The following is a 55,214-nucleotide window of genomic DNA, read 5'->3' as shown; positions in this document are numbered from 1 at the left end:
AAAGAAAGTTAGTACTTAAAAGGTTCAAAAATATATCAATTGTGATTTTTTTTTTTACATAAATAAATTATATTGATTTTGGATTTAACAGCTGAAAAAACCCTTTCTGCTTCCACTGGAGGCAAAACTGAACAAAATGTTAGTTAAATAGAGATAGCAGCATTTCTAAGAAATCTGTCGATAGTGATACAGTATCTATGCTACAAGGATGTTATTAAATAGAACACATTTAATTATCGGGGGGGGTGGTGTTGCATTATGATTGGTTACATACTTAAAAAAAAAGTCATCCAATCCAGTAAACTGGGAATAAATTCCGTGAAAATATAAACCAAAAGCTTTTTAGACCATGGGTAACAGACTTCTTTGAGATGCTAATTTTAACATGTACATAATTTATAATCCCAAATGTATAAAAGACAATGACAAAAAGCATCATAAATAAATAATGCAAACTGAAATAGTTATGTCAAAACATTTGGACCATCTGATAAATTAGCAAAACTGTAACAGAAAATAAGTAAAAAATACAGTAAATTGTGACAACCAAATGTGAAACTGATTACTAGCACGCTCCCAACTCCCTCGCCAGCCTGCCTTTCATCTCACTGCTGCACCACCGTGGGTTTATTTCAAGTCTCAAACCATGAGCTGCAAATAAGAACAAGCCCAAGTGAAAGAAAAATTAAATGAGGAGTGAGGGGAAGGCGAAGTACGAAGAGTTGCCGAGTTGCCTGTGGAGGAGTCCCAGTACCCAGAGCTGCAGGGGGCTGACAGCATGACAACCTGTCCGTTCACAATGCAGACATCGAAATCACTTGCCAGCGGTGGGGGGGTGGGGGAAGGCGGGGCTCGGAAATATTGTTCAACAGCAACCGGAATGGAAAGAAGAAGCCAAGGTCATCTCTTCACAGTCTAACGCTAGAAAAGAAGAAACTCAAGCTCTGAAAGTCTCAGCAGTCCTGCTTAGAGGGCTCCCTGCACAGGAAAGCTGGCCTACTGCCTTCTCCTGGTTTGCTGAAGGGATGTTGCTTCTGGGGTAAGGAGTGGAAAATATAAAAACTCAAAAAGCCTCAGTGTTCATATAAGAGCATTAAAAACAGTGTGGCCTGCTCACGGCTGGAAAAAAATACCTTTACAGCACTTCTAATGCCATAGGTGAGAACTAACGCCATAGAGGAGAACTGAAGACTAGCAGAATGATGAAGAAACTGGTAGCTACACGTACAGTAATCCCAAAAACGTCATGCAAGATGTGCAAAATCTTTCCAGCTCAAGCTGAAAAGTTCTTGTAACTATCGAGGAAAGGGCAACTAAACTCCACGTAACATAAAACCAAACTTTGGTTTTAAAAAATACAGAAGAATGTCTACGTCGTATTTTCACTCGCTGCGGTTTGTCTCCGAACCTTTGAGGTGGGGGTGATAAAGAAATTATATCACTACCAGTTATGCTTTTTCCTTTCAAAGAAATGAATATATGCATTTTCAATCATTAGTTATATACTTCTGTCTATACTACTATTCTAGTAACCATGATAAAATAGGGAAATACTTTAAATCAAAAATACACATTAGCACTTACTATAGCTGTGCTTTTTACCCCCAAATACAGGCTTTTTCGTTCGCCGTTGCTGTAGGCAGAAATACCCTTGACTGCGTGTAGACCAAGAGGTAAAGACTTTTCTTTTGCTCTTGTTTTTTTGCTGCTTTTTCTTCTCAAAGGAGTGAGCAATTTGGGGGGGTGACCGAGTACTGGATTTGCTATCGTCAGCTGGGATGAATGACTGGAAAAACAGAACGAGAATTCGGTGCCTCCCATACTAGCTAGACAACACTGTTTATCTAATAAAGTGGCAAGACCCTCAACTATTAACATGTAGTATGTCACCAGAGTTTTTTCTGACAGGGAATTAGGTAGGTAATATTACTCATGGAAACACAGGTTTATGAAGGCGGAGCGGGGCGGGAGGGGGAGTAACAAAGAGCTTATGGGATAAGAAACTCACAAGCCACAATCTTTTTGTGTTTTTTTTCAACGAAACAAAAGTTCTAATTGGTATCGCAAGCCGCTCCGCGCTCCTCCTCCGCTGGTCCGTCCTGCTCCTTCTCTGCTGCCGACGACGGCGTTTGCTCTGTACAGTTTTGACTGTTGGCGGCTCCTTTGTCTGGCAGCAAGACAGTTTCTGGCTCGGGGTTGGCCGACTCCCCTTTCGCTTTCTTTCTCTTCCGCTTCTGGCTTTCCAGGTTTGCTGCCTCCAAGTGCCTGGTTTGCTGTATGCTGGGCAGCGCCATGCCGATGCCAGGGGAAAGGAACATTGAGGGATAGATCAGTCCAGGAGACATCCCTGGGATAAGAAACGGGTTAAAAGCTACAGGACTACTGGTAGTTATTGCGGATTCTGTCTGATTAGAAAACGAACTAGGACCAGGCTTATCTTCCGAGAGAGTTTCTTTTTTCGCATCCTGGCTGCTCTGTTTATCCTCAGTAGCTTTCTCTGCGCTGGCTGAACCACTTTTCGTTGTGCTTGTTAACGAAGCCGGAGCAGTCGCAGTACAAGTAGTTGTCATGGGGGGGTTGAGAAGTCCTCCAACGCCAAACATCTGCGGCACGGTGGCCATGCCTGGCAGCATCATGGGCAACATACTCAGGGTGCTTTTCACATCCTCGCCGGCGGGCACTGCTGCAAATCCAGCAGGAAAGCCAACCAGCCCAGTCAGAGGGATCCCTTGCATGTTTCTCATGTTCTGAAGTCCCACTAGATCCATCCCAGCAATCAGTCCGTTCATGAACAATGGTCCCATTCCAGAAGAAGAATCTGCTACAACGCCGGGGCCTTTAATGAGTTCGCTTCGGGGCCTTCTCCCCCTCCGGCGGGGCCCCGCGTCTCGGAGCACAGGCTCGGTTAGGATGCGATTGAATTTGCTTTCTGGTAAGTAGCCCTGAAAACGAAACACACACAACAGAAAACACCCAACAGTTATTACTGCATCAAATCAAAGCTGGCTTTTCTGTGCTCACATCTGCATCCCAGATGGTGTCAGCACAGAAACATTTGCCTACATGATATGGAATTTGAGAGGTACACACAACTTTTCCCCAAGGGATGCTGCCAAATGCAAAACACCCTCGCTCTGCCCTGACATGATGCTGCAGCATCAAAGGGCACAGGGAGGGAAGAAGGAAGCAGATTTTGACCCCACATTTTCACCCGAGCCCTCAGCATTGATGTTCACAACATGAGAAGCACCGGGGCAGCTCTGTGCCAGACGCCAGCTTAGCTCCCCTCCCAGCTTTAATCATGGCTTTAGCAACAGGTGAAAAATCACGTCTTTTAGATGTGAAGGGCCAAATTTTCAATGCTCTGCAGGACCGCAAAGCTGCATGGGATGACACACAGAGAGTGGACATGCTGTCTGAGGAGCTCCTGCTTAGAGCTTCACTGAGGCACCAGGAAGGTTCTTCTGAGCATTCAGATACAGGACCAAAACCCAGCGGCCACCACAGGGCGAGCCCATCCAGTTACACAGAGCAGTGGCAGGGGATCCACAGCGCAGTTGAAAACTCCATTTTTCAGCACCCTCATCACAGACATTTAAACATTTCCCGTTGTGGCTCCCTTGAGTTTCAATATCGCCGCTCCCTGAACTGCTTCCAATAACAGATTTAGGTAGGAAAAGTATTTCCCGTTGACACCTGCAGTGCAGAAACCTGAATCAAACGACCCTGGCAGCCTGCGCAGCACAGCTACTGCCCAAAGAGGGAGAAACTTCTGCTCCGCTCCCACTGGCACATGGGAGAACCTGCACGGGGCTGTGCCCGTGCCTGGGCTCTGCAGGGCAGCCGACCCCACACCCCCGCCTGCCCAAGCGCCCGGCGCAGCCAGACATCCCTCTGCATGCACGTGCCGGGACGGATGCGCCCTCGCCGAAAGCAGAGTGCTGATGGGGCTCAGGGGTGCGAACGCTAACGGGCATGCAGGCCCCCGGCCGGGGGGCGTGAGCGGGTGCCTGGGGCAGTGGCCAGGCACACAGCTATTCGTACCGGCCAAGAGACCGTCCCCTGCAAACGAAGGTAAGGAAGAGCTGCCAGCTCGCACAGGCGCTGGCCACCCCGACACGGAGCTGCTTCCAGGGGAGTGGGACACACCATGCCGAATCACCAGCGTTAATTAAAAGCCAATTTGAAAGCAGTACAAACCTCCATGCCAATTGATTCCCCCTCCAGCCCCCTGCAAGGGTGTCACACAAACCACTGCAGCCACAAAACCAGGGAGCAGGCGAGAGGGACCACAGGGAAAAGTCTGGACAAGGCCAGCTGGCAGGGGGGGAAAGGCGATCTGGCAGTGCCCGTGTGCCAGAGGGGAGACAGCTCCTCCTCCGCAGGCTCTGCCACGCACCGGGGCAGGGGCTGGCGTGACGAACAGGCTGAATGAATGCAGCGAGGCTCAGCTCTGTCCTGCCCCTCTCCCTGCCCGTGTCTGAGCCTTCAGGCCTAGTGACCTGTAGGCCCTTTAGCGGGCCCAGGGCTGCAGAGGCAGAGTTTGCAGGAGCTGATGAAAAGCCTCGGCTGAGGGTATTTTTGAAAATTTGACCCATAAGAAGGTGTTTTGTCCACTCCCTGCTGTCCAGCACCCGAGGTGGATTACTGCTCCTAGGGTGTTTCTCTTGCCCCTGCTATTTCTAAGCATCCCGAGGCTTTCTGGACAGCCACCCTGAGCTGCTGAGCCCCGTTCCCGGGGTGCTGATTCCCTTCTCTCCTTCCCCTGGCCACGCCGCTGAGCTGTGGCACATGCCCAACCTCCCCCTCTGCCACACGAGCGCTCCCGGTGCTGCCAGCCCTGCAGCTATCCCCGCCTGCGTGTGCAGCTGAGGTTCTGCCTCGCAGCTCCCGGATCCTCACTGGAGAAAGGTTGTGGGGATGGGGAGGGGAAAGAAAAGATGACATGATACAGATTTCTCCAAAAGCTCTAACTTACTGAAAGCTTAACAATGTCAGCCCAGTCAGCTGCAACAGCATACTCCAAGTTTGCATCAAGCCACCTTGGCAATTCCTTCAATGCTGGTGCCGTGGCTCCCCCTAACTATAAAACACAGCAGAAGGATGACCTCTATTGCAGAAAGAGTTACGTAAAATAATACAAGAAATACGATTACACCTCCCCTAGCTCCTTGCTTTGGGCTGCAATTTGGCTGGGGCAGAGACTCTTCCCTTGCAACACATCTTTGCAGGACTCCGTATGCGCCTGCTGCCTCCAGACACACAGTTCAGGGAGAAAAGGCAAGTTCTGCCTCGGTGGCCCGTCCCATCGCCCTCCCCATGAACCAGCAACGGGGACAGAGCTTCTATAAAAGATATGCTCAGAACTGGACAAACCCACGAATTCACCCAGGTCTCCAATGGCCATTGCGGGTGTAACAGAGGGAAACACAGATGTGGCTGAAACAGCCTCTTTCTGCCTCACTCTTTAGTTTTGCTTTTAGATGGGATTAATGTCACATCACCTTCTGACCTAGTGCAGTCCTCAGTGTGTTTAAGAACTGAATCTGGGTGGAAAGTATCCCTGAATGTCCCTTCTCATTCAGAGAGGTGAACATCAGTGCGCTGGAGATTAAACTGCAGCCAAGTAAGTCCGTGCTCCTTGCTCAGTAAGCACGTAAAAGACCTTCAAACCCTCCACTTCCTGCAGGCCCAGCACTGGGATGGGTATTGATATGCTCTGCCTGCACCTCGTAAGGAGGAACAAAACAAGGATATTTGCATGGCAATGTTACAATTTGTGGCATATTGCAGTGAATTCAAGGGGAACAACCAAATCTGAAACGGGAAGCACAAGCCAGGGCTGTGCTTATGGTGGCTTTAAAGCCAAAGGCTGAACTCCTTTGCCATTGTGGAGTCTGTGTACTCTGGCAAGGCTGAACATTCAGATTTTCCTTACTTCACACAGAAAGTCACTTATCTCGCATGCCTGTGTCCCCTCAGGCACACACATGTCCCAGGACAGTGTAGATCAGCGATGTGTTCCAGACTTTTGTCCCTTTCATGGGCTTCTCTGGATTAAATCTTCCCCCAGGTGAGCGCGGGGTCTGCTAAGCATTTCAAGACACCAAGGGCAGAGCACAGAACAGGCCTTCGCTTACCCGCCGTCCGGTACCCTTATGTACCACGGGCACCCGCTCCTCTCCCGTGAGTGAGTTTAAGTCCAATTTGCTGGGGTCCTTGCAGCGTTGCCTCCTCTGCTTGGGCTTGTCTGAAAAATTCTGGAGTGCAAACAAGACAACGTTAATAAGGTCAGACAGATTAATGAGCCTGGACGGCTACAAGCCCTGCAGGAGCGCAGCACAGATGAGCCCCCGAGGGACAGAAGGTCCCTGCAGATCTGGATGGGAGCAGTGCAAGAGGCACAAGCCGGTCTCCGCCCCAGGGCCAGCTCTCAAATGAGCACAGTTGGGTTTTGTAGGTGTAAAGGGGTTTTCAGTGTACCCCACTTGGACTGCTCCAGCTCTTTCTAATTCCCCTCCAATCCCAAAACTTCACCTACTGCCAATTCATATACATGCATCTGTGGACGGGGCGCTAACTGCAACTAGGAAAGAAAGAGAGAACAGGTCTGTGTGTGCCAGCTCGTGTCAGTCTGATACAGCTACCTGCTTCTTGCCAGCTCATCTGTGCTCTGCTTCGCTCCTGTTTCAGCTGTTCCCCCCACAGAGCTGTTGCACCATGTTTCTTTGGGCTCAGCGCCCCTCAGGACCACAGCCTACAGAGTTACAGCCGAGTCGCTGCACACCCTCTGCAGGCACCGAGTCCCGGCGTCAATGTGCCTGCAGGGACATAGCGTTATAAAGAACTACTGCAGGCTCTGATTCCTGAGAGCCAAAGAAAAGACCCTGAGCTTGGTCTGTCCTTCAACAAGCTGAGCTGCTGCAGTACCCCAAAGCAGCTTTCAATTCATCCTACCTGGAGAAGGGACACCTGCCCTGACAGGGGAGACCCTTCAAGGCTGGCATAAGGCACTGGGGGCTTGCTGGGAGCAAGAGGCTCACCAGCAGCACGGCCAGACTGGGCAAGCTCCAGTAAGGCCTCACAGAAGGCAAGGGTAATGGAAAGGAGTAGGAAGGCACCTCCATGCCTGCTCCACCATCTGATTGCTCCTTGCAGAGCTCCCAGGAGTCTGGCCTTAGGCTCAGAGCCACATGTATCTCTGGACTCTGAAAAGCAAGGGCCATCCTGCCCCAGTAAACGCTGAGCGCCTCATGTCTCATCTCTAACGAGCTCCAAAACAGTAACAGCTCGCCTGTACTCCAAGCTCCAGGGAATCCCTGCTTCAGGCACGCAATCCTCCAGGACCAAGGAGCACAGCCTTCTAGGTATTACCACCACATTTCTTCCTACTCTGTTTTACAGCCTGTGCTCTGCCTACCACATGGTCTAGCAAGCTAAATAAGCTGAAACCTGGAGCAAACCAACCTGTGAAACCAAGAGGTGGATGCTTACGAGATGGCAAGAAGAATCAGACAAACTTTGCACCCCACTCTCTGCCACTCTGCACTGATGGTGCCTGCGGCCACGCAACTGCAGCCGTTGCAGCCCGCAACACAGCTGCTTCGGCCCAGTTTTTAAAGTGAGGGGGTTTCCTCTGGTCTGGGAACCTTATTTAATACAACGGCACTGCCTAAAATGACCCCAGGTGAAAGGGAGCAACACAAACAGACCTTCAGCATCACAAATCCCTTTTCCCATTTCTCTCCCGACCCCTGGTGCTTCTGGAAGACACTGGACTAATTGTGCATTGGGCAGACGGATGCACTGGAGCTGGAGAACAGACCCTGGGGCAGAAGGACGCAGCTTAGCAAGTGCCTTTCACTGCTGTAGAGCGAACTGTGCCCACCTCCCAAACCTGTAACGAACCTCCCAAACAGCCCTGATGAACACCACAAGCCACGGTACAGGGAAAACGGACGCATTTTAAGACACTTTGTGGATGCTGAACTCTCTGAACTCAAGAGCAACCACAGGACACCCAACACAAAAGGCAACACACAAGGCAGACACAGACACACACGTGTGCCACCAAAGGCCACCCTTACTGTGCCAAAGCCAGGAACGTCGAGCGTGTAGTCAGACTGCTGACGGAGCCAGTCGAGGAGACTCTTATTTGGGACAGCCTTCTCTGCTTGGCTGCCTCCAGCTGGGACTGGCTGTGGAGTTGAGGTAGCACCAACCGGCCCATCGGGGAGGGGACTGTTCTGGGAGGCCTGTGGCTGGTCTTCCTGAACATCCTGATGTGGAGGGAGGAGCAGGGAGAGCCCATCAGCAGCATGTGGTGATGCACACCCAGTTAAGCAGAGCTCCCAAAGCAGGTCATCTGCTCCCCTCACACAGATTAAACCACATATTCCCAGTGCCTGTTCCTTAAATCACTACCCAGCATTGCATTACACTTCCAGTCAGTCCCCAGCACTGGTGGCATGGAGGGCAGAGATTGCTGGGAGCTGCTTCTGAACTCACCTGAAAACACCCTCATCACCAAGAGAACCAACTTCCCCCACATCACTCCTACAAGTGGTCTAGAGGGACTGGTCTTGCTCCCAGAGCCCCATTCTTCTTTGAGTGGATCCCAGGGTAAAAGGAGAAAGGGTGCAGCAGGCTCTTGGCCACAGCTCCAATGCAGTCAAGGACCATTCCTCATGTTCTCTAACCCTAGACACTCCCCAGGGTGGGACAGCTGCTTTTGATAATGCTTAGCAGGACTCAAACACTCCAGGCGGAATGCTGCAAGCCAGAGGGAAAATTTCCCTTCCTCCCTGGAGTAGTATCTGCTCCAGCACAAGCCAAGCTGTCCTGGAGGAGGTCCCGTATTGTCATGGGCAGCAGAGCTTGTAGGGGAGAGATGGACCACGAAGACAAATCATGCTGACTTCATCGGGGCCAAGTGAAACGGGGGAGCATCAACCCACCTGCAGCCTGGTTGGAAAAGGCCTCTCCTTCAAGAAGATGAGGTCCATCCCTTCTACATTTTTTCTCCTTCCCCGTCTCCTCCTCATGGCAGCGTCGTCTCTTCGGAGGCTGCCATTTACAATTTGTCCTGTGACAGGATGGATTAATCCTGCCTGGAGGATGCCGGACAAGTCCATGCCCAGGGAGCCCTGGAGCGTGTTCACAGTCCCCAGTTTGGGCATGTTTGTGTTCAGGGGGAAAGGAGAGGAGCTCCCTGGGGACCCATCAGAGGCTCTGGACAAGTCCACCGCTGCGTCACGCCAGCCGTTCAGCACAATGGGTGGATGTACATGGGCTGCTGCTAGCTGCTCCAAGCTCCTCTGTTTGGCATCTCTCTCCATCTCGAATTCATAGGGCCTCCTGTGCTTCCGCTCGTCCTTTGCAAAGACAGGGGTCAGGAAACCTTCCTGTGTGTATCAAAGCCACGGAGAGGGTTACAGCTGCTCGTGCACTGCCCAGGGACCACACTCTTCAGACCAACACTGAGCTAACGGTCAGGCTCTTCTGCCTCTCTGCAGGAGCCCTGAAGGATGCCCTTTCCCATGGCACATCCCACCTCTCCTTGTGGGGGGCTGGTGCAGAGGTACCCTCGCACACACGTTGATCTCCCCAGGTGCTATAATCCAGGGTGCTCCACCAGCTGCTGGGCAGCTGGGCTGGGTCCCAGGCCAGCAGCTTCTGTCTCTGCGCTGTGCCCAACAGCGAGAGGAGATGAGAGTGAGCTAGTGACTGATGGGGCAGTGCCCTCTCCTGCACCCTTTCCTTTGGGACACCAGGGCAGTGTCCCCTTTTCCCCCTGACCACGACAGGTGCTCCAGAGCTGACTCTGGAACCATCTCTACAGTCGCAGAGGCTGCAGAGCTGCTGCAGAACAGCCGCCTTCCCAGGAGAGGAGCAGGGCTGGCGAGGGGCTGGGATCACGGGGAGCTCACCGGGAGCCCTCAGTGCAGGGGACCAAGTGGCTTAAGTGATGTGTTATACACCACAAGCGGGACCAAGAGGCAGTGAAAACCCAGGCCCCACTTGGGAAACTCCTGAGCCCTTCTGGGCTATGCTTCACCCCAGAGTCCCAAGCCTGCCCCTGCCCAAGGGCCCCCCTCACCTTTTGTACCTGCGAGATTAACACCCTGTTATTGAAGCCGGGATCAGGGGCTTCCGACTCAGCAAAGCTGTTCCTGCTGCCGGCATTGCTAGCTACTGCTGGAGTCAGCAGGCTTTGTGTCTCAAACTGCTGGCTGGAGGAAGGCCACTTGCCCTTCAGGATGGCATGGCAGATGTTGTCAATGCGGTTGATGATCACACGGTCCTGCAAAGAGAATTGGACGGTGGCAGGCTGGGACTGACTCGTGGATGTCATCTCAGGATTAAAGACAAACTCAGCCCTGGTGACCTCAGCTGGGCAGGGAACTGCTTTGGGCTAAGTGTGTCCATGGCATGGGTGCTTGGGAAGAACACCCCAGTTAGAGCATCTGTGGGGAGCTGCGTGTGGAGGACCAGGAGGCAGAGCTGGGGCCGTGTAAGCCACTGCTGGTCAGGACTATGCAGCAACCTTGCAATACAAACAGTGTTAATTTTAAGCTCACCTTAGGCCACTCAGAGAAGGAGTAAAGTGTCTTCTCCTGCAGCAGCTGGGCTATGGTCGGTGCCCGGGCATCCTGAAGGTCATCAATCTCCCCGGGCAGGACAGAGGCAGAACTCTTGCTCTCTTCCTCCAAGTACTTCTCTGGACCATCTGAGAAAGCGACAGGGAACAGAACCCATCACTGCCCTGCCTCTCTCACCCTCTCGAGGCGGGAGCGACTCCTCACGCCTTCCCAGCCCAGTGCCCAGCTGGCTCCACGAGGGCCCATTCCCCAACCAGCCCCCAAGAAATGCAGCAGCCCTGGGTCATGGCAGGCAGCTCATGCTGCTCAGGAAGGGCCAGCACTCCCCTGGGCTAAGTCGGGGGGGGCTTGCATTGCAGTGGCCCCCATCCCTGACCACCCCCATACACCAGGCGGGTGAGGAGGAGGGCACACGCCTTTCCAGAAGGAGCTGCTCACCAGGCAGTGCCCTGTGCTAGGAAGGGAAGGATGTCCTGCATTCCATGGGATGCTCATGGCAGAGGGGCTGCTGGGGGTCAGGGTGGGAGGTTCTGGCCACCCCCACTGCAAACGCAGCCACCAACCCTTTGTCCCCCAGTCACATCAGCTAGAGGGACCTCAGCTCCTGCAGAGGGGAGGCTGCTCCAGGGGCTCGGCAGCCCCAAGGCTTTGTCTCTGCAGGGAGGACAACAGGTCCCTCCCACCGCAGCCGCAGGTGACTGTCAACCAGAGGGAGCTCTCAGGACCGTACCTTGATTCTGGCTGCTGCTGGCTTTCTCCCCATCTCTGTTCTCACATTCTTCTTGCTTCACCCCCTGGGGCTCGGGGTGCAGGGCCTCCCTGCAGCCTGCCTGCCCCTCAGCCCCTCGGCCCCAGGCATCCCCCCCAGCATGGGGGGTCTCTGTCCCCGGGGCCCCCAGCAGAGGTGTAGGCAGGCTGAAAGCCTGGCTCTGAACCTGGCCCGGTGAGTGCTGCAGAGTGCTCTCCTCATCCAGGCCACGGTCCTCCCTGCCCTCCGGCCCAGGCACCCCCAGCCCTTCGGGTGTCCCCAGCCCCAGGGACTCCCTCTCGCCATTCACATCTTCTGGGCAAGTGTCCTCGGGTGTGGGGAGGCCAGAGCTCTGCTCCTCGCCCCTCAGTTCATTAGCTTCGGGGTCACAACCGGCCCTGGTCCTGGGACCACTCAAGCCTTCCACATCTGCTGCTGCCTCAGAGTTATCGTCGTCCTCTTCTTCCTCCTCATCTTCCTCGCTGTGGCTCTGACTTGGCCCTGACTTTGCCTCCATTCCTTTCTCCTGCAGCAGACTGATGAATCTCTGCTCAGGAGGAACCTTTATTTCATAGTTATGAAGACTGGGACTGTAGAGCCCCATGCTTATGACCCCTTCCATGGCGCCGTGCTCAGGCAGCACTGGTGCAGGGCTGGTGGGGTCTCCCTTTTGCTGCAAGCCTTCGCAGAGCTCTGCTGGTACGCTCTGCAGAGGGTCGCTTTCGGGGGTAGAAGGTGAAGGCTCAGCTTCCTCATTCTGACTGTCCATTCGGTCACAGTCCACCTGCAGACCCTCCAGGAAGGGTGTCTCTCTCATGGCATCTGCATCGCAGCTGGACGGATCCTCGTCTCCCTCTACCTTGCCCTCAGAGAGTTTAGCAACACTGCTGCCAACGTCTGTACAACTCGGGCTGTCTCGGGCAAGGGAGCTTTGCTCACTGTTACAGGCCTTCTCGTCGTACATCATGCACACCAATGAGTCTGGCAGAGAGCTCTCATCATAGTTACTGGAAATGATGTCCCGGACTTTAGACATGAATGTTTCACAGTTTGCATCTGGTGGACTCCCCCCAGCCTGGGACATAGCGCTGTCTACAGTTTCTTGCTTGATCCGACTCTCAGCTTCATTCTCCACGGATTCACAAGTCCGGTCCACCTGGCTGTACAGAGGGGAACTGTAGAGTTTGGAGTTAGTCTGGTAAAGGCAGCACAAGGTTTCTGGGCCTGGCAGCCCCATTCTTTTATGCTGGGCATAGTTCCTGTATGCATCTAAAAAAGACAGCTGGGGGTCATTCATGATGTAGTAGTCAGTGCGATTCAGGCCATGCTTGGCAGTGCCGATCAGCAGGTCCCGATCGTGTTTGCCACACTCCCACCACACCGGCAGGTAGAGGCTCGGCCGGCACAGCTTGAGCCGCTCGTGGAGCTGCGGACACCTGAGCACCTGCTCGCGCACCTTTCGCAGAAGCTCGATACGGTAGAGGGTTCTGGCAGCACGTTCCTCCGTGATGGGCTCCACGTAGATGTCAGGGTCTGGGGGACCTACAGCAGGGACAGAAAAGCCAAGGCCCCATTATACAGATTGATGAGAGCTACTCAGAGCCAGTGATGAGCAAGGGGAGTCTCGCTCAGACTGCAGGTGAGGAGGGGGGGAGTACTTGTAGCCACCGCTGAGGCTTCTTTTCCCAGTCTCACCACCTTCCATTCATTTGCCACCAAATGGACACATTCCCTCGACTTTAGCTGGACAAAGAGCGGCACTCGGCTGCAGGAGATTTCAGTCTTGCCTGAGCTCTGCTCCATCAGCACCAGCGGTGCTGGAGCTGCCTGGAGCTGCTGGCAGAGCGGCTCCCTGGGGTCTGAGCCTCTGGTAGCCCTTCAGCAGGTTCTCAGGGAAGAGTCCCTCAGCTCTTTTGATGAGGAACACCTACCTAAGGCATTTGATCTACTCCAGGTGGTCCTGCTCTGGCAGGGGGCTTGGACTAGATGATCTTTCGAGGTCCCTTCCAACCCCTGACGTTCTGTGATTAACACAGACACCCAAGGAACTGCACCTGAGACCAGACATCCTGCCAGGTCTGAGATGAAATTCTTTCTGCTGCTGTTACAAGCAAATCACTTTGTGCTTAAATAGCCCCCAAGCAGCTTTTCACCTGCCATGTCCTGCATGGTGCCAATGCACTGGGGCTCTGCAGGGCACTCTAAGAAAATGGAGGTCTTGCCTGTTGGCCAGGCTTCCCAAGCCTCCTGCGGTGGGTTCAGACTCCCTTTACCTGGTAGCAGAGCTCTCTAGTCAGCTACGCCACCGCACAGGCACGGTGCGGACTCCGCCCAGCGCCAGCAGGGAGATGGTCAGCAAGAAAGCAGCAATATAGACTGCCCAAACAACCCCCAGCTCCAGTGTGGAGGAGATGTGATCTGCTGCTTCTCTGCTTCTCCTCCCTCACATCTAGAGGTTGCTGTCTTGGATAGAATTGGTTGTGATTTCATGGGAGAGCTCTGTGAGACCTGTGAGAGCAGGGGCTGGAGCCCACAGGGCTGCCCTACCTTCTCATTGTGCTGGGGAGGTGGTACATGCTGGTGACAAGGCAGCCAGAAACGCACGTGGCTTCTGCAAGCCCACAGCCTGTCTGGTGTCTGGCTGCCTCCAACTGTCACTGAAACTCCTCCCTTGCTCACCTGCTCCACAAGAGCAGTGGGACCATTTCTGACCTACAGCTACACGAACCTACCTTTACCTCTTCATAGGCCATGCAATTCCACTCACCATCATCTTTCCACAGTGGGACACCACAGACATTCTTGCACATGGCCACAAAGCTGTGGAAATACTTCTCCAAGCTCTCATCTGTCTTCTTCTCCAGTCGAGAGATGGCTCGGAACTGGGCCCAGTCAAAGATCTTTTTCTCCTGGTCATAGATAACCCCAAAGGAGGAGACAGTGCGGTAGAAATCTGCCTGCTCCCTCCTGGTCCACCTGTGGGGCAAGGAGGAGACATGAACACCACTGAGACACGTTCTGGTCCCAACATGGGCAAGGCCACAGGTGGAGAGGCTCAGAGAGGACTACCCAGTTACTGCCCACCAGTTTTGGGGGAGCTGCCAGGAGGAGCACACCGGGGAGATCACTGCAACCTGAGATCCTCTGCCTCACCGCACATAGTGAGAAGGAGCAAAGGCCACGGGCCCTCTGGCGCTCAGCTCGCTGTTGAAACTACACTTCCAGCTGTTTGAAAAAACACCAAGTGCAGCTCCTGCCTGTGCTGCTGATCGGGCACAGGCTCCAGCAGCTTCTGTGGAGCCACAAACCTATCTCACCCACTCACTCCCTGCCACATCGAGTTGTCTCATCACCTCCATGGAGAGCCCAACTCTGTACCAGGAATTAGAAACAAAGGTCCTGCAGAGACAGCTCTCATCCAGCCTCTTCCAGAGGGAAACTGGGACCAGGGTTCATTGCTGTGAGGATCCTAGTAACAAACACCATCCACCCTGCTGACTCCTGTGGGCTCCTGGGTGCCAGGGGTGGGTGTCACCCCCTCCCCACTGATGGAAAGCAGCCGTGGTGACAGGGGGGGTTCAGTTACAGCACTGTTAGAGCACAACTTTCACTCTGGCTTGGACTCTCTGAGTTTTCACCTTGTAAGGATCACTCAAAGGAATGATCTAAGACAGAGGTGGCAAAGAGCGTCCTGGGCAAATACACCCTGGGGCAAGCAAGAGCACAGAGAAACAGGCCACAGAGAACAGAGCAGGGTGCAAACTGCAGGGCAAGCGCAGGAGCAGGTCACAACAGAGAAAGCGGAGTGCTGTGGGCTGAAGAGTTTAAAGTCAAATCTCAGCTCCTCTGAACTGTGGCTCTGAGCCAGCACCAGCAAGCAGCTGGGACACGCCAAGGGAGAGCAGACAGGGTGACAGCACCCATAGCACTCCCCAGCTGACCAAAATACACCTAGACCAGCATTTCCACCCCTGCTCCCAGGGACCGTGAGCCCTCTGCAGTGATATTTCATTCCAAAAAAGAGAATAACAAAAAGAAAGCTAATAAAAACCCCCAATGATCAAAATCAAGTTGCCCAATGGCGAGTTTGTTGAAAGGCCTTGAACTAAAGGCTGGTGGCAAACTGCCTAGGACACTCCTCTAAGGAGACCCAAAAAAAAAAAGCCCATGGAATGAAGGAGCAGGAAATACCAGGCTGTGGCATCCACACCACAACCACTGATGTCCCCACTCTGAAGAGGGGATGGTGCAACTGGAAGAGGTCCAGAGGAAGCAGAGAGGGAAGATCAGTGGGCTGGAGCAGCTGCCATACAAGGAGGCTGTGAACAGAGATCAGAGGGCAGCAGATACCAAGCGGTTACATGTGTTCCTGCAACGGGGACAGGTTCACAGGAGTCAAAGCCATCGAGAACTGGTGACCACAGAGAGCCCCTGCAGTTCAGGAAGTCCCAGGGCTGCGCACTGGGAACTGGCAGTGATGGAGGCAGCATCACCCTGCCACATACCCTCCCTGGTTTCTGCAGAGAGCCACTCAGGGTGCCAGGATGGTCCCACCATCCTTCCACTTACTGGGACGCAAACGAAATGGGAGCACACCACAACCAGGACATGCCACCACTGGGCTCCTGAGGTCACGAGCAGACTGCTAATGTGAGAGCCACAAGGGTCAGAAAGGCTACGCACAGGGGCTGTGACAGCACTCAGCCGTCACCCCTCACCCATGGTGTGTCCCAAATGCACAATACTGCTCAGCAGCACCCATTCTGCTGGGGCTGGGGGCAATCCCTGGCCCAGGAGATCCTAGATTTGACCCTGAAGAGCTGTCCCCTGCCTTCCTTTCACCGTGTCACCAGCTGCTCCCTGGCTGGGCTGGCTGCCGGAGCCACAAGGCTCCCTTGTGGCTGGGAGCAGCATTCCCTGCCCAGCGAGGACCCACGCACCTCTGTCACAAGGGCAGCTGGCTGCACGGACAGCCGTGGTGACATTTACCTGGGTAAACCCAGGACTGGCCTAAATCAGCTTTGGAAAGGACCCTCTGCTGCATCACCTTTTCTGCATTTCTTTGTTCACCGAGTCCATCTCGGAGGCTCTCCTGAACATCTCATCCTGCAGCCAGTATCCATGGTTACCGGGCACAAGCATCTCGGCACGAGGAGGCAGCTCTTTGCGGTTGCAGCGCTGGTAGACGGTGACGAGCCTCCGCAGTCTGGCTGTGAGAGCAGATGAGACAGGCCAGCAGGATCTGTCTGAGTCGGAGCCATCCTGGGCTTCAAACATCAGCAAGGACATTAGTATTTAACACACACTCAAAGCCACAGGTTCCCGCGTCCCTCCAGCTGGCTCTGAGAGCTCCCTCCTGCCCTCCCCCTCCCACGGGGGACATCAGGGATCACGGTCATGAGTGGGGGGCTGTGGTGACCATTCCTGGGCCTCTGTACACCAAAAGCTGCTGGCTCACAACCTCACCATGTCTGAGCTTCCTTCAGAGAGAGCCCAGAGGCAGAGATCAGGGTAGGAATGATGTCTCCAGGACAGCCCATGCATGGGAGAGGACTGCAGCTCCCAGCTCCACAGTGGGGCCAGCCAGCCCATGGCATCTGCCAACACTGTGCACTGCAGAGACCCTGCACGCTCATCTCATGCAGGCAACTGCACGGGCAAGGGCAGGCTAATGGCTTCTGGTCACCCCCAGCCGGCTTTGGCTGGAAACACTCTTTTTCAGGACCCTGGCTGCCCTGCCACAGGGCCCATCCCTGGGTCACAGAAGACTCTGCATGGGAGGGCCCTTGACAGGACCCTGCCCAGTATACACTACCTCACCCACTAACACAGAGCAGCGCGTCCCCCCACCCCAGCAGCGTGTCCCTCCCACCCGGCAGTGCCTGCCTCAGCGCCCTGGCTCCGGCTGTGCCGTGCCAGCCCCTGGGCAGCCACGTGCTGCGCCGCGGGAGATACGGCCTCACCTGCCGCTGGCTCGTCCCGCTTCTCACTGGCTTCGCCCACCCCAGCAGCCACGATGTCCTGCAGAAGGAAACCATCAGAGAGGGCTCTCCAGCCCTGCAAGAGCCCCCTGTACTTGCAGCCCACCCGGCCCTGGCAGGGTACGGGGTGGCAGGACAGGCAGGGCCACGAGTCCCGTGCCCTCGGGCTGCAGTCGCTGGCTACCCTCAGCACATGGGATCAGAGCAGCACGGACAGGGGAGGTGACAGCTCAGTGGGGCAGTGCTGTCCGTTTTGGGCCTAGAGGGAAGGTGCACCACAGTGACACAGGCTGTAGTGCCACTGCCCAGGACAGGGGCACTGCAACGGCCTCTGCTGCTGAAACGAACCCTGCACCCTCCCATGCTGCCTCACTTACTCTTCCTCTCCCACAGGGCATTTCTCTGCCCAACTCCTTTGCCAGGGCCCCATGTGGCTCCTGAAGCCAAGTGCAGGAGGCAGCACCCTGGCGTCCCCAGCCCTCAGTCCCTGTCAGCTCCCCACAAGGCAGGAAAACACACCAAGGCAACAGCAGAAGCTGGGCTCTAGCGAGCAGAGACGACGCAGACAGCGCGGGGCAGAGCCCGTGCATGGCACAGCTAAGCCAGGACGGAGCAGGGTCACCAGCAGCGCTGGTCCCACAGCGTCCCGCAGCAGAGCTGATGGAGCCAAGCCTGCAGCACGGGGTGGAAGGGCAGGCTGGGCAGCAGCAGATGTGCATCCATCACCATGAATCACACTCACCTCCTGCTTTGGCAGCCCCTCTAGCTTTTCTCCACTGCTCTCTTCCTTTTCCATGCTGCCCCTGGGTTAAACAGTGGATTAGTGTCTTGTAGCAGCAGCAGAGCCCCCTTGGCTGTGCCAGTCATCAGCAGGAGGGAGTGAAGAACTGGTGCTCATGCCATCCCTCCGCCTCATATTGGGGAGCCAGCTCCCCGCTGCCTTCCTCCTGCCCACTGTGCTCAGACACACGGTCTGCTTCCTTCCTCCTCCTGTGCACAGCACACACCACAGCACTGCCCGACTGCTACCACGGTCCCCAGGAGCGAGCCAGACAGCCCCCGAGAGCTTGGCTCCATCCCCTGCCCACCTTTCGGCAGTGTCCTGGGCCCCGTCGCTGACGCCCTGCTCCGCAGAAAGCAGTTTCTCGTCCGGCATGCCCACCTTCTCCAGAAAGCACAGCGCTGGGTCCGCCCGCATGGCATTGTACCTCTCGTAACCTGCCAACCGCCACGGGCCATCAGAAAGGAGAAAGACAGCACAAAGCCAGGCCTGAGACTGGTTCAGGCAAACCTCCTCCTCTGTGGGACACAGCTCTCACTCTCTGTTCTGTGCTGCTGTGAGAGCCAGTCTCACCCCAGAAATTCAGAACACTTTCCCAAAAGCTGCTAATTGCTCTGCAGTCTCTGGGCAGCAGGCAAAGAGAAAGGTCAGCCTTTCCGTCCCACCAGGCAGCCCTGCCCGGTTGGCAGTGCAGCACCCCGAGAGCTGTGCACAGCACCTGCAGCAGACTGCAGCTGGGAGCCAACAGTCCTGTGGCTCCTGGAGGCCACAGGGGGACTTCACGACAAGGCTGGGGATGCCAGGAGAGGCTCTGTGTCTTCCTCCTTGCCCTCACGTGGCAAACCAGAAGAGTCTGCCACAAGACCGGCCACGGCCACCCTGGGCACCGCAGTGTGCCTGCCCCACCACCTGAACGCGCCAGCAGCACCGCAGGGGCTGGCGCCTGGGGAGAGCTGCCTTGGCCCTGGGTGGCTCTGGTGCATGGCTGTGGCTCTGCCCCCTCAAACTGACGCGATGTCCCCTCCAGGTACCAGAGCTCTGGCCAGGTTCTCCACTTGGGTCCCTCTCATGCTCCGGCACCCGCCAGACAAGCTGGGTACACACCGTGCTTGAAGACGCCGATGAGCAGGGATTTATCGGCTTCGGCGTTCCACCAGTCCACAGGGATCTCCACATAGTCAATGTCCGGCAGCAGCACATCCAGCTCCCTGCGGCAGACAAGGTATAAATGCCCCTCTGCCAGCTTCACCAGATGCTGGAGTGCACTGGGCACTGCTGGGCAGGGGCAGGGGGAAGAGAGGAGCCATCACTCGCTGGCTTGGGGACAGCTAATAGATGCGAGGCTGGCCTGGGGCCCTGCCGTGGCCTGGCCTGCACATCTCCCTGGGGTCAGAGAGCTGGAGCCTTGGCTCCACCACAACCCACTGCCTTCCCCACCCTCTTTCTCCACAGACGGAGAGGCTGCATAGCCCCTCTCCCCTCTCACCCAAGCAACACCGGAGGACTGGAGATCCTGTCTGATCTGAACAACATCTCCTGGGGGAAACCACTTCAAAGCTACCAGCCCCAAAAGAACAGCATGTCTGGAGGGGTGGGCTGCAACATCCCCTCTGTACAGACTCATGCTGAAGGAGCTGTGCTGGGGAAGGCAGCAGCCCCTGCTCTAGGAAATGAAGCTCTGCATATCACACTTCTCTCTAAAGCACCAAGAGCTGAGTCTTTGCAGGAAGGGCAGGAGCTGTCAGGCCGCAGGCTCACTGGCAGTAACAGAGCCTGTTGGCTCCCTTGTCCTCAGTGCTGGGAAGTGACTGCAGGCCACAGCAATGGGGCATACTCTGCTCTGAGGCCTGGTCCTGGGAACCAGGCACAGTCTTTGTGGGCTCCCAACTTTGGATCAATGGCTAATTTGTCAGGCAGCACATGGAGGCTGCAGGGTGTCCCTGCGTGTCCTCTCCACGCCCCAGGCTGGCACTACAGCCTCAGAACTGCCTCAACAGGGCTGTCATGGCTGCACTCCCTGCTCAGGCAGAGTTGCTGTCTAAGGATGAAGTTTTGCCTAAGCAAGACCTGGGGATACGACCATGGGGTCTGACTCACCCAGAACCATGGTAAGACCAGACATGGCTGGGCTGGATGGCTGTGGCGGTGCTCAAGCGCTGCCACCACCACCCTGAGAAGCATCGCAGGTGTCACCGTAAGGTCCTACCTGGCGGGGGTCCCCTCGAAGGCTTTGTCCGCGGCCTCCCCAAGCACTTCAGCCTTCAAGTAGTACAGCATTCGCACCCGCAGGAGAACCCTGGCCCGGGCAGCAGAGAGGAATGCACGCTAGCACCAGGTGCCCAGATGCCAGCCGAGGGCCTGGCTCAATGCCCCTCCCCAGAGCGTTTGCAGAGGGACAGCCCGAGGGTCAGCAAGGCCAGGGAAACCCGCTCGACACCATGTTTCCCCATGTGGGAGGACCCACTTTCTCAAAGCAGGACAGGCACTGGCCATGTGGTGTCACACCACAGTGCCCAGCCCAGGGCCATCTGCGGGGGCCCTGCGGCCGGAGGTTTGCTGCTCAGGGCACAGGTCCCATTAGCTGGAGGAGCACCTGAGAGCGGTCCAGCAGCTGGAGCATCGTGATCCTGCACGGGCTGTGAGCCCTTTGCAGCTCCCTCCCACCCTCCCCATGCTAAGGCCCTCAGCCCACCACCTCCACAAGCGGGCGTGGGCTCCCACACTCACTTGTTGCAGTGCTGCTTGAGGTGCTTCTTGTAACTGTCGTCATGCAGGACGACCTCGGGGTTGCAGGTGGCCAGCCAGTCTGCGTTCTTTATCTCGGGAAGCAGCATCTGGTTCTTTGTCTTCTTCCCCTTCCTGCCTCTGGGCACCGGGGCTGACAAGCCTGTAACAGCAAGTGGCAGCCAGTGAGCACCGGGGGCCAGGCCGGGCACCGCGGCGAAGTGTCTCTGGTGCTGCAGTGCCCAGGCAGGGCAGCAGGGCCAAGGAGCTGGAGGAGGCCGTGCAAAGCTCCTGGCTGCAGGTCAGAGGGTGGGGGAGGTGCATGGGGCAAACACAGAGCACAGAAGGCTCCTTCTCCGAGAAAAACTTGGTGACTATGACAGAAAGTTAATTGCTGTGAGTTCTCAGTGCAATGCTAAGCCCAAAGGACAACATGGTCCCTTGATGTATAAAACCATCACAAAGAAGGACGGAAGGGACCTTGGTCCCAGGCATGGCTCTTAGAGCTTTACCTAGACACCACAGACAGCTCTGAAGTCCACCCTATGGGGGCAACACAGTGATTTGGGACAAGAGTTCAAACAAGAGGATCCCAAATGATCAAAGACCAGAAGATAATCCTGATGATCTGATCTGTAAGGATTGTTTCCTATTGCATGCATCAGGAGGAGGGCTGCATGGGAACCAGATCACTGCAGGGGGCATTTACACTTAGCAAAGATGCCAAAGGGAAAAGGAACGCAGTCCCATCTGGCTGACAAAGATAAAATGAGATCCAGGGGCTGGAGCTGAAAATTAAACACATTTTCAACCTTGAAATAAGGTGCAAGTTCACAGCAGAATGCGGAAACAACTCCTGACGGAGTCACTATTGTTTGGAGTCTCACAAGAGGGATGAGCTGCCTCGCTGGGCAGGCGTTTCTGAGGCAGGGTCCTGAAGATGTCCTCTCCTGCCTATGTGCATGAAGGGGAAAGAAGTGCCTCAGCAGTCCCATCCCATCCATCTCATCTTGCAACACCATGGAAGAAGAGAGAGAGTTGCCATGTCCTCTACACCTGCATAAAGTTTGCAGCTCCACAACAGGACAAGGCCTCCAGCCCAGGTGGCTTCTGGAGGCCTGCAGTGGAGACCAGGGCTCCTGTCTCCAGCATCGAATTTGCCTGACGAACTCTGGGCAAATGCTGTGTCCTCAGCAGCTCGGCCTCTTCCAGGACAGAAGGCAGGACGGGGCCGGATCACAGCAGATGTCTGACCTGGGCTGCCCACGTGCCATGCTTACCCCTCACAGCCACACAGATACAGGATTGAGAAGGAAAATCCCCAGGATGCACCAGCAAGGGCTGGAGGTTGCTGTTGCTTTCTGCACACCAGGGAGGCCCAGAGCATGTCTCGCCTGGTCAGCTCTCTGCAAGCACGAGTGGTACCTCAGGCTCCTTGGCAAGCCACAGCAGCACCTGTCGTGTGGCTGCTCTACACTGGAGTGTTCTGCTCTCCTCCAGCTCCTGAGGTTAGGCCAGATGGTTTTGATGTTCCTCTGGCCAAGACCACATGGAGGTTTCACAGGTGGGAAAAGCCATTCTGAAGAGCTGGTGGAGAAGCTCCTGGTTGCTTCTCTCTGCTAAATATCCAATTTCAGTGCTGCTCTTGCACTAAAGCATTCCTGACCCTCCACTGAAACCATGGCTTGTTCGTTACTTGACACTATCTAAATCAAGCCCATTCATATCAGCCAATTTCTCACTCTTGCTCTGCTCCCCACAGGGCTCTCAAGTCCAGTCCCAGCACCGCTCTGGGCAGGGCTGTGTGGCAAGGGCAGGAGGCAGCACTGCCAGAGTGGCTCACATTGTAGGAAGTGATTGGAGTAACTGAAAGAAGCTGCTGAAGGCCACGTGCTGGTCCTCACACTGTAAAGCCAGCTGGACACTTCCAGACAGAAGGAAATGGTGATGTCAGGTTTTAAGCACCAAGTAACATACAGCACTCCAGAACAGCCCTCCTTGTGCTCCACCACATCGAAACAGAACCCCAGGTTTCAGCCTGGCTCCCTGATGCCAAAATCAGGCTGCACAGTCCCAGCCTCCTCGCTACTCACCTTGCGCCACAGACCACAAGTGCACAACCAGCAGCACGCAGCCGTGGGGCTCTGAGCACCCCGAGGAAGCGCTGTGGCTTCTCCCAGCCGGCCCTCCCAGCCCAACTCACCTGTCCTGACAGGCGCAGGATGCAGGCACTGCACTGCTAGGTCAGTCCTCTGACACAGAACGGGCAGTGACCGTGTCTCCCAGGCCACAACCCTCCAGCTGATCCCAGGGCCAGCACCAGCTCCCTCTTCATATCCTTACAGACAAAAGCCACAGTGGCTGCACGATGCCGTTTGCACGGTGGCTCTATTGGCTGTGCTGCTCCAGTCCTAAGGGACGTCGATGGAGAGCAGACGCTGCACTGCAGGCAGGGAGGCGAATCTGCGGCGCCCCCCTGCCCAGGCAGTCAGAGACAGTGGGAGGGCAGGGCTGAGGAAGGCTCTGGGTGGCGCCTGTCTGAAGCTGAGGATACACTGGAAACCTCCACCCAACAGAATGCAGATGCAATTACAAATCGGACATGTGGTGTAATATGCGGACCTCACACACACTGGATAATAAGCGTGTAAGTCCCCTGAACAGGGAGAGCACAGCTAAACCTGAGATAAAGGGTCCTGTTAGAGGGAGTGAGAGAAGGCAGCACCACCTGGGTAGGATTCTGCAGTGCAGAGGTCTCGGGACAAACTGGCACTGCACTCACACCCATCAGGGCAGGCACTGCAGACCAGTATGTCTGGGACAAGAACCATGATGAGAGGAGACACAGGCTGGCGACCTGGGGCGAGGCAGCTGCACAGACTGCCCCACCAGCTTCCCCGGCGCAGCCGCGAGTGCTGCATCTGGTGGTCTCAGCTGTTGGCGTCAGGGCTGGGGCTGCCACCAGGCACAGGCAGGGTCCCTGCCCAGTGACCCACGCCGTGTCCCCTGCGGAACAGCCAGGCACACCTATGCTACGAGTGGAATAAGCACCTTCACGCCTCTCACATCCAACGGTTACCCGTGCTCCATGAGCCCACTCTCTAGTGTGCCCCTCTGCAGGGGAACCCTGACAGTATCCACAGGCCAGAGAAAACCTAGCAGTGCCCACTTGAAAGTAGGATGACACCTCCGCTCCCACCACAAGGCTTTCTCTGCACCAGTCATGGCACTGGGAGCCCAGAGACAGTATCCCCCACCCAGCCAGCTCCTGTCGCTGGCTCTAAGGGTCAGTGTGGAGGTCAGTCCCATGGCAGCCACTTTCTCTGTGCAGAGAGAGTCGTGGTGCTCAAGCACAACCGCTTGCTGGCTGTTTCAGTCAGCTCCACTTGGAATTCTGCAGCCTCAGCCCCATGGGCTGGCACAGCAGCCATGGGTACAGGTGCAATGGCAGAGAGAACACGCAATACCTGAGTGATTCTGCAGAGCCTGGTTCTGGCCATCCTTTGTCGGCGTGATGAGATCCCAGATAAAACTCTTAATCTTCTCATCCCCCTTGTAGTGTTTGACACAATAGACCAGCAAGGCCCGACAAATCATCTCCATGTCCTTCTCATTCAGGTGCCACTTGAACCGTCCGTGGGTCAGGATATCTTTCCAGCGTCCCCAGCTGGAATGGCAAGAACACAGACAGAGTAAACACTCCTGTGCAACTAGAGACCTCGCCAGCACCTCTCACTGGGAGCTCGCTCAGGGGCACGGCCCTGCCAGCTTCCCTGCATAGGGGTGTTCTGTCCCCACATTATGGGAGCAGGGAGGGGGAGAGGTTTGCCCAGGACTGAACAGGGCAGAGGCAGGAGCAGACTCTGGAAGCGCTGAATACCAGCTCACGCTTTGCCCCCCTAACTCTGCTTCCATCCCAAACATTTGCTTAGAGCCCAGGTCCCACCAGGGAGGTCACTCCTGGAAGGAGGGGACACTGCAAGCAGGACGGACTGGAAGTGGCTGGGGCAGCCAGTGGCCCATGTGTGTGCTGGGGCAGCTGGAGGCTGTGGCCGTGCTCTCTGGGAAGGGGCGAGCCTCACCCAAATATGAGCAGGTTCTTCTCCACGCGGAAGCACTCAGCCCGCAGGTATCGCCGCGTCTTCTCGTTGAAGCGCCGCGAGCGCGTGGGTCGCTCGTCCGAGTCACTGTCCAGCTCGGAGAACTCCATCAGCTCATCCTCTTCAAAGGAGTTGTAGTGTTTGGTTTGCTTCCGCACCCGGGGCCTGTCGATGACCAGGCTCTCCTGCAAGGGACAGAGAGGAGAACACACTCAGGTATGGGCAGAAACACCTGCCTTCCATAAGGGCACAGTACGTCCTCTTCCCCGCACTGCCACCCTGCTCTGCTCACACCTCTGGTTCCTGGCTCACCAGCCCCAAGGCTCGCCATCACCTTCCCACCGGAATACCTGCTCCAAATTACCGGCATGCAGCTCTGCCTGCACCCATGAGACAATTCCTGGCCAGCACAAAATTCAGCCTGAATGATGGCAGGCTGAAAATCAGGCCCTCTGGGCTCAAATTGCTGACAACCAGCTGCTGATTCAGCTCTGAATCATACTCCTGGCCCTCCTAGCACTGCCTGTGCCTAGCGCTGTGCTAGAGGCGGTGCAATTTCTGTGTCGGGGGGCATAGGTGGGCTGGAAGAGGAAAGGCAGCTTCCAAGAAGGTGCAGGAGGGAGCAATATGAAATTAAACAGCACACACCTGCCTCCTCTCCTTCCCCCCACCCTGTCAAATGAATCCATGTCATCTAAATCTGCCTGTATTTCAATCACGTGGGACACCCCCCCCCCCCTCTCCCATTCTCCCTGCTAGAGCAGTGAGCTCTGCAGAGCTGTGGGGCCTCCCTGTTCCTGCTGTCTAACACCATATCTACTGCGTGGCTGCCTCAACGGGCATTTCGGCAGGCCCCAGGGCCTCACTGAAAGCCAGCTGCAGCACCCAGCGCTCAGCGGAGGAGCCCAGAGGAGAGGCCCAGGTTGCAGTCAGGCCCATGAGCTCAGCAGGGCCAGCGGAGAGATGGGAACCCATCCTACTCCCCGACAGGCAGAGTCACCAATCCTCCCAGCTCCATCTCAGCGCTCAGCTACAGATCTCCCTTCATGGGCAGAGCAGGCAGGGGCCAAGAACAAAGATGCTGCCCCCAGGAGATGGTCCCCAGAGGCACGTCCATGGCTCTGCTACCAGGCCAGAAGCCAAGCAACAGCTTTCTGGAGCTCCAGCTGCTGTATTTGCCCGTGGCCACTGCTGGGAAGAAACCAATTTGCCAGTGAGGGCAAGAGGCAAGACCCCGGGAGCATCCATTTAGAGCCTGCAACCCCTTCACGTGGGCAGGGTGACAGGCCTGCCAGATCCACTTGGCTGTGCTCCTCGTGGCCACCTCTGAAGGCAAGACAGCAGGGATGCGAATGCTGATGGAGGAAGGAGTGGCACAATCCACACCTGTCCCCACTTGCTCCATCAGGCCAGGAGAAGCCCTGGGCAGTTCCCTTCACCCCTATTCACATTCAGCTTTTAGAGAGGTTTGTTTCTAAAGCAATGCCTGCATATTGAGCTTGACCCCCACGGTCTTTGAACAAGCCCCCAGGCTCGGGTGAACATGGCTAGTTGGATATGGAAAATATCCAACAGGCAGCACAAGGGAGCATTTGACACTGTAGGAGCAGGGGGAAGTACCAGAGGAGCTGCCCAAGCCAGAGCTCCTTTTGCAACACCCCTTGCACTGTCAGGGCCAAACCCAGCTGGCCTGAATGACCTTGCTTGCACCCTCCTGCTCAGAGGAGATGAGAAGCTGAGCAAGAGGGAGCATTTGCAGAGACCAGGCAGGGCTGCGTCCATCCCCTGATGCAATGAGCCCCTGGCAGCCTCTTCCCCAGTCTGCCCTAAACACAACAGACACAGCTCTGAGACCCAAACCAGACCAAGCACCCACATACAGCGATGCTCTGACAAACCCAGTGCCACAGCCACAATACTCAACCTCTCTGCAACCTGCCTTCGTCTGGGAGCACAAATGAGGCAGGGAAGCAGCAAAGCACCTCACAGCCCTCACTGTACGGGCATATTCACCAGAAAGACACATTTCTTCCGCAAAGAGGTGCTGCCTTCCAGCCAGCAGCCACCGCCTGCTCCAGCCCAGCCAGTACACTGCTCCCACTACGGCACCGCAGCCCAGTGCTTGCTCAGTGAGGGCTCCCAGTTCCAGGGGTGTGCTCATATCCACGAAGCCAGTGAGAGGCTGGGACTTGAGGGTGCCAGTGTGCCTGACACAAGCCTCTTGAGCAGCAGTGTCTCAGCACTGTCATGCCACTGCAGCTCCTCAAAATCCTCCTGTGCTGCTGCTGGAACCCACACATTAAATGTTATGAATAAATCACAGCTGAGAAGCGTGGTCATTATGGTTATTATTTTGGCATTAAACAGGACCACGTGACACACAACTGATTCCAGGGACCTGCCTGCTCTGATGTTACCTGCTCCCCACCAGCCTCAGCTAATTGCAAGTCCACTTTGCTTCTAGGTCAGTAAATGGCTGGACTTGCTGCTGGGTTGAAGGCTCCCCGAACAGGCCCATGGGTGCTGCAGCCCTGCCAAGAGCCTGGAGGGCCAGCTGAGGAGAGGGAGCCTGGGCCAGCAGGCACAGTCACACGCAGCACAGCTTCCTCTGCCTGCTGCTGGGAGAGCTGGAGCCCCTGCCGAGCTTCACCACGACAAACACACCTCCTTAGCCATCGAGACCTGCGGTGCTGGCAGTCGGGGGGCTGCGGTGAAATGAAGGTGCCCAGCACCGTGAGCTCCAGGGCCCAAAGCGCTGGAGTATACAAACTCATGTCAGCTCGTCTGGCCTCCTCCAGAGCTGCCAGGCCAAGTGCTCCCCTCTGCCTGGGGTGCCAGGTCTCACATGGACTTGGGTTTGAGCTGAGGAATGGTAACACAGCTTCCCCCGAGCGTGGGAAGAGCCTTGCTCACCCCATCAATCCCCAGACACAGCAAGAGCTGGCACTTGGGCCCCTTTGTGTCCTGCCAGGGCACACCGCAGCTTGGCCCTGGTGTGCCTCAAGCTAATAAAGGTCTCTGGGCTTGGTGAGACAGCCAGGGAGCCAGGAGACCAGAGCTGGCACCTGGAGGGCAGCATGCGACCATCCCGGTACTGCTCCATGCTGGAGTCCCAGCCCCAGCTGGCCAGGCTGCCAGGACCCAACCTGGCTGGCAGCGGGAGGCACTCGTGTCTGCCTGTACTGTGGGAACGCTGGCACAGCTCCAGCTCACACACAGCAGTCATACCAGTCTGCTGGGTTCGCGGGCATGCCACTCTGCTGGCTGTTTCATCCTCTCCTCCCCTCACACGCTGCCAGCCCCAACTGCTGCCCCTTCATCAGGCTTGGGAGTGGCCGGGAGCACAGACTGAACATCCCAAAATATCAAACAGACGCAGTCCAACATGTGGCTAAAGTAATGGGTGCTTCAGAGAGCACTCACAGGTCAGTCTTCCCTTACAGTAATTCCTGATGTCTGACACCTATCCCTTCATGAGAACAGTGGAAGCACAGAGCTCCTGCCTGGAGACCATGCCACGCGGTGTCAGATCAGTTGTGGGGCACGCAGGCCACGAGCTGGATCCTACCTTTTCATTCTTGGCGTCTGTATCAAGCTCTGCTATCTTGGCCCACTTTTGCCAGAAGTTGGGGTCATCTAAGGAGATGTCAGTTCTGTTTCCTGATGCCACAAAGCTGGCCTGGGAGTGAAAGAAAAGGAGTAAGCAGGGTGCAACTCAGCATCCAGATGTGCCTTCCCCCATATAGAGATCCTAACACATCTGTCTGCAAAGCAGTCTCACTGCCATGGGGTGTTATACTCCATGCTGACACACACCAGGGGGCTCCGTGTTTGTTTAAGGGAGCCAAACCCCTCTCTTCTGCAATCCTGCCTGACCCGTTGGAAACGGAGCCTGGGCTGTGCCACCTGCAAGAGGAGGAATAGATGGCCCTTGGCGCCCCCAGTGGACACCAGCCATGAGTGTAGCACAGAGCTGGCTCCTTGGGCTCTCCTGCAAAGTTGTCAGGGCACCATGGCACAGCAGCACCCAGTTTTGGGCATTATGCAGCCAGCAGCTGGGTCCCACCACCACCCTGGGATCTCCCTGCAGAACCAGGTCCCAGAGCAGCACAAGAATGAGTCTGGAGACAGAGATGGGCTGTGCTGTGGGAGGGCTGTGCTGAAGGTACAACTCCTTCCCACACCACCGGCAGTCCAGGTCTCCACCTGCATTTCTGCTTGGCAAAGCACCCCGCTGGGGCAGCACTGGTGTCCAGAAGGGCAGGCGAGGTGACAGACTCCGGACCAAATTAGCTCAGCCCATGAGTAGAAGATCTGCCCAGCTCAGGACTGGATCTCATGCAGGCTTTAAACTCAAGGAGTGAGCTCTGAACTCATCCTCCCCTAGGAGAGGCCTGACCCTGCCCACAACAGCTCTGGCCATGGCCTGCTGCCACAGCCAGGAGTCCTCAGCCCACCAGAAGAGCAAACCCTCCACCCTAGTGCCCCGACAAGAGCAGCTCTGCATCTGTCCACACTGCTGGCCTAGTGACAGAGCACACCCTGGCACTGCCTGGCACCTGGAGAGCTGGCAAGCTGAACCCTCCTGGGCAACCTCACAACACCTACCCAGGCTGGTGGCCCCCTCCTCAATGCTCTGATGACTACCAGCGAGACAGAAGAAGGTCTCACTCCTGGGCACAGCGGGACAGGCAGGAGAGCCGGGCCTCCATGCAGACATGTCTCAATACACAGCCAAGAGGTCAGCCCACCACTACTGCCCTGCGTGCTCCCAGCAAGTCCCCTACCACCCCAGGGGGTGTCCCCCTTCCCTCCCAGTGGAGCACAGCACACCTTGGCAAAGGTGGAGCCCTTCCCCTCAGACTGGATCGTGATGGTCTGTGTCCTGCGCTGGAGGATCTGATCAATGTCTTCCTCACAGAACTTTGATCCTTCGTCCTCCTCGTCCATGAGAGCGCCGTAGGCACCCTTCCGCAGCAGGTCCTCCACCTCCATCTTTGAGAGCTGCTGAACCTGCCCAAAACATGAGGGAATCACCAGTCTGGCCAGCTGCCCTGGTCATTACACAGCAGGAGAAGGCTCTTCCCTTTGACCCAGGAGGGAGGGCAGAGAAGCCCCAAGCCAACCCAGACCTCCCACTGCACCAAAGATCACTTCAAAATGCTGCCTGAGGGACTGTCAGGAATTTCAGTTCATGTCACCCAGACACAGCAACACATCTGCCCCGTGGCAGTTCAGGCCAAACCGCAGCAATGCGAGTGTGCGGGCCTGCGCTCTTCCTCCCCAGCAGCCTGCTCTGACTTGGCAGTGACTTGCAGGGGAAGGAGGAGAGCTCTCCCACAGTGCCCAGCCCCACTCCGACAGCCAACCTACCCCGTTGGTGCTGCCTTTGCGGTTGATGTCCTGCAGCACGGCCTTATCCAGGCCCAGCTTCAGGCTGGCCTTGTCGAACATCTCCCGCTCGTAGGAGTTCCTGGTGATGAGGCGATAAACTTTCACCGCCTTGCTCTGCCCGATTCGGTGGCAGCGAGCTTGAGCCTGGGAGCGCAGAGAGCACAGCGTCAAGCACAGGGAGCTCAGCAGGATGGGGATGGCGTGGCTTGTGGCATCCTGCACCAGCACCCACCACTCACCCACGTGAGCCACAGGCAGCTCCCATCCACCAGAGCACCCTCACCTAGTGCCTGTGGCTGACAAGGCAGGGCTCTCCAGAGGGTGCTGGTTAGCACCAGGCCTTCAAGGCTGTGGAGCAGGAATTGGAGACTGCTGCACCCCTGGCCAAGGACACAGGGCCCAGGCTGGAGCCCTGGCTGGCTGCAGATGGGGGCACCCAACACTTCACCCCTTCCAACACCAGGTATGGTCAAAGTGTTGCCTGGTCTGTGGCCTACCTGTGCTTTTAGAGCCACACCATGACCTCCTCCATGACATGTCCCCTCTGTCTGCCCTCCTGCCAGCTCTCCCAGCATGGCACCCCACGCCCAGTACAACTGGGCGCTGCTGCCCGTCTCTCCCCAGCTGCACGAGTGACGGCAGCCATGCTGCAGGATCTCCCAGAAGCCTGGTCCGGCCCAGCCCGTTACCTGTAGGTCGTTCTGCGGGTTCCAGTCCGAGTCAAAGATGATGCAGGTGTCGGCAGCGGTCAGGTTGATGCCCAGCCCACCTGCCCGTGTGCACAGGAGAAAGACGAAGCGATCCGAGTCGGGCTTGCAGAAGCGGTCGATGGCAGCTTGGCGCAGGTTCCCGCGCACGCGCCCATCGATGCGCTCATAGGTGTACCTGCTCCAAGAGGGGAAATGGCCAGAGCAGGGTTACAGCAGGGCCTGAACTGCCTGTGGCTTAACAACCCCTTCTTGCTCCTTCCCCCGGGCTGTGGGCGGGCACGCAGGCAGACGGGACTTACCGGCAGGGCCTGTGCACAGGCGGAGGCTCAGGCCCCGTCAGCCTGTGGGCACTGTGGTTGTGCCCAAAAGTCATTCCTCTTATGATGGCAAAATCACCACGACCCCACTCACAGTGCATGGATATGGGGCTCATGGGAACCAGGACCAAGGGCCTATTTCCATTTGGTCACTTCTAGCACTAGCCCTGCGCAATGCAGAATGGACAGGTCAGAACTGCCCAGCTTTGGGTCTTTGCAGCCACCAGCAGTAGCCTGCAACTCAGACCCTTTGGTACGTGGGCACGGAATGGCCAAATCCCCACTGTTTCCCTTCTGTATCTACAGTGCAGGATGGAGGTGATGTGGAGGAGCTGTGGGGACTGCTGAAGCCTGTACTAACCGCCTTTGAATGAGATAGTCTTCCAGGATGTCGAGGCAGCGCACCATCTGGGAGAAGATGAGCACCTTGTGCCCACCAGCAATCAGCTTGGGAAGCAGCTTATCAATGAGCACCAGCTTGCCGGCCGCCTGGATCATCGCCTGCAGCTGGAAGTCTGGTGCCTCTGGGCTGTGTGTTTTACGAAAGTCTTCCAGGATCTTCTCCTCCGCCCCTGCCAGGTGAGAAGGGATGTGAGCTCTTGGTGAAGCTGGCAGTGCAGCTGTCCCCAGACTCCTGTCCAGAGCAACAGCAAGCCACCACATGAGGAACTGAACCCATGCAGTCAATCAGGTCTAAGGAAGTTGGCTAGAGACCTCCAGAAGCCCCTCCACTCCTGTGACTCTACTCCTTCTTCAGGGCTTGCACCAGCTCTTGGCAGAACAAGTCAGGCTGGGATATTGGAGAGGGTCCCACACCAAAACACTCCCAAACATAGCAAGCCTCACAAGACCCTGAGGTGCCCACCAGCAAGCAGCACTTGCAGGGAGCTGGGCTGCCTGTGAGGGCAATAAAGTAGATCACTGCATCCTGTGCTGGGCCCGGATGCACCACCATACCAGCACGAGGGCCTCAGCTGGCCCCCAAGCTGGGTGAGCTCTGCAGGTAGTGACCAGTAAATGTTGCAGTGATATCTGTCCCCCCGCCTCAGCCTCCTGCGCACAGCCCTCACCATTGATGAGATACGGGTGATTGCAGCACTTCCGCAGCTCCATCATGGTGTTGATGAGGTTGGGCATATTGTGCTGGTTGGCACCCTTGGAGAGGAAGGAGAAGTTCTTCTCCAGGATGGCCCGGTAGTATTTCTTCTGGATATTGGTCAGCTCCACCTCAATGATGGTCTCCTGCTTGGGTGCCAGATTCTTCTCTACATCATCCTTCAGCCGCCGCAGCATCATGGGCTTCAGGATGGACTGCAGCTTCTTCACCTACCAGAGCAAGCGCAGAGATTCACTGCCCTCCCTGCATGGCAAGCACAGGGTGACAACAGCGGAGGGGCCTCCAACGCTACAGCCTCCCCAGGCTGGAAACCCACTACAAATGTCCCTGAAGCAGCTGCTCTACTGACAGCCGGGACAACTTAAGGGTCTGGCTTCCTTGTGGCAGGCATGTGAGTGCCAGCCCTGCGCCATGAACTCCACACGCCTCTGCTGCTGGCAGCCTTGGGTAAATGTGTCTGCTGCAGGAGAGCTGAGAGCTTTGATAGAAGCTGAGACAATGGTTGCTCATGTGCCTGCGCCTGCTGCCTCAGAATGGCGACCTTTGTGAAAACTCTGCTTAAGCCAGCCATCCAAACGGCAGCACGACAGCCCAGGGGACTGAGCTGCTTTCCATGACCCAAGCACAAGTGGAACTTGGGAGGATGGCTCCCCAGGGGAACCTGGCAAGGGCAACTGACACACGGACTTACTGATCTCCTCGCTCCCCTACACTCCTGTTGGACTCAGGCTCAGATGAGGTGGGAAAGTTGGGTAAACTGGGCTGCCGAGGCACGCCAGGGACAGCGGGGAGCTAGGCAGGGAGCAGACCACTGTGTTGGCACAGGCTGCTCTCCTCTCTCCAAAGCAGCGTTGGGGGCTCTGTCACAACTTTGCACCTCCCAGCATGAGGAGTCCTATTCAATTCCATGAAGCACATGTCCGAGTGTGTGCCTGGCTTGATGACCATATGTCCCAGTGGCCTGTGCTAACAGTCACCAGCGTCACTCTCCTAGGTACCTGCTCCTCTGTCTTCAGGTCTCCAAACTCCTCCAGGAAGGCTGTCTCTGAGGGGAACTGCTGTGGCTCCAGGAAATTCAGGAGGCTGAAGAGCTCCTCCACCGAGTTCTGCAGGGGTGTCCCTGTCAGCAGCACCTTGTGCTCCTGGATATACACAGAAAACAGGTTGAGGGCTCAGACCCACTGGCTGGGTCCAAGGGGTCCCAAGAGTGCAAGGCTCCTTGTCTTCCAGCCTCAAGGGCGTTCTGGATGGCCTGGGGGCACACACACTCCCTGAAAGGCTCCCCTGGCCACGGTGCCAGCCCTGACCCAGACACTGCCACGCAACACTGTCTTGTGGCTCCCAGGACACTCCCCTGGACGTGTCCCCGTCCAGCTCTGTGCAGCAACAACAGCCAAAACCGAGAATCCCACACTAACCTCAGGCTTCAGCCCTGCCCTGGCACAAGACTCTCAGACAGCCCTGTGCTGGCACCAGACAGGGACACTGACAGGAGCTCAAGCCTCGTGCACCTGGGGGCAGGATGTCCCTCTTCAGGGCCTGGGCAGAACAAGAGGGAACACGTCCCAGAGCCATGTGATACTGAGGGGCATCAGGGACCTACTGCTAGGGCCAGCGTGAGCAGGATGCACCAAAATCAGCGGGGGCATGTACTGACTGTGTCAGGTGTGCAACTGGGAATGAAGAGGAGCTTTTATCAGCGGTTCACCATGTAGGTACATGCACAAAAGGAGACAGGGGTCCAGACAACCCTCCAAGACCTGGGGGCGTGAGGAGGGGATGACCCCTCAAGGAGAACACACATCCTTCCTGAGCTGACACCATGGGCTCCGGCTTCAGGCACCGCCAGGTGCTGCCTCCTGGGGCACACCAGCTGCTCTGTTCCAGCAGTGCCAGAGACTTGGGCACCTGCTCACTGCTCAGGCTAATCCTCCTGCCCAACCTAACACAGGGAATGTCCCCAAGAGTCACCAGCTTTGAAAGAAGGGCAACTGTAAGGTGGGAGGCTCCCACAGGACTAGTACAAAGGAAGGTGATGGTTACGAAGGGGGACCAGCAGCAATACTGCTTTTCTGCAGGCTGCTCACAACCCAGCACGGACCTGCACAGGACACAAGGTCATGGGGAAGCAGCAGGGTCTTTGGGAACTGGACGCATAAGACTAACAACTTTTGGAGGCCTGGCCCAGCTACAGGTGAGTGTGAAGGAAGCTGGGTAGGGCTGGGAGTTCCAATAGGCCTGATGGCCCTCAGTGCAGCAAACAGCAGCACTGCTTTTCCCAGGGCTGGAAAGGAGCTGGACATCCAAATTCACTTCTCAGAGCAGCTCATTGATCCCTTTTTCACCACACACAGTCTTGCACCCCCATCCCTGGCATGGACTGGTCCCACAGTAAGAAACCAGCTTGAATACTGCAGCCCTTCTCACTGCAGGGTACAAGGCACACCATGGCCAGAGGATGCTGTGCATGGCTGGCCAGCAACGGCCTCCGTGTGCTGCAGAGCAGCCTAAGCTGGGCTGCAAGGCCAGGCAGTGCTCTGCCAGTGGGGGGACTTGGCCTGCTGTGGGTTAGTATTTCCCTTCGGCAAAAAGGAGCTCGTGATGGCAGCAGGGCACCAGTGCCCCATCCATCAAAGGGCCCCCTGTCACTGGCACTCCTCCAGTGACCTGATGGGTCCTGGATGGTTTTCACTCTGACAGGGAGCTCTCAGGCCTGGCACTGGGCCTGAGCAGCTGGCAGTGCCACCTGACTGCTAGGCACGGCCATCTTTGGCCCACCCTGCTTTCACATGAACCTGGGCAGGACGTGCTCACCAGGGCCATGAGCTTCAGCCCCTCCAGGAGTTTGCAGTTCCTGTTCTTCAGGCGATGTGCCTCGTCGATGACCACGCAGCGCCACTGGATCTTCTTCAGCTCCGGGCAGTCGGCAAGGATCATCTCAAAGGTGGTGATAACCACCTGGAACTTGAAGATCCCAGGGAGAGGGTTACCCTAGGGAGACATAAACCATTTACAGCGCTTGGCTCCTGCAGGGTGGCGGGACACTGTCAGACATCCTATCAACATAGCAGTGTGAGCTTCTGGCTCCTAGCTGGGGTTTCCCCAGATTCATCTCTCCCAAGCAACGGGCAGATTCCTGCAAGCCTCCTCACTGGCTGCGGGCTGCGTCCCTCCAAACCAGACACTGCTTCAGGGCAGACAAACAGGCCTGGACAAGAGCTTCAGCTGGGGCTCTGCTGCACTTTCCCCTTTCTGCATGGGTTGGGCCTGTTCTTCACTCGCACACAGTGCACCCTGAGACCATGCCAGCCAGCAAAGGGGTCTTAAAAGATCACCTTTCCCTCTCCAGATGAAATATAAGCTCCACATGCAGCTCAGTGCTTCCCCATGTAAAGGAAGCCAGGGCTGGGGAATGCATGCTGGGAGTGTTGTGTGTGTCAATCACCTGTGTGTCCCTGTACACCATCTCGTACTGCTGGATCATCTGCCGGCTGATCTGGCTGCCGTGGTACACGATGGCATTCATCTCCGTCCAGGTGCGGAACTCCCTCTCCCAGTTGGTGATGGTGGAGAGAGGTGCAATGATGAGGAAGGGGCCATGGATGCCCATCAGGAATATTTCTGAGAGGAAGGTGATTGACTGGATTGTCTTCCCCAGCCCCATCTCATCAGCCAGGATGCAGTTCTTCCTGCAGAGATGGACAGGGGCAGGTGAATGGGGCTCTCAGGGGGCAGGAACCACCCTGTTGTCAACTCCTCGATGGGATGTCAGGCACATCACCTCCACCCACACCTCTCTGACACAGCATGGAGGGGGTGGGGACATTGGTACAGTGTTCCAAACTGGTCTAGGTAAGCCAGACCATCCAACTTCTCGCAAGATGATGGACTCAAAGTTAGTATGAAAGATGTGGTCCTTTGGGTGTGCTCTAACCAGGGAAAGATGCATGTGATGGCCTGCTGCAGCTGCGAACATGCATATGCCTGCACTCCTGCCACAGGAATGGGTCACCAGTAGCCTGGCCAATACCAAAAATCAGGTCTATCTTAGACCACAGCTAAGCCCTACTATCTCCAAGACACATCAGCATTTACCAGGAAGAAACATTCCTAAAGCCTCAGTTGCAAAGCTAAAACAAACACAATTTCTCTGGCAGCTGCCTGCCAGCTCCAGCACTCAAAGGTCTCAGTGCTCCTCCGCCAGCTCTGCTCCCTCAGCTCTGCTACTCCTGTGACTGTACACACCAGGGCCCCACAGTCAGCAGGAGTCCTTGTGGGAGCACAGGGCTCCAGCCCCTCCTCACCTGTTATACCAGTTAAAGAGCAGCCAGTTCATTCCCTCCAGCTGATACTCCCGCAGCTGGTTGCTGTTCTTATACTCCCGGGACTTCTCCAGTTTCTGCCAGGACTCAGATGCTGGCCGCTCCTAGGAGAAGAGAGCAGGAGCAAGGTCCATGGCGAGGAACAAGCTAATGCTTAGCAAGGCCAGATCCTGCTTCTGGGGCTGCGCATCAGGACAACACTTCAGAACAGTCATGACAGCTGATTGACAGCAAGGTCTTGGTCTCCAGATCCCACCCTCGGATCCCGCTAACTAACCCATCTGGAGGGGAGCATATGGGGCTTACACTGCAGCAGGAGGGACAAGAAGGTCAGCACTGCTGGACCTTGGCAAGACACAGACAGTCCCTGCCTGCCCAGGGCAGTGAGCTGCCAGCCGGGTACGTTACCTCTGGGTACGTTACCATGTGCTTGATTTCTGGAGGGATTTGGAGGGCTTCAAACTCTTTAATCTTCCCTGGGTCGACATCCTCCTCCAGCTCCCAGGTGCTCTCCTCATAGGGCAGCGAGCACCACTTCACCAGGTAGTGAGTCACCTCCTGCAGTGGGGAGAGACAGGCTCAGAGACAGCGCGAGGCTCACGGCTGCTCAGCCCCAGCGTGCGGGCACAGACTGCGACGGGGAGCGAGTCACAGGGACGGAGAGCAGCCTCCATTTACCCCAGTGCCAAGGGGTCCCGGGGGACAGGGCTCAGGCCGCACAAGGCTGGGGAGGCCTCAGGGGGCTCAGAGGTGACATGCGAAGCATGTCTGGGTGTGGGCCTCCTGCCAAGCCTCCCGCCCTCCCTCCATGGGGCAAGCAAACGATGCAGCCACCCACCTCCCCGGTGTCAGGGTCCTTCGTGTGAGCCACCTCCAGAATTCGATCTACCTCCACGTAGTCCGGGTTGAACAAATCCTCATCAGGCTGCAACAGCAATGAGTAAAATGAGAGGTAAGTTCAAGGTGATTCCAGGGTTAAACAGATGGCAGGCACGAGTAAACAGCTGCGGGGCATCTGTCCCCAGGACGCTGCTAGCTGTGCGAAGCACACCAAGTGCCCTGGCTGCAGGTACAGACATCTGTCTCTGGGCAGGGAGGACGCAAGAGCCCTGCAGAAAGCAAAGCTCTTGCTTTAGAGCAGCCGCGGGCTCCGTGCTGCCCTTGCTGGGAGGCAGGAACGTCCTCTCCAGCCCATCTGGCCCGAAGGTATAAAGCCCTGAGCTGTACGCTCCAGCTTACAGGCAGCATCCAGAGCTGTGACTGCCACAGCACAGCGCCACACAGAGCACCTGACAAACTCCACTCCTCCGCAAGGGATGACACCTTGTTCTCTCTCTGCCACTTTCCCCACCTTCAGCTCAGCAGTCACCAGCAGCAACCGCTCATGAGGCAAGGGCTCATCCTCCTGCCAGGAACACCTGGGGAGGAGTGGGCTTTAGACTAGAGCAGTCCTTGGAGAGACACATTGTCTAAGGCTTGGGAAGGAGGAAAACCAGGCATCTATGTTCACAGCTCCCCCAGTCCTAGTTAGTCACAGGAAAGAACGTTTGCTCCTTGCTAAATTGTTAGTGGTACAGTGCGTTCCAACACATGCTTTTTCTTTGCATCCTGGGAAAGACCCCAAACAGAGTCAGGAGTGAGAAATTTGACACACACCCCCAGCCTTCAACTCCATCCATGGAGAAATTTTCATAGCCTACTGGCCTGATTTACACTTTTAAGGGGCAGTTTGAGGAGATCCAATAACTATCTCTGCAGCAGCAAGAGGAATTATAGAACACCTTTCATATTAACCAAGATTAATCTGCTTATAGAGCAGAGCAGGCAGGAGCTGCCCTAAGCCCAACTATTTATAGCTCACTCTCTCCCATAGCATCTCTGCTCCACCATGAAAGCACCTCCAGCACTTCACGCTGCCCTCCCTCCCACTGAGCAATGCTTCCAGGACTGGCAGTGCCTGGCAAGTGACATTTGTCACCCTGCCCATAACTCTGCCAGCGACACCACAGGTGTTCAGGGCACTGCCGTGGCCCCTTGGCTCCAGCATCCCCACCCGCTCACCTGCTTCTACCAGCCTGGTAGCTCAAGGTGCCAGGCTGCTGCCTGGGCACTGCCACGGTGTCAGCGAGCGGGCACAGGCAGAGCTCTGGGCAGCACCCAGGGATCACAGAGCTACGGTAGAGCTCAGGCAGGGCAGGCACAGCTGCACAGTGAGCCCTGCCTGCCCACTCCCAGCCCTGAATTTTGGCCCTGGAGCTGGTCTCGCCTGGGCAGGGAGGTGCCAGAGGCAGCGCTCAGCTCTCGGCCTGCTCAGCCACTGCACCGGGCCAAGGTGTGCCAGGGTTGGGCACAGCTGCTTGCCACGCTCAGCTCTCACCTCTGTAAAAATATGCTTCATCTGTGCCTGCTTGTTCCGAAAGCGCTTTATCTTCTGGGAGATCCTGGGGTCCTTCTCCAGCTCCTCCAGAGTCGCCCATTTACAGTGGAGGTAGGAGCTGCAGAGGAAAAATTAATCAACAAAACATGACCAAAGAGGCCTCTGGGCCTGATCCCATCCACCATGCAGACCAGCAGGGATCTCCCAGCAACCCAGAGAACACCCAGCCTATGCCTCCCCCTGCGAAACCCCAAACTGGAGGGAGCTGGGGCCCAGGTCCAGGCCAAGACTGAGCACTGTGGCTGCAGCGGCTTTCCTGCTTCCCACTGCTGGGGCTGGCTCTGGAGGACAGGGGCAGCAAGACAGGGATGCTGGGGCTGCAGCTGGGTATGGGACAGAGGTTGGAGCACACAGTCCTCGCTTCTGCATGCACAGGGCCCGCTGCCATGGCACAGTGTGCCCAACACCACACGTACAAGTTCCTGTACTTGACGTAGAACTCCTCCATCTCAAACGCCAGGCCTCCGGGATGAGCCTGAAACCAAGGAAAGGAGAGTCAGCAACAGTCAGAGCCTGTGCAGAAACTGGGGGCCATCCTCAGCAGCCTGGGTGCAGACAGGCGGCCCCTGCCTGGCCACAGGCCTCAGGCAGGCCAAGTCCCACAGACGGCGAGGACGGCCAGGCACTCGATGTGCTGCCTGCTCCAGAGGCTCAGTGGCCCTGGGGAACGTAGTGTGAGACCACCCAGGAACACAGGGGACTCAGCCCGGGCCTGACTTCTTTCCAGAGGCTTTCTGGTGCCCAAGGCAGCAGAGGCGCCACATTGATCCCCAACCCAGAAAGATGCGAGTCCAGGCATACTCCAGCAGCACCCTGCGAAGAGGAGTGCAAGGAATGGCACGGCAGCATCCACTGCTGCTACATCTCATGTCCCTGCTGTACATCGCAGCCAGGTCCCATCTCTCTTCTGCCCAAGGACCTCCAGCCCCACTGACATCTTTGCCACTCACCTCCTTCTGCACCATCCTGGAGGCAAGGATCTTCTCAATGATATTGGCATCATCCTCAGGAGGCTCCTGGGGATAGGAGAGCAGAGCGCTGTTTTCCCAGCTTATCGCGTGGCTTGGCCTCTGGCACTCCCCCAGCAGAGAATGGCTGCTCGCTCCTCTCCCAGCGCACCGGCCAGGCAGGCAGAGCTGGCTCACCGGGAGCCGGGAGAGCTGCACTTGGGGAACCCTGGCTGGCTGCGAGCGTGCAGGTGCTGCCAGCCCAGCTAGGCTCGCCCTCTGCCTGTGCTCCCCAGGCCAGCAAGGCCACAGCGCTGTTGTGATTAGCTGTGTGGGCCCTTCCAGCTAGACCAGGACAGCCAGAGAGGGTGGCAAGTCTCCCAGAAAAGAAGAGGGAGCTTGGGTGCTTCTGCCCCAAGACTCAAGGAAGGAAATCTGCCAAAAGGTGCGCATCTGCTCCCAGCCACTGTCCATGCCAGATCCCTGACTTGCCTTGGCATTTATACAACCCTGTAGTGCTGGATGGACCCAAGGGCCCCAGCAGAGCAGGGAGCAGGGCTGTGGGGCACTGTCACAGGCATCCTCTGTTGCTGCTGCCTGCCCATGGACACAGGACACAGGCAACAGCACCTCAGCCCCACCACTGTCCATGCAGCTCTCCCCGGCAGGCTTGAAGTGCTGCCTCCTTCCCCCCGCAGGCTTTGACCGTACCGTGAGGAAATCACCCCACGAGGCCGCAGAGACCTTCCGCTGGCCACCCATGGTCTCACACCCCACACCCTCACGAGCTTTGCTGGAGGTGGCCCTAACACTGTCCTACTTCCAGCTCCAAGACAGCAGGCACAGGGCAAGTGGGGAGGTCAAGGCTCCCCCAGCTGCATACTGTGGCAGAACCAGACCCACCAAACGCCAAGGGACAAGAGTGCTGGGCTTGTGCCTGTCTGCACTAAAGCAGGAGAGGCATGGAAGGATTAAGGGGCGAGGACAGACAGCAAAATGTGGAGCTTGCTTGAGCATTAGAAACATCAGTTCTGCCCTGGTATGGCAGCAGGAGGAAGAGCAGAAAGGAGGCGGACTCTGTTCATCCCCTTCAGACAGAGGCAGTCTGGTCCAAGGCAAAGCAGCCCTGAGATGTCCCTTTGCAGACCAGAAAGATTCCTCCAAGAAAGGCACGTGGCAGGCTGGGGAGGGACAGACAGTGAGGGCATCCCACACCACTCACTCAAAAGGGTCTGTGAAAGCCAAGGTGGCGCCCAGGACTGCAGCAACCCCTCCACGCCCCAGCCCTCAGCTGACCTGCTGCCTCAGCCCCCACCCTGTGGTGTGGGGCAGGATGCTGGGCCCAGCACCACAACACAGCGAGCAGGGTAACAGCAGCTCTGTCTGGGCCCCTCAGCTGCAGTCCTGTGGCCCAGAGGGGTTTTCTGCCCTGTTTGGGGAGCTCTGCCCCCTGCCAGGGTAACACGGCTGAGGGGAGCACGCAGAGATGCTTCCGCTGCAGCCACCGTGCAGTGCCCACTTCTACATGCCCGGGCACCCACCTTGGCGCTGCTGCGCTCCAGCTTCACCCTGGCCACACAGGGTGTGTGTGAACACAGCTAGGGGTACAGGGTTCCCATCGCAACCACCTCCAGTGCCCTGTGGCTGGGAGGTCCCACGCTGACCCACAGCCCAGCCAGCTTACACAGGTCCATGGCTCATCACTGGCAGCCTGCGGGCTGCTGGAGGAGCCCTGCACCGCCCTAGAGAGCTGCTGAGGAATGTGGCCAGGATGCAGGGGGAAAGCTGCAAGTCCAGGCCATGGGGAGAGCAGCCCTGAGGCCTCAGCACTCCCACCTTGCCCAGTCCTGACCCGGGGAGCAGCCACGGCCCGGCCTGGCCGAGCCTGCTGGCAGGAGTCCAGAGCAGCCACTCAGCAGAGAGCCTTGCTGCCATCAGACACCAGTCTTAATAATTCATCTGGAGCAGGACAAATTGAAGTGGAAGTCCAGGACTAAGAGGAGAGCAGGGTGGCAGCATAGACATATGCCAAAGGCAACACATTCCCACCTGCTGTTCTGAAAATCTCACTTGGAGAGATCCCTGCCAGGAGCCCAGCTGGGACACAGCCGGCGAAGCAGCTGAAGCAGCACCGGCAGCACCTCCCCGGGGTGTGCAGCAGCCCTCTGGGCTAGGCAGGGAGCATCAGGCCAGGTCTTATTTCCTGGCTTAACAACAGAGCTGTCTAATACCCGCAACAAAGCCTTGTGAAGAGGGGACTAGAGAGGGAGACAGGAACACTATGAAAACAATTGGTGACCATTATTAATATCTGGCAGCTTTGTCAGCAACCAGAGAGAGGGAATGAGCTGCAAGATCCAGCACACAGACCAGCAGGAAGGAGCTGCCAGCACCCACCAGGAGCCAGCGCTGAACCAGTGGGCAGAGGAGGCAGGGCGGCGACGCTCAAACTGTAGTGGCTCTGGCTGGTCCCTAATATGCTGCCCGGCAGATCAGCTTGGCTGACAACTGTCAGGCTGGGCATCACCACCCTCCAAGGCACTGATGGAGAGCAGCAATGTGGGCAGAAAACAAATGACCTGGCACCTACAAAGCCCTCAGCTGGGAGAGCCAAAATAATAGACTGACTTCATGGACAGGGGCTAAAGAGTCAGGAGACAAAGGTGGGCATGGGCAGTCGGTGGGCCATGCAGTCAGGGACATGTCCAGCTACATGACATATTCCAGAGGCCTTAATCTCCAAGCAGGAGGGGGACAGTTGGACCTGCACACCTCTTGCTCATCCCTTTGTGCACTCACAGTCCCTGCAAAGCCAGCCTGCACCCTCCCAGACAGGCACACTCACCCCATCCTTGTGCTGGGATCCCTCACTTCCTCAAACCTTGCCACTGACACCCTTGGGACACCCTGTGGGAGGCAGAAGGCCCTGTCACCCCAGTCCCACATCCAGCCCTACCTCTGCCTGCCATGCCAGAGTAGAGGCGGAGAGTGCAGAGGTTCGCCCAGCTCCCAGCACTGCTATTGTCTCGCCGTCATCATCCACCACCTTGAAATCCAGGTCCTCGTTGTACTTTCTCCTCTTCACTTGCCGTCCCGAGCGGCGTTTCTGTGTATGGGATGAAAAAGTCAGTCATGGGGCATGAGATGGGCAGACCAAGTACCTCCTCCTTGCTTGAGCAGAGGAGAGAAAGCCCCAGGACTGCCTGATCTCCAGCCTAACCCCTGCCCCAGTGGCATGGAGGTGGTGGGAAAAACAGGCAGCCCTTGGAGGTAAACCCATCACTGCGGTGCTGAGGTCTCCATCAATGCCTGACCCCCACAGGCCCATCAGCTCCCGAGATGTGAAGCAGAGGAGGCCCATGGACACACACGCAGTTCCCCAGCCCCGCAGGGCCAACCTGCCTCCCCGTGCTGTGCCAGGAAAGGGAAGCTGCCAGGAGCCATGGAGGAGAGGGAAACTCAAGGCTGAGGGACATGTAGCGCCCAGGGTAGCAGCGTGCACGCAACCCAGGGCCACCAGCTGACTTTAGGCAGCGTGGAGACCCTGGGTCCCCTGCAGGACTGGGTTTTACCAGCCACACTGCTGAAAGTGCCCTCTGATCGCTGCTGCCTGGGGCCCAGCTCTTCTCCCACTCAGATGCAGCCAGGATTTCCCTCACTGGCAGCCAGCTGAGGGCTTCAGACCTACCTGGCTGTCAGCTGACTCTGCAGACTCCTCTGGGCTCTGCACGGATGGGCTCAGGACATCCTGATCCAAATCCAAACTGTCCACTGGTATCTCATTTTTCCTCTTCCCTTTCTTCTTCTTCTCCACAGGGGTGTCCTTGCTGCCAAGACAGACTGACAGTTAGATCTTGTCCCAGGGATCCCGGGAAGGGCCAGCAGGCACCCACACAGGGCTCTCCTCCCACTGGATCACCTAGAGGCACCTCATGGCTCCTGAGGCCTCCCCTAGCATTGGCAATCCGCAGTCAGTGATGCTCATTAATCACCATCAAGTGTTTCTCCATCCAATTCAAGTACATGGGGATGAAAGGGTCCACCTGTCCTGTCCTGGTGTGGGGCAGAAAGGGGCTGGGGGCTCCCACCAGCCAGGGGAACAGCCCCACAGGGGCTGTAGGAGATGCGGTTCAGCTTATGGTCAGCTCTCACCGCTCCTTTGGCATGGGGAGCCTGGATATATGAGGTCAAGATGCTCTGGATAGTGGCTCAGGCATCACAATGAGCTGGGAGGAACCAGGCCACCCTCTCCCCTCCAAGCAGGATGATCCCTTCCTCAGACCATGGAGTCTCCACAGTGAAGGCAGATTCTGCACCAGAGCGCAGCAGCCTCTGTCCCAGCTGGGGGACCGAGACAGGGATCTATGTCCAGTGCAGGCATGAGGAGGATCTCCCCACTGCCAACCCCAGCAGGCTGGGGCAACGAGGTGCTTGCTCCGAGCAGAGCACTTCCAAACACGTCCTGCACCAACAAATGTCAGGAATACAGTTCAGCAACACCAGACGCAACATGTGTCCTGGCACCCTGGAGACAAACATTCTAGCCCAGTCTGAGAAGCACCAGCCATCCTGCAGGCCACCTCCCAGGTGTGCCACAGAGCCCTGCCAGACCCTGGTAAACCTTTACACCAGCGTTGAGGAAGAAGCTACTCCAGCTTGTGGTTTGTCTTCCCTGAGCCACAGCACTGAGGCCCCTCCCAAGACGGCAGCTGAGCAGACGCTGGCCTGTGCCTTCAGCAGAGGGAGTTAAGCCCCATGATCGCCACTAACACGGGGAGGACGCAAGCCCCAAACTCCCAGCAGTGCAATGGTCCACCACGTCGGTAACCACCGCCTCCGAGGGCCTGCGAGCAGGCTCTGTCCCACCAGGCAACTGGCCTCCATGCTCAAGTCAGGAGGAGATTTGGGCCCTGCTCCTGGTGAATCCCACCACCTTCCTGCAAACATAGAACGTGTGAAGACACAGCCCAGCCCCATGACACACTCCTGGGGCCAGGGCCACCCAGCGTCCTGTTGCACCCAGCACCCACTACAACTTGCCTGCCCAAGGGAACATGCCCAGGAAGCACCACAGCAAGAAACAACTCCCAATGTTCCCTTCCATCCTCACCCTCTGCAAGGAATGCTGTTAAGGGAAAGATTTCAAAGAGATGCTGCCTGTCCCTGGGCTAAGCAACACCCCCTTCTCACTCATGGCCCCACCATCCATCCCCTCCACATCCCAGACCTGCACAGCGGCAGAGGAACTGTTCGTTTCAAAGCTGTGTTGAGGTTTTACCCCCATTTCACGAGAAAAATCACTGCTTGCCTGGGACCAGCAAAACCCAAGCAGTTAAAAATCTGCTGTTCAGGCCACAAATGCCCTGGCTGTGCACCCATGCTTCAGTCAGAGGCCCTGAAAATGCACTGCGAGCACTGCTTCCACCCAAGCAATAATTCCCAAGATATTGATTTGTAAGTCACAATTAACAACTGCTTCATTCATGAACCAGTACTTGGCTATGATTAGAAATAATTTAGAAGAAATTATGCCACCATTATCTGCCACTTAGAGGACTCGCAGCAATCATTTCATCTGCACAGAGTGCTTACTCTGCCTGCCGCTTGCCTCTCCCTCCCCATGCTGCCAGTGTTCCCCAGCCCACCTCCCTGTCTCTGTCCCAGGCAGTGGGCACAGGGGGACACACAGTCCTGTCCCCTTGACACCTATGGGTGCCTCCACCCTCCTGTGGGTGGGTTTGCTGGTGGCTGACCCAGAGACTGAGGCAACAGACCAAGAAGAGTCTCAAAGAGGGCTGTGGAGAGGGGGAAGCTGCAAGAAGGACCCACAGGCTGGACTTTCCAAGCAGCAGGGGTGGACCTAGGTCCTCCTGGAAGGTGCAGGTGAGTGGGAGGAAGCACCATGGGCTCAGGCTCCACTGGCACAGGGCATCAGGAAAGCACAGAGCTTTGTGGTACTCCCAGACTCCCACACATGGTTTCTTCTGGTTGCATGATCTGTTATATGAGAATGTGGAGTTATATTAATTGGTCTTTTTTGCATGAAGTGACCTCTTCACCAGGGCTCCATAGGCTGGGACCCTGCACACCAAGCAGACCCCTCTTCAGCCCCCCTCCTGGTACCTCCAGACCCTGCCATGCCTTTGCAGGAGGCACCAGGATCTCCAGCTCTGTAGCTACCACAGTCCCCATGTCTAGTGGGGTGACTGGCCCACCAGCTATCCATGGCAGCTCACACTGGCACGGACTACTTTTAGTGCCCTGTGAAGGCACTGCTGGCAGCCAAGGGACCTGCCAGGGTGGCAACAAAATCCCTGGAAAAGAGCCATGAGTGCCTCCAGGAGCCCAAGCCTCCATGGTCGGCTCTTCCCCAGGTTTCCCCTGCTTTGGTCTGGTCCCAAAGGTCCCACTGCAAGGGTGGACCTCTGTGAACTGCCCATATGGCAGTTTCTTACTGGCTGAGCAGAGCTGTGGTTAGGAAAAGCTGCTGGCTGCATCCTTCATCCCAGGATCCTCCTCTGTGCCCAATGCTGCCTTTACATGGGCTTCACCCTTCCCTTCCTTGCCTGCAGCCCCTCCCCTCTCCACCTCCAGCCCCTCTGCTGCAGCCCTCCTTGGGGCCTTGAGGAGCCCTTCCCTCACCCTCCCAGCACCGTCTGCTCGATCTGTCCGTCCCCGTCTCCTCTGGCTCACTGAGCCACCATGACATGGGGGCTTGGCTTCCTGGTGTGCAGAGCTCCAGGCTCAAGGAAGACCAGAAGTGACAGTGCTGCACAGCTCAGTGACCCATTGGGGACCCAGCACCCAGCTCTCACCCTGCTGAGCTCCCCGCCAGCTTTACAGCCCCACAGCTTCTTCTGTTCACCACCAGGCCACATCAATGGCACTAATGGCCGCCCTGGTGTTGGCTCCACAGCCCTGGCCTTGCCAGGATCCGGCTGTCAGTGAGCTCTGAAGGAGCGGGGCTGTGGAAGAGCCAGGGCTCTGTCCTCACCCCGCACATGTGTCCTGTGGGTAGCCACAGCGGGGGGAGGTGGGCAGATCCCACAGACCCTGGGACGCCCACTCTGGTGCCTGTTTCCAGGATAGTCCCCTTGAGAAGCTCTACCAAACTGGTGTTTTCTAACAAAGAAAGGTTTTGCTGAAAAATCTGCAGCTGGCTCCTGTACTGATCCCGTTTACAGTAGAAACATATTCATCCTATGGATTATTTACGGTACACAAGGAGGGCCCAGCTCCACTCAATAAGCCTGCTTTGTACAGGACTCTCCAAAAACACTTATTCTCGCCAGTCCACAACAGTAAACCAAAGGACGCTGGTGCTGTTGAGACCTGCTCTGCTATCTGCACACATTCCCAATTAAAAAGAAACCAGAGCTTCTGGCCAATGAGCCTGTTAATTAAAAGGATGAGGAAGTACTGGAGGCAGTGGCATCGGTCTGTCCAGCACAAGGAAGTCCTCAGGCTTCCCCCCCGCTGCTGACCTTGGCTGCTAGCACAGCTCCACAGCTGCAAGGCAGGGACAGGTCCTGCCGCCCAGAAGAGGGAGAGGAGATGGCATGTGCTCCACCATCCTCCCAAACCTGAGCCAAGGGAAGCCAGCTGCCAGCCCTGGGCATGCAGGGGCCCCTCACCTGCACAGACAGACCAGGCTCAGGTTCGTCTCACTCGCATGCCCTCTGCCCAGGCCTCGAAACAGGTATGACTGGCCTTCTGCCACACAGCCCCTTGCTGTCCTGGTGAGACATCTCCCTAAGGTCCCTCTGCCCCTCAGGACACTCGGCACAAAGGCCAGGCCAAGGCCAGGCCAAAGAGAGGCCAAGTCTCTTTGGTCCTCTTCTGGACCTGGGGTCTCCCAGGGCCTCATCCCCAAAAGGGCACCCGCCTGTCCTGTCTCTGCGTGGCTGCAGAGAGCACATCCTGGCCTCTTGACTGGCACATCCACCCTTCAGCATGAGGACCCTGCACACCTGCAACGTGGTGGCCCAGCGCGGCTCTCTCTGCCAAAGCTCCTGCAAGCCCACAGCCCTGTCCACACCAGACACAGAGACAAGGTCACACCACCACCCACCTGCTCTTCTTGGGTCTTGCTCTGGGGGCAGGCTCAGAGCCGCTCTTCTTGTCTTTAGGCTCCTTGGGGGCTTTGGGTTCCCGAGGTTTCCGGGGCTTCTTGGCCACCTCCCTCTGCTTGGGCTCCTTCGGCTTCTTGGGCTCCTTAGCCTTTTTAGGCTCTTTTGGTTCTTTAGGCTCTCTCCTCCTCTTTGGTTTCACCTCCACAGCTGCTTTTTCTCCCCCTTCCTGCTCTCCCAGATCCTTTTTCTTCCGTTTCTTCTTCACTCCTGTGCCCCCGCCCCCACTGTCCTGCATCCCGTTCTGGGTGCTCGTCCGCTTCTGGGGAGCCCTGTCGAGCTCCTCCTCTGGGCACTGGCACTGGCTGCCTGTGTCCGTGTCCGTCACCGTCACCTGGTGGGGCACCTCGTCCTGCTCCTCGCTGCTGGCAAAGGGGTCCTGCGCCTTGCACTCCCAGGCATCCGACATTGGGGAGCGGCTCAGCGCTTTCAAGCTTGGCGGCTGCAGAGAGAACAGAAAGGCGGCGTGTGAAGCAAATGCCATGTTCAGGAACAGCAGGCGCTCCAGGGGGAACTGCTGCCCCAGCAAGGCTCTAACCACCCGGGAGCACCGCGAGCAATGTCCCCTGACATGGGGGCTACGGCTAACGGCCACCACATGCAGACGCAGCTCAAAGCGGGGGCCCCCCTTCCCTGCCTGAAAGAAGCTGACAGGTTAAAGAGGCCTTCCAGTTCCCCACCAGCCCACGCAGGTCTAGAGTGGAGGTGGCCAGCCCCTCCGCTGTGCCCCCAGCCTCTGCTGAGACCCAGAGCAGCCCACATGCACAGGCCACCTCCTGCCCATTGCCCAGAGACAGACATTGTCCCAGCAAGGCAAAGTGAGGGAATTAAGGATGCCTTGCAGCCTCTGGCAACAAGAAGCAGGCCCCCAGGTCCACTGAGGGCAGAGCTTGGGGCAGAAGAGTGGGGTTAGACCAGCACCCTTCCCAGGAGCTGCTGGGCACCGGGGCTCCCTCCAGCCCAAGAAAGCGGAGCTGCTCTTCCTGCTCTGGCGCTTCCTTCACTTCCTGCGAACTTCCCAGTACTGAGTACTGACAGGAATTCAGCTGCCTCCCCAGCATGCTCCGCAGCTCCGGGCCCACCCGGAACACAGCATGAAAAGGCCCAGCTCTGCTCAAGCAGCAGCAGGAGTGTCTGCGATAAGGAGCCCAGGCTTGTGAGCAGCAACCCCAGCTCCTTGAGAGCAGCCCGGGCTGGTGGGACTGGCGGGGGACAGCCCGAGGAAGGGAGCTGTGGGTGACCATTTGTAATGGGGACCAGAAACAGCCTTTGCAGCAGCTACCAGAGAGGGAGAGAGCAAGGCATGCACCAAGGGCTGGGCAGAAGCATAGCTGTGTGCAGCAAGGATGGGCAAAGTAACACGTTGGCCTCTGCTTCAGCTGCTCTGCCAGTTCGTTCCCATCCCCAGCGCCCCAGCACAGGCAGCGCTTGGCCCTGCCTGCACACTCACCCAGCCCACTGCACCCTCTCCTCCCTGCCTGTGATCAGGGGGCCACTGGAGAACGGCTGGGGCCAGTGCCAGCACCGACCATCCCATCCCCTGTGGTACTGCCGAGAGCCCGCTGTTGCTGGGCACTCGAGCAGGTCTCTGCCGCTGCCCCAGCAGCACAGGCACTCTGAGCTGCGCCTCCGCCCTGCAGCGGGAGAGCAAACCCACAGCCTTCGCAGGAGGTGGCAAACTTTTCCCTCACAACCACCCAATTAACTCCTCCTTTTAAAGCACAGCTCAGCCACGACCAGAGGGAAGCTGCGGCCATTCCTGGCCTGGCTCACTGCCGTGGGGCTGGCAGATCAGCACCAGACCAAGCGCAGCAGCATGACTGGGGCTGCAAAGCTGGTCCTGCAGACAGGTGTTTGTCCCACGAGACAAGGCACGGGGCTGGGCCCCTGCCAGGCCTGTCCCGCCAGCCTGGACGTGGCACCTCCTTGAAGCGAAGCTGTGGGGTGGCTGGTGAGTGGCCCGGGAGGCGCCAGGCAGCCTCATGCCTCTGGGGACAGTGGCAGGGCTCATCCCAGCACCCTGCACCCACGGCTGCCCCAGGCCAGGGGTGCTGGTTCCTTCACAAGCCATTTCCCTAGTGCTGAGGTGCCAGTGCCTCCAGCAGCAACATCCTGGCCCCACGGACCCCCAGCACCATCCGGCTCTTCGGATACCCCAGAGCTGTGGGAGAGAATGTAAATATTTACATCGTATGGGCTGAGGACTGGAGCCTGTTCAGGCTGGTCTAGGTGCAGGGCACTCCGCACACTCGGATTTCTGATTTGGATTAGATGGAAGCATTAAATAAAGCAGGCTGTAAAGGGGAAAAGACCCCCGATGCCCCTGCAGCCACCTGTGAGTGGAGCTGCCAGCACGTCTGGCATCAGCCTGGCTGGCTGCACCAGCATCTCTGCCCACACACGGCCACCTCCAGTGCTCTGCCCTGGCCCTTGCTGCCAGTCTGCTCCAGCAACGTAGGATGGGGGAGAGCAGCCGTCCCATCACATGGACAAGCCATCTAAGTGCACCCAAGCAATTAAGGGGAACCTATTCTGGGCCAGGAGGAAATCAGCACTACAAGATGCTGTCTCTGAGCTCACCGGCTGAACAACTGGATCCATCCCAGCCTTTGCACTCCTCAGATCTTGCAAGCTGGGGATCAGCTGAACAATTTACTGGATTAGCTACAAAGCTCACAGACCCCCAAGAGCCTGGATCTCCTTCTGCTTCTGTGCTGAACAGCAGCCAAGTGCAGATACCAGACTGAAAGCAAATCTTCAGCATCCTTGCACAGCAGGAGGGTGAACTACTCCTTCCCAGCCACAGTTTGTAGCCCTGAGTCTCACAAGCAGCTGCCCACATCCAGGCAGACCACCCAAGGAGAAATAGGTCTGGATACAGCAATTCCAGTGCCGTCCAAGAGCAGGCGATGTCACCTGCCCTGCTGGAGAAGTGTTCCCCAGCTCACCCGCAGGACTGGATCAGGACTGGGCTGGGAGTGGTGTTGAGCGTCTGGAGCAGCTCTGTCCCTGACAACCTGTGCCTGGGGAAACTGAGCCATGACGGCCAGGCATGGGGACGTGGGTCCCCGTCATTGTGTGCATGAGCAATTCCCAGCAATCCAGCGTGGAGCAGGGAGTGCCAAAAGCAGCTCATGACTTCCACCGCCGCAGACCAGCCAAGTGGTCCAAAGCTCCCTGCTATCCCATCTGCTGTCTGCATCTGCGGCTCCAACCCAGGCTATGGAGCCCAGGCACGTCCCACTCGCCATTGGCATGTCCACTGCCCGCAAGGAGCCTCAGGCCCCACCGCATGAGACAGGCTGATAAAGCTGTCAGGAGAACAGGCCTCAAACCGTGACCTACTTCGTGGGGTCTGCTTCGTGCTTGTGTTGTGCTCCTTAGGCAAATGGGAAATGGCATTTCAGTGGGTGACCCCGCACGCTCCCAGATCCAGCAGTACCAGCATTTTGCCATGGGATGCCCTGTGGACATCAGACATCACAGCCTGCTGTGTCCAAGCACTGCTGGTACCAGTTAGCAGCGCTTGCCTCCAGCTGGAGCAGCCAGAAGCTTCTGGTGCAGGCCCTGCCATGAAAGGGCCATCAAACACCAGCCTGTGGGACTGAGGAGCTCGTGGCCAGGGCCTGCACAGGCAGCAGAAGCACAGAGGGGCAGGGAAACCAGGCTCCTCTGCACCGAATGCAGGCAAGGTACTGCCAGCCCCAGAAACCCTTCTGCACCCACGGCTGCTTGGTTTGTCTTGAGGGGAAAAGGCTCCATGTCAAGCTCCTCCCCAGGTGTAAGAAATCGGGCAAGGAGGGCAAGAGACCAGCATGGCTGAGTTGAGACCTGCTGGTCAAACTAAAGGGCTGGAAGGAAAGGCACAGGCAGTGGCAGCAGGGACAGGTATCCTGGGAAGAGTACAGGAATGTTGCCCGGTTGTGTAGGGATGTGGTCAGGAAGGCCAAGGCATGGCCGAAGCTGAACCTGGTGAGGGATGCAAAGAAAAACAAGAAGGGCTTCTACAGGTATGTCAACCAGAAAAGGAAGGTCAGAGAAAGTGTACCCCGCCGATGAGCAGCAATGGTGAACTAGTAACAACAGACAAGGAGAAGGCTGAGGTTCTCAACAACTTTTTTGCCTCAGTTTTCACTGGCAACCTCTCTCCTCACAGCTCTCAAGTTAATGGCCCATAAGATGGTGACCAGGGAGACAAAGTCCCTCCCACTGTAAGTGAAGACAAGGTTTGTGACCACCTGAGGAACCTGAACATACACAAGTCCATGGGACCTGATGAGATGCATCCCAGAGTCCTGAGGGAATTGGCTGATGAAGTTGCCAAGACACTCTCCACGATATTCGAAAAGTCACGGCAGTCAGGTGAAGTCCCTGGTGACTGGAGAAAGGGAAACATTATGCCCATTTTGCCAAAGGGTAGAAAGGAGGACCCTGGAAACTACCAACCTGTCAGCCTCCCCTCTGTGCCTGGGAAGATCATGGAACAGACCCTCCTAGAAGTTGTGCTAAGGCCCGTGGAGGACAGGGAGATGATTCAAGACAGCCAGCGTGGCTTTACTAAGGGCAAGTCCTGCCTGACCAATGTAGTGGCTTTCTACAATGGAGCGACTGCATCAGTGGACAAGGGAAGAGCTACGGGTGTCGTCTGTCTGGACTTCTGCGAGGCCTTTGACATGGTCCCCCACAACATCCTTCTCTCTCAGTTGGACAGACAGGGGTTCAACACGTGGACTGTTCAGTGGATAAGGAATTGGCTGGATGGATGCATCCAGAGAGTGGTCAATGGCTCAATGTCCAGACGGAAAACAGTGACAAATGGTGTCCCTCAGGGGTCTGTACTGGGACCAGTGTTGTTTAATATCTTCATCAATGATACTGACAGTGGCATTGAGTGCACCCTCAGCAAGTTCACTGATGACACCGAGCTGGGTGGTGCAGTCGATATGCCAGAGGGACAGGAGGCCATCCAGAGGGACCTGGACAGGCTGGAGAGGTGGGCCCAGGTGAACCTCATGAGGTTCAACAAGGCCAAGGGCAGGGTCCTGCACCTGGGCTGGGGCAACTGCTGGTATCAATACAGGCTAGGAGAAGACAGGCTAGAGAGGAGCCCTGTGGAAAAAGACTTGGGGGTGCTGGTGGATGAGAAGCTGGACATGAGGCACCAGTGCGCAACTGCAGCCCAGAAGGCCAATCGCACCCTGGGCTGCATCAAAAGCAGTGTGGCCAGGAGATCAAGAAGAGATTCTGCCCCTCTACTCCACCCTGGTGAGACCTCACCTGGAGTACTGCGTCTAGCTCTGGAGCCCCCAACACAAGCAGGACGTGGATCTGTTGGAGCATGTCCAGAGGAGGGCTACGACGATGATCAGAGGGCTGGAGCACCTCTCCTATGAAGACAGGCTGAGAGAGTTGGGGTTGTTCAGCCTGGAGAAGAGAAGGCTCTGGGCGAATCTTATAGCGGCCTTCCAATACCTGCAAGGGGCCTATAAGAAGGCAGGGGAAGAACAATTTGCAAGGGTTTGTAGCGATAGGACAAGGGGTAATGGTTTTAAGCTAGAAAAGAGTAGATTTAGGTTGGACATTACGATATAAAGTTCTTTAATATGAGGGTGGTGGATCACTGGAACAGGTTGCCCAGAGAGGCAGTGGAAGCCCCATCCCTGGAGACCTTCAAGGTCAGGCTTGATGGGGCTCTGGGCAACCTGACCTAGTAAGAGATGTCCCTGCTTACTCTAGGGGGGTTGGACTAGATGGCCTTTAGAGGTCCCTCCCAACCCAACAAATTCTATGAGTCTATGAAGCCCACAGCAAGCTCCTGCCATCCACACAGGACTGTGCTGCTGAGCACAAATCTGCAGTCAAGAGTTTGGCGCACTGCTGCGAGCCAGCAAATGGGCTTTTCCTACTTCCCCTTGATGAGGCTCAGTTTATCCTGGCTTCTCATCAACAGGAAAAGCCTGAGAAAGCAGTGCCAGCGTTATCTGTGCTCCTGCGTGGCTTCAAAGCACACTCGCAGCTTGCCTGTGGCAGCAATGGCCAGTGCAGGCAGGAGCACAGTGTCCCCGTGCAGCTGGTGGGGGAGCATCAGCTGCTGCCCCTGCGCCGCAGAGAATCACCACCTCTGCTTCCAAACAGTGAGGAGCTGAAGGGCCCGTGTCACACCGACAGGGACACAGCGCTGCAGGGAGGTCTGCTGCAGCAGCAACCTCCAGGCTGAGTGGCATCAGACACGTACCTCCATGAGCCATCAGGCTGCTCATGGCTTTGCCTGGGCTATTGGCCACCATGTCTGCAGCAACAGCTAGCAGTGACACACCACCGCATTCAGACTGCCTTCACAGGGGAGGAACACACCCAGCTTCAGAAGCCTAACCCTGGCAAATAGTAGCCCTAGGACACTTGCTGCAGCAGGTGGGTGGCTGCTCTGGACCAGCCAAGGGCCACCCTAGGCCAGTGCTCTGACCCCAGGCAGGGTAGGAGTGGGGCAGGGCTGCTCTGCCTCCCCGTCTGCCAGGCTGACTGCGGCTCAGGAGCTCCAGCAGCAGGACTGCATCCAGACCGTGGCAGCTAACGGCTGCATGAACCCACCTGTAACCATGGGCCCAAAGCACCCGGTGGCCTTCAGTGCTACACACCGACAGTAGATGGGAAAACCCCACCATTTCGTTTAAATCGCGCTGCCCTCCTAAGCGGCTTCTAGTTCTCAAGGTGTGAGAGCACGAAGGAGGATTTCCTTGTCACTCGCTGCGTCCCACTCACTGGTTTTCCATTCTCCATCACATCCTTCCCCTACAGAGCTCTCTCGGCCCAGCTAAGGTACAGGGGGGAAGTCACCCTCTCCTCACAGGCAGGCTGGGCCCGTTCTCAGACTGCCGTATCCTCCTCTGCACCGCTTCTAACCCCATC

General features: G+C 56.9%; 1 protein-coding gene across 1 annotated transcript; it reads right to left on the bottom strand.

The window, feature by feature from the left end:
- Positions 1 to 1,752: 1,752 nt before the first annotated feature.
- Positions 1,753 to 51,349, bottom strand: CHD6 (chromodomain helicase DNA binding protein 6). Its single transcript, XM_086474936.1, has 37 exons — positions 51,257 to 51,349; positions 48,251 to 48,945; positions 43,868 to 44,006; positions 43,136 to 43,285; positions 40,183 to 40,248; positions 39,649 to 39,707; positions 39,173 to 39,290; positions 37,634 to 37,720; positions 37,204 to 37,353; positions 36,778 to 36,899; positions 35,919 to 36,162; positions 35,288 to 35,464; positions 33,472 to 33,615; positions 32,427 to 32,682; positions 31,718 to 31,928; positions 31,019 to 31,214; positions 30,309 to 30,473; positions 29,769 to 29,948; positions 28,504 to 28,614; positions 24,918 to 25,120; positions 24,303 to 24,502; positions 20,839 to 20,998; positions 20,318 to 20,407; positions 19,216 to 19,319; positions 18,419 to 18,548; positions 18,073 to 18,133; positions 17,313 to 17,370; positions 16,397 to 16,616; positions 14,117 to 14,325; positions 11,332 to 12,891; positions 10,581 to 10,729; positions 10,100 to 10,303; positions 8,958 to 9,404; positions 8,088 to 8,279; positions 6,141 to 6,260; positions 4,979 to 5,083; positions 1,753 to 2,942 (listed from the first exon to the last, which is right to left on the bottom strand). The coding sequence occupies exons 1-37, from the start codon at positions 51,347 to 51,349 to the stop codon at positions 2,052 to 2,054; spliced, it is 8,466 nt and encodes a 2,821-aa protein (XP_086331062.1). The 3' UTR covers positions 1,753 to 2,051.
- Between the last annotated feature and the right edge of the window lie 3,865 nt (positions 51,350 to 55,214).

The sequence above is a fragment of the Leptosomus discolor genome, chromosome 17, assembly GCF_034619465.1.
Source record: "Leptosomus discolor isolate bLepDis1 chromosome 17, bLepDis1.hap2, whole genome shotgun sequence".
NCBI classification, from domain to species: domain Eukaryota; kingdom Metazoa; phylum Chordata; class Aves; order Leptosomiformes; family Leptosomidae; genus Leptosomus; species Leptosomus discolor.
Note: the sequence above shows the minus strand (reverse complement) of the source record. Positions and strands in the feature narration are given on the sequence as shown.

Coding starts and splice junctions, on each gene's coding strand:
- CHD6 (XM_086474936.1), bottom strand. CDS start 51,349: ATGGCTCAGTTTCCCCAGGCACAGGTTGTCAGGGACAGAGCTGCTCCA. Junction 14,326..16,396: donor AACAAAGAAATGCAGAAAAG/GTGATGCAGCAG, acceptor CTTGCCCCACAG/GTGGACCAGGAGGGAGCAGG. Junction 2,943..4,978: donor CTGACATTGTTAAGCTTTCA/GTAAGTTAGAGC, acceptor TTTCGTTTTCAG/GGCTACTTACCAGAAAGCAA.